General features: G+C 40.7%; 4 protein-coding genes across 6 annotated transcripts; 2 read left to right on the top strand and 2 right to left on the bottom strand.

Annotated features, from left to right (window-relative positions):
- Positions 1-2,829: 2,829 nt before the first annotated feature.
- LOC131933082 (peptidase inhibitor 16) lies at positions 2,830-9,599 on the bottom strand. Its single transcript, XM_059289910.1, has 7 exons — positions 9,590-9,599; positions 8,931-9,079; positions 8,330-8,456; positions 7,509-7,618; positions 6,577-6,689; positions 3,668-3,759; positions 2,830-3,253 (listed from the first exon to the last, which is right to left on the bottom strand). Exons 1-7 carry the CDS (start codon positions 9,597-9,599, stop codon positions 3,123-3,125), a joined length of 732 nt encoding a protein of 243 aa, XP_059145893.1. The 3' UTR covers positions 2,830-3,122.
- A 171-nt stretch (positions 9,600-9,770) lies between these two features.
- Positions 9,771-16,731, top strand: LOC131933075 (uncharacterized). Its single transcript, XM_059289905.1, has 2 exons — positions 9,771-9,841; positions 15,051-16,731. Exons 1-2 carry the CDS (start codon positions 9,771-9,773, stop codon positions 16,729-16,731), a joined length of 1,752 nt encoding a protein of 583 aa, XP_059145888.1.
- Positions 16,732-17,329: 598 nt separating this feature from the next.
- LOC131933083 (GLIPR1-like protein 1) lies at positions 17,330-37,438 on the top strand. 3 transcript variants are annotated; one of them, XM_059289911.1, is made up of 8 exons: positions 17,330-17,738; positions 25,366-25,487; positions 26,409-26,584; positions 30,066-30,192; positions 30,341-30,447; positions 33,848-33,960; positions 35,082-35,173; positions 36,605-37,438. In XM_059289911.1, the coding sequence occupies exons 2-8, from the start codon at positions 25,418-25,420 to the stop codon at positions 36,700-36,702; spliced, it is 783 nt and encodes a 260-aa protein (XP_059145894.1). In that variant the 5' UTR covers positions 17,330-17,738; positions 25,366-25,417; the 3' UTR covers positions 36,703-37,438. The 3 variants fall into 3 exon arrangements, with proteins under 3 accessions (XP_059145894.1, XP_059145895.1, XP_059145897.1); XM_059289912.1 differs by having other exon boundaries at positions 17,331-17,467; XM_059289914.1 differs by lacking the exon at positions 17,330-17,738 and having other exon boundaries at positions 25,366-25,483.
- A 608-nt stretch (positions 37,439-38,046) lies between these two features.
- LOC131933085 (uncharacterized) lies at positions 38,047-47,848 on the bottom strand (the record flags this gene model as incomplete). Its single annotated transcript, XM_059289916.1, is given in 6 exon segments — positions 38,047-38,778; positions 38,871-39,040; positions 39,884-40,061; positions 40,617-40,761; positions 42,345-42,473; positions 47,684-47,848. Coding segments are annotated over 5 exon segments (1,122 nt in total). The 3' UTR covers positions 38,047-38,244.
- Between the last annotated feature and the right edge of the window lie 6,392 nt (positions 47,849-54,240).

Below are 54,240 nucleotides of genomic sequence, written 5' to 3'. Positions count from 1 at the left end.
TGATCTGGGCCTATAATTGAATAGTATTATCGTATCATGGTATCATCCCCCCAACACTAAACAACAATTTAGCATTTTTCGATTTGGTGTCACCCCTCCCCACTACTAGATCATTATTTTAACTGGATAAAACAGTATTGACAGTGCATTTTACGATTTTTCTATTTGGTGTCACCCCTCAAACGGTTCATCGAAAATGGCCTTTGACGAGGAAGTTTGTGTGCGGTTTTTTTTTATCCATTGGTGTAAAGGAGTTGGGTTTTATCGCGTTTTGGCCAGAAAGTAACAATTTATAACTTACTGTATACATGTAAATTATTACGAATAAACGTTTCAAATATATGTAGGCCTACAAGTATATAATTATTTATAGACACATACACAATGAACTAGCATACATAAACAGCCACACACGTGTTCACACACCAATATGTACAACGTTACGTTCGATACATTTTGTCAGTGTTGAGGTGAGCAGTAAAGCCATGACTGACAAACCCAACGCTGGACACACTGGCCTGGCACATGGCACAAAAGATACGTAAGTTTCGTGATCCAACGTGGCAACTCGACTAAGACAAGCCCACTCTGAAATTATGATTCATCACACAAAACGAAGAAAAGAAACAAGCCAGATTTTATGTCATCTATAAATCAACGCAATTAAGTTTTTTATTTTTATTTAAAAATAAAAAAAACATATTCATTTTATATAAACGTTTAAAATTGTTAGATACGTTAATATAGTTTTTAATCACATATAAAACAATTTAAATAGACCAATCCACTCTTCTAGAGACAAAAATAGGCTTCCATTCACAGGAGACACACTTCATACACTCCACAAGCTTCCATTCACAGGATACACACTTCATACAGTCCACACGCTTTCATTCACAGGATACACACTTCATACAGTCCACAAGCTTCCATTCACAGGATACACACTTCATACAGTCCACAAGCTTCCATTCACAGGATACACACTTCATACAGTCCACACGCTTTCATTCACAGGATATACACTTCATACAGTCCACAAGCTTCCATTCACAGGATACACACTTCATACAGTCCACAGGATACACACTTCATACAGTCCACACGCTTTCATTCACAGGATACACACTTCATACAGTCCACAGGATACACACTTCATACAGTCCACAGGAGACAAACTTCATACAGTCCACAGGAGACACACTTCATACAGTCCACAGGATACACACTTCATACAGTCCACAAGCTTCTATTCACAGGATACACACTTCATACAGTCCACAAGCTTCCATCACAAGATATAACTACATGCTGTCCACAAGATCCCATTCACAGGATACACACTTCATACAGTCCACAAGCTTCCATTCACAGAATACACACTTCATACAGTCCACAAGCTTCCATTCACAGGATACACACTTCATACAGTCCACAGGATACACACTTCATACAGTCCACAGGAGACAAACTTCATACAGTCCACAGGAGACAAACTTCATACAGTCCACAGGAGACACACTTCATACAGTCCACAGGATACACACTTCATACAGTCCACAAGCTTCTATTCACAGGATACACACTTCATACAGTCCACAAGCTTCCATCACAAGATATAACTACATGCTGTCCACAAGATCCCATTCACAGGATACACACTTCATACAGTCCACAAGCTTCCATTCACAGAATACACACTTCATACAGTCCACAAGCTTCCATTCACAGGATATAACTACATGCTGTCCACAAGCTTCCATCACAAGATATAACTACATGCTGTCCACAAGATCCCATTCACAGGATACACACTTCATACAGTCCACAAGCTTCCATTCACAGAATACACACTTCATACAGTCCACAAGCTTCCATTCACAGAATACACACTTCATACAGTCCACAAGATCCCATTCACAGGATACACACTTCATACAGTCCACAAGCTTCCATTCACAGGATACACACTTCATACAGTCCACAAGCTTCCATTCACAGAATACACACTTCATACAGTCCACAAGCTTCCATCACAAGATATAACTACATGCTGTCCACAAGCTTCCATTCACAGGATACACACTTCATACAGTCCACAAGCTTCCATTCACAGAATACACACTTCATACAGTCCACAAGCTTCCATTCACAGGATATAACTACATGCTGTCCACAAGCTTCCATCACAAGATATAACTACATGCTGTCCACAAGATCCCATTCACAGGATACACACTTCATACAGTCCACAAGCTTCCATTCACAGAATACACACTTCATACAGTCCACAAGCTTCCATTCACAGAATACACACTTCATACAGTCCACAAGATCCCATTCACAGGATACACACTTCATACAGTCCACAAGCTTCCATTCACAGGATACACACTTCATACAGTCCACAAGCTTCCATTCACAGAATACACACTTCATACAGTCCACAAGCTTCCATCACAAGATATAACTACATGCTGTCCACAAGCTTCCATTCACAGGATACACACTTCATACAGTCCACAAGCTTCCATTCACAGAATACACACTTCATACAGTCCACAAGCTTCCATTCACAGAATACACACTTTTTACAGTCCACAAGCTTCCATTCACAGGATACACACTTCATACAGTCCACAAGCTTCCATTCACAGGATACACACTTCATACAGTCCACAGGATACACACTTCATACAGTCCACAGGATACACACTTCATACAGTCCACAGGAGACAAACTTCATACAGTCCACAGGAGACACACTTCATACAGTCCACACGCTTTCATTCACAGGATATACACTGTATACATAGGCTTCCATCACAGGATACACACTCCATACAGTCCACAAGCTTCCATCACAAGATATAACTACATGCTGTCCACAAGATCCCATTCACAAGATATGCACTATGTACACAGGCTTCCACCAAAGGATATACACTGTATACACAGGTTTCCACCACAGGGTATACCTTGTATACACAGGTTTCCACCACAGGATATACACTGTATACACAGGTTTCCACCACAGGATATACACTGTATACAATCCACAAGTTTCCATCACATGATATACACTACATACAGCCCATTTATTATGTAGCAAGTAAAAACAATCAATTATAAATTACATAAAATTTATTAATCATTAATCTTAGGACGACTATCCACCAGAAGATATCCACGCCGTAAAACTGACATGACATATGGTATTTCGGTGACATTGATCCTATAACAGGCCGGTACGCTAAAAAAGTAAGGTTGTATTGTTATTCGTTGGATCATAGTGAGGTGCTTTTAGTGGCAGCTTAACTTTCTATAGCCCTGCCTTCTATTGATATAACAATAGTAGACCTGATATCGAGACTTTTTGCTGTCATACTCTCTACCACTGACAATGTAGTGCCTCTAGTAAATAATACAACCTTCCCTGCTAACCAATGACTGATTATTCTCTATTGCTATAATATAACCGAGAGCCTCCTTTACCATAATATAACAACACCTCCATTACTACATTTTGACAGGGCCCCTCCTTTACTATAATATGACAGAGCCTATCCTTTCCTAAAATATAATGTGACTAGTTGCTTCCCTTGACAACTATGATAGATTGCCTCCCTTCTACCATATTACCGATTGTCTCCCCTCCCAGACTTACCACACAATCCCCGTACACAGTACTTTGTTTCCTTTGGACACGATGAACAGACAGGTCCTCTCTTAAAAGGCTCGACACCAATGTAGTTACCCCTGTCAAAATTGCACTCAGTTTTATATATATATATATATATATATATATATATATATATATATATATATATATATATATATATATATATATATATATATGTAACTAGGGTAGTTACCATACTATGGTTAACAACGTATTACAGTCTGATGCAACTGATAACGATCATAAAGCCACGGCGTATTTTGGGAAGGATACGACAAGCCGCTGTCAACTTTGACATGACTTGGCTGACGTAACAGTGCATGTGTTCTATTAATTGGACTGATAACAAGTCTAATAAAGACTGGTACGAGACAACTGCGTAGTAATCGGAAGGCGAGATATTCGGATTGAACATAACTATGATAGAACCGAATACGATTACGGATACGAGGGGATATATAGGAAAGTATGAGTTGGAGGCTAGAACAGTTGGAGGTAGAACGTGGTTGAGGCTGGGCTGAGTAGGAGTATCAAGTTGGTTACTGAACGTTGTAGACGTATTGTGTTAATAGGGACGATAGACATGTGCATTCGGTTATGTGAAGACTAGTGAGGACGGTTGGGGGTCAGTTGATTCATTCTATTATTGTGAAGTATTTCTTTTGATTCATGTAATAAAAGGATCAATGGTAAACCTGCATCTTCGAGTATCTATATTGTGGTCGATGTTGTGTAGAATGAGTAAATACACTCGTTAACATTTGGCACTACAAGCAAATAGACTCGTTACATATATATATATATATATATATATATATATATATATATATATATATATATATTATATAATGTAATATATTCAAAAGTCCAATGTTTTTTAAAGTAATGTCAAGTGATTCTGACCTGGATTTATCAAATCATACTGACCAAAGTTTGTCACCCTAAGTAATACTCATATTATGTATCTGTAACGTTTAGTCGTATTAAACTGGGTGTTTAGTGTCACGTTTAGTCGTATTAAACTGGGTCTTTAGTGTCACGTTTAGTCACACGGACCTGGGTCTGTAGTGTCAAGTCCTACTGACCTGGGTCTGTAGTGTCACGTCAAGTCCTACTGACCTGGGTCTGTAGTGTCACGTCAAGTCCTACTGACCTGGGTCTGTAGTGTCACGTCAAGTCCTACTGACCTGGGTCTGTAGTGTCACGTCAAGTCCTACTGACCTGGGTCTGTAGTGTCACGTCAAGTCCTACTGACCTGGGTCTGTAGTGTCACGTCAAGTCCTACTGACCTGGGTCTGTAGTGTCACGTCAAGTCCTACTGACCTGGGTCTGTAGTGTCACGTTTAATCCTACTGACCTGGGTCTGTAGTGTCACGTCAAGTCCTACTGACCTGGGTCTGTCACGTTTAATCCTACTGACCTGGGTCTGTAGTGTCACGTCAAGTCCTACTGACCTGGGTCTGTCACGTTTAATCCTACTGACCTGGGTCTGTAGTGTCACGTTTAGTATTACTGACCTGGGTTTGTAGTGTCACGTTTAATCCTACTGACCTGGATCTGTAGTGTCACGTTTAATCCTACTGACCTGGGTCTGTAGTGTCACGTCAAGTCCTACTGACCTGGGTCTGTCACGTTTAATCCTACTGACCTGGGTCTGTAGTGTCACGTTTAATCCTACTGACCTGGGTCTGTAGTGTCACGTTTAATCCTACTGACCTGGGTCTGTAGTGTCACGTCAAGTCCTACTGACCCGGGTCTGTCACGTTTAATCCTACTGACCTGGGTCTGTAGTGTCACGTCAAGTCCTACTGACCTGGGTCTGTCACGTCCTACTGACCTGGGTCTGTAATGTCACGTTTAGTATTACTGACCTGGGTTTGTAGTGTCACGTTTAATCCTACTGGCCTGGGTCTGTCACGTTGTCCTACTGACCTGGGTCTGTAGTGTCACGTTTAGTATTACTGACCTGGGTTTGTAGTGTCACGTTTAATCCTACTGACCTGGGTCTGTAGTGTCACGTCAAGTCCTACTGACCTGGGTCTGTCACGTCCTACTGACCTGGGTCTGTAGTGTCACGTTTAGTATTACTGACCTGGGTTTGTAGTGTCACGTTTAATCCTACTGACCTGGGTCTGTAGTGTCACTTTTAGTATTACTGACCTGGGTTTGTAGTGTCACGTCAAGTCCTACTGACCTGGGTCTGTAGTGTCACGTTTAATCCTACTGACCTGGGTCTGTCACGTTGTCCTACTGACCTGGATCTGTAGTGTCACGTTTAGTATTACTGACCTGGGTTTGTAGTGTCACGTCAAGTCCTACTGACCTGGGTTTGTGGTGTCACGTCAAGTCTTACTGACCTGGGTTTGTAGTGTCACGTCAAGTCCTACTGACCTGGGTCTGTAGTGTCACGTCAAGTCCGACTGAATTGGGTCTGTAGTGTCACGTTTAATCCTACTGACCTGGGTCTGTCACGTTGTCCTACTGACCTGGATCTGTAGTGTCACGTTTAGTATTACTGACCTGGGTTTGTAGTGTCACGTCAAGTCCTACTGACCTGGGTTTGTGGTGTCACGTCAAGTCCTACTGACCTGGGTTTGTGGTGTCACGTCAAGTCCTACTGACCTGGGTTTGTAGTGTCACGTCAAGTCCTACTGACCTGGGTCTGTAGTGTCACGTCAAGTCCTACTGAATTGGGTCTGTAGTGTCACGTTTAATCCTACTGACCTGGGTCTGTAGTGTCACGTCAAGTCCTACTGACCTGGGTCTGTAGTGTCACGTTTAATCCTACTGACCTGGGTCTGTAGTGTCACGTCAAGTCCTACTGACCTGGGTCTGTAGTGTCACGTTTAATCCTACTGACCTGGGTCTGTAGTGTCACGTCAAGTCCTACTGACCTGGGTCTATAATGACACACCACCAGGTAGCCGCTAGGGGAGTGTTGGTCACCCAGCAGGTGTGGACAGTACTTGACCCCACAGCCCAGGTACTTGCTGCTGGACCAGACGATCTGCAACATACAGGGACCATGTGAGGAGGGGGGGGGGGTTACATAACCGGTGGATGAGCATGTGTCCGTGCTTGGGTTTGTCTACGTGTATGTGTGGGTGTTTATGTGTGTACGCTCGAGTCTGTTTATGTGGTTGTTTGAGGGTAATGTGTGTTTGTGTGCCTGCTCCAGAATACCTAAACTTGCCCCACATAGTTGTGTATACTACCAGAATACCTAAACTTGTTCCACATATCTATGTATAGAACCAGAATATATAGACTTGCCCCACATACCTGTGTATACTACCAGAATAAGTTAACATACCTGTATATAGTACCAGAATACCTAAACTTGCCCCACATACCTGTGTATAATATTAGAATACCTAACTTGCCCCACATACCTGTGTATAGTACCAGAATACCTAAACATACCTGGGTTTAGTACCAGAATACCTAAACATACCTGTGTATAGTACCAGAATACCTAAATAGACATGTGTATAGTACCAGAATACCTAAACATACCTGTATAAAGTACCAGAATACCTAAACATACCTGTGTATAGTACCAGAATACCTAAATAGACATGTGTATAGTACCAGAATACCTAAACATACCTGTATATAGTACCAGAATACCTAAACATACCTGTGTATAGTACCAGAATACCTAAATATACCAGTCTATAGTACCAGAATACCTAAACATACCTGTGTATAGTACCAGAATACCTAAACATACCAGTCTATAGTACCAGAATACCTTAACATACCTGTGTATAGTACCAGAATACCTAAACATACCAGTCTATAGTACCAGAATACCTTAACATACCTGTGTATAGTGCCCGCACTCGCCTGAACCCAAACAAGACACGTTTTTAAAATTGAAATGGCTTCTCTCCTCATACAAAGTCTGCACGAATTCTTCAAGGTCCAGGGAATCTAAAAACGGACAAAGATATTTTAGATCGTCAATTGAAACTGAATTATGTCAAGGATATTTTATAGGCCCAAATCTTTACAAGGTGCGAAGTTTAGAGGGGGAATACTTTTCTAATAAAGTAAAGTACGCCTGTGATAGAATGGAGTACGCATATGGTTAAGTGCACCTATGATAAAATGGTGTACGCATATGGTTAAGTGCACCTATGATAGAATGGTGTACGCATATGATAGAGTGCACTAATGATTGATTGATTTTAATTGATAGAATAGAATGCACCAATGATAGAGTAGAGTGCACATATGATAGAACCAAGTGTACTAATGATAGAGTGCACCTATGATAGAGTGCACCTATTATAGTGCACCTATGATCGAGTGCACCTATGATAGAGTGCACATAAATATAGTAGACTGCACCAATGATAGAGTAGAATGCACCTATGATATAGTAGAGTGCACCAATGATAAAGTACAGTGCACCTATGAAAGAGTATACTGTACATATGATAGAGTAGAGTGCACCTATGATAGAATAGAGTGCATCTATGATAGAGTCGAATGCACCTAAGATAGAGTGCACCAATGATAGAGTGCACCTATAATAGAGTGTACATATGATAGAGTAGAGTGCACCTATGAAAGAGTAGAATGCACAGACAAAAAGACACCCTCAGATCTGACTAAAGTGTTGTGCTGGACAAGACTCACGCGGCACGGCGTAAACGTTCTCCCCCAAGTGCTCATCTGCCGGGCCCACGTCCCTCCTCGTGCTGGGCTGAAGAATACAAAGGTTGGCGTGGGACTGGGCTGATTTTTCCAGATCTTTACTCCACTTCTGGAAAACATCAAACCATAAAAAAAACTTACAAAAAAGAAAATAAGTATATTTTAATTAACTAGTTCTAAAGTTTTGAAACATCCATTGTATACACTCATCTGATTTTGTCGACCATATTTATCTATGTTATTATGGAGGGGGGGGGTGGGGGCCAGGGGGATTATTTTGATATACACTCCTATATATATTTGTTTAAAAATATAACGCCCACAACGAATAACGACGTCAAAACTCTAGCACGCCCCACCTCAGCTAAGTCCTTCTATTAGTACGTTTTATTTATAAATTTATCAAATTGATTTCATTGCTACTTACATAGGTTTATTTTTGTTTTGTTATATAAGTTATAATTTCTTTTAAATTTCGATACATCCGTTTATTATCGTGCCTTCAAATAGTTAAACAAACCAACAAAACAAAACGAAAACAAAACGAAATGAAAACATAAACGTATAAAAGCTGTCGACTCGCCAGTAGCATCATATCACTAGCTGCTTCAAGACTCCTCAGTGAGTTGTGTTTCTTGACCAATCGAAACCTCTCTTCGTCCGTCAATCCAGATACAGAGCTATAGACGCTTCGCTTGTGTCGTCCGGCTACTTCCTTCACTTCCGGTCGATCTGTCCCCAGGAGATAATAACGATAATAATGTAGCGTAAGGATGCATGGAAGATAAATCTGGCATGGCGTCAGGATAAGGAATGAAGGGATGTAACTCACTTGATAACATAGCTTCACGTTTTACAAAATAACAAGAAGGGATGTAACTCACTTGATAGTATAGCTTCACGTTTTACAAATAACTAGAAGGGATGTAACTCCCTTGCTGACATAGCTTCACGTTTTACTGATAACAAGAAGGGATGTAACTCACTTGATAATAAGCTTCACGTTTTACTGATAACAAGAACGGATGTAACTCACTTGATAATAAGCTTCACGTTTTACAAAATAACAAGAAGGGATGTAACTCACTTGATAGTATAGCTTCACGTTTTACAAAATAACAAGAAGGGATGTAACTCACTTGATAATAAGCTTCACGTTTTTTCAAAATAACAAGAAGGGATGTAACTCACTTGATAACAAGCTTCACGTTTTACAAAATAACAAGAAGGGATGTAACTCACTTGATAACATAGCTTCATGATTTACAAATAACAAGCAGTACACCAACGCTGATGGTAGACAAAACGGCCGCAGCATTCTGAAATTTAGAGAAAATAACAACAGCGCCATTAACCAATCCTTTTATTTTAAAATGATGGATGTTATGGACGACAACGATCAGATAAATGATAGTAAGTCTAAATGGCCAGATACAATGATACAGTGACATTTCATATAGAACTTTTGGAAAACTGTATTAAGCGTCAAACAAGGTAAGAGATTATGACGAAATGAATGCATTTCGGACATGCATTCATTTCACGAATCTAAATTGTATGACTAGTAGAGCAAACAATCACATACATGGCATGTAAATATTGGGCGTGCTAAACACGGACAGGATATAACATCGATGTGTGGTTTTGTCACACAGGCGAGGTCAAGTGGAATTCAAACACTCAAGGGGAGGCAATTCGTAATTAGACTAATGAGTTGTTTTCCCTTACACAACGACGAATGTAGAGAAAATTATTTTATTTACATTCTTTGAGTTGAGATATTTTAGAGTGTTTGTTTTTCGAGATTTGATGTTCGGCTCAATGCACAATATGTATTTACATAATTAATTTTTTGTTCGGCTCAATGCACAATATGTATTTACATAATTAATTTTTTGTTTTATCAGGCGGGTTGAATAATTTAGTATTAATCTTCCTAGTGGTGACATGTTACACGTTTGTATAGATACACTTACATATGCACAATCACATACAAATAATGATACAACACATACACACATTCAAACGGTCTCAAAAACACGCACACTTATAACAACACACACAGCCACATACACACATATAAACGACAAATAACGCACATATACACACAATTATTACAGACGGATACACAAAACCTCACACACCCTCTCAATCACACACATACACACCTAAACAACAGTAGTACAAAAACACACCAACACACAAATGCAAAAATCAAATAACTCTTGAGAAAACACCACGAACAAATAATATTTAACATAATTCTACACTTAAACAACGAAATAATAAAATACTTGAATTAAACAGAATGATAAAAACTAATTCTAAACTACATCAATGAAACAACAATGTAAAAAAACAGACAGAATATTACTGTAACAACGAAACAATAAAGTACCAACGTTAGACAGAATATTAAAAACTATAATTCCACATAAGAACAGCGAAACAATACAATTTAGATCAGCGAAACAACACAGTACTCACATACTCAACTCGCTCTCACGGTCAATGTTAATGATGTGAGGCTTGAAGGGAAAGTAAGTGGCTATTTACGGCTTGGGTTCAAAGTTCACGCATACTTTTATTTTACTCCTCATTCGTGTAGTGTGTGGACACACACATATATACGGATAAGCACACACGTGTAGATATATATCGCAGCATGTTATGCGCTTGTGAATTTTGCTTACATTAACCACCTCTCACCTTTACACTTCCTAGCCCAATAAAATCTTGCTTGTCTAAAATAAAGTTGAGGCACCACAGAGTGTCTGTGGCTAAGTATCGCATGCCGGCGCCCCCCCCCCCCCCTCTCCATGCCTGACCACAGCTGGGTGTTCACGATTACATCTAGGTCGCTCGCCTTGGGTATGTACAAGTGGCAAGTCCATCTAGGAACTTTAGCGCCCTGGCCGGTGACCTTTACTGGAAGGTCATACGCCCAGTGATGCCGTGTTGAAGCATCAGTTGGTTGAGTTGGGAGTTTTCTCACCGAGATGAGTTGATACTGAGAGGGGTTCGAACTCGGGACTTTTTAGTTTAGCTATACCGATCCACATCCACGCCGACATCTATATATATATATATATATTTATTTATTTTATATATATATATATATATATATATATATATATATATATATATATATATATATATATATATATATATATATATATATATAAAATAAATAAATATATATATATATATATATATATATATATATATATATATATATATATATATATATATATATATATATATATATATATATATATATGCGTGTGTGCGTGTGCGTGTGTGTGTGCGCTGGTGTGTGTGAGTGTATGTGTATGTAAATATTGAACACAACGGATTAGTATAAATAACACTCATGTGTGCCAGGTGCCATTGAATCTTTCAGCAGGTGTAATTAGATAACTTGTAAGTAGCGTTTGGAATATCGGAAAGGTTCATATGTCACTTCTATAAATTTGTCTCACTAATCAAATATCACTTCTATAAATTTGTCTCACTAATCAAATATCACTTCTATAAATTTGTCTCACTAATCAAATATCACTTCTATAAATTTGTCTCACTAATCAAATATCACTTCTATAAATTTGTCTCACTAATCAAATATCACTTCTATAAATTTGTCTCACTAATATAGGGGTCGGCGTGGTCGAGTCGGTAAAGCTCATGGTTGCTAAACCGAGAAATCTCGAGTTCGAACCCTCGGGCAGATGAGGCTCGTTAGCTGGGGACAGCCACTCTTCTAGGAGAGACAACTCCAAAATTAAACAACTGCTGCCTTGTACTTTGTTCTTGGTTGGACAAAGGCTATGGAAGCAAATCCAAAAAGAAAAACAGGATGAAATCGGAGTCAATGGCCTTAATGGCGCATAACCAGTTGACACGTAACGCTTAATTGTGTTGGAGGCGTGGTCGAGTCGGCAAAAAGCTCATGGTTTAAATTCGAACAAAGTCTCGAGTTCAAACGCACTGGCAGATAAATCTCGATCCCCTTCAACACTAATAATTAAGAACGAAGAAGAAGAAGAAGTAGTCTCACTAATCAAATATCACTTCTAAAAATTTGTCTCACTAATCAAATATCACTTCTATAAATTTGTCTCACTAATCAAATAGCACTTCTATAAATTTGTCTCACTAATCAAATAGCACTTCTATAAATTTGTCTCACTAATCAAATATCACTTCTATAAATTTGTCTCACTAATCAAATATCACTTCTATAAATTTGTCTCACTAATCAAATATCACTTCTATAAATTTGTCTCACTAATCAAATATCACTTCTATAAATTTGTCTCACTAATCAAATATCACTTCTATAAATTTGTCTCACAAATCAAATATCACTTCTATAAATTTGTCTCACTAATCAAATATCACTTCTATAAATTTGTCTCACTAATCAAATATCACTTCTATAAATTTGTCTCACTAATCAAATATCACTTCTATAAATTTGTCTCACTAGTCAAATATCACTTCTATAAATTTGTCTCACTAATCAAATATCACTTCTATAAATTTGTCTCACTAATCAAAATATCACTTCTATAAATTTGTCTCACAAATCAAATATCACTTCTATAAATTTGTCTCACTAATCAAATATCACTTCTATAAATTTGTCTCACTAATCAAATATCACTTCTATAAATTTGTCTCACTAATCAAATATCACTTCTATAAATTTGTCTCACTAAACAAATATCACTTCTATAAATTTGTCTCACTAATCAAATATCACTTCTATAAATTTGTCTCACTAATCAAATATCACTTCTATAAATTTGTCATTCAAATATCGCTTCTATTACATGACACCGTGAATAAAATGTCACTCTAACTCTAATGTCACTACTATTCAACTGTCAGTGTCATTAAATGTCACGGCCGGCTAATCAAATATCATTCAACTGTTCAATAAAATTTGCAAGGCTAAGATTTTTTAACATATTTTTGATTTTTTCTTGACGCCCGGGAAATATAACCAGTATTGTTTTTTATTTAACAAGTTTCTATTAAAGCTTATAGAAATGATAAATAGTTTGTGGATAATTATTGAAGTATAATGCTGATTTAAATATCATTTATGATTAGAACTATGTTCCCTTTCAAAACTGAAGGTCTATGTTAGAGTTCATCTGTTTCTGTGACCTCGGCATATGAAGACATAGTATTGTTAGCACTATGTCCAGCCGCCTTTACTTCACTAACGAGAGTCAGGTACCCGTTTATAGACTTGAAACCTTATACGAACTCGAGACTTTCGTGTTAATAGTCGTAATTTAACAAAACTTTATACTTATTTTTATTTATCAATATGTGATATTCCTGTGTATTAAAAATCAAATAAAACAAAAAGTTTAATTAACAGACTATACATATTCAAGGGAGCTTAGTCGTAATTTTATTTAATAAAGTGAGTTATTTCCCTTTACATACGCTCCTTTAACTAATCTACCATTTAAAAAATCACACGCAGAGTATTCCAATTCGATTTTACTTTAACTAGTTCATTCAAATATAATATTCTACTTGTTTGTAATGTAATAAATTATTATAAATACAACGTTGTATTGAGAAGGAAACAATGTATTCATGGAACAAATTATTTTTAAATATGTATTTTGTGGAGTAAGGGAAGTAACTGTGTTATTAAAGAATCTATAAATAGAATCACACGGACCAACCCTGCAACTTGTGACTAGAGACTTAGGGTCTATGTTCTGTGGGATGGAATAATGTAAGTAAGTAACGTTTTTAAAGTCTCTAAACACGCATTTAATCTTATCTCAGTCATATTTGTCTAGAGTCCAACCTACCTTCTCTCCCCCCCCCCCCCCTCACACACTCAAATATCGATTCTGAAATCGAATCATCTGGCACTGTGTTGTGACTGCTGTATCGATCTACATAGTGTACATACGTAACCGGGCGTGTTCAGGATGAGGTGGTAGAAATATCCAGTTCTCTGTTTTGTGTTGTAGTGATGAACGGAGTGTCTTTTGGTGTCCGCATACATGATGCAGCTAGTATAAGCCTTAAATGGTGGACAGATTGCCTAAAGCAGGGGTTCCCAACCTTTTTTTACTCTAGAGCACATTCTAAAATATCGGTAGGGTGTCGGGCACCACCTATTTTAAATCGACAAACTCCTTCCAGAGGCGTAGCGACCCTTCCCGTCACCCGGGGACAAAACTTTCGATTTGCACCCCCCCCCCCTCAAATTTTCGATTTGCACCCCCCCCCCCTCAAACTTTCGATTTGCCCCCCCCCCCCCCCCTCAAATTTTCGATTTGCACCACCCCCCTCAAACTTTCGATTTCCATCCCCTTCAACCTTTCAATAATGTTTATGAAAAAAATTCTGTCTCTGTCGAATAGTGAGAGGCGGGCACAAACGGATCGTTCGGCGGGCGCCATGGCGCCCGCGGGCACGGGGTTGGGAACCCCTGGCCTAAAGTGTCGGCCTACATGGAGACGTTAGTGCAGCTCGTATAAGCCTTACAGACTGTGCCATTAGCCAGAACGTAGCTTGTATTTTTACTTAGCCTGCTCAGAGGTCCCACGTGATAAACCAGCCCCACTTTGTAGAACTAACAACCCTAACACCGAACTCCGATGTATCAGGAAAATTCTGCAGGGTTTCCATTCGGTCTAAACTGTTAAATTGTTAACGACAGGTTTTTATCCAGCTCCTGTCCCACTCCAGCTCCTGTCCCACTCCCACTCCTGTCCCACTCCAGCTCCTGTCCCACTCCAGCTCCTGTCCCACTCCAGCTCCTGTCCCACTCCCACTCTAGCTCCTGCCCCACTCCAGCTCCTGTCCTTCCTGTCCCACTCCAGCTCCTGTCCCACTCCAGCTCCTGTCCCACTCCAGCTCCTGTCCCACTCCAGCTCCTTTCCCACTCCAACTCTCTCCTGTCCCACTCCAGCTCCTGTCCCACTCCACTCCAGCTCCTGTCATTCCTGTCCCACTCCAGCTCCTGTCCCACTCCACTCCAGCTCCTGTCCTTCCTGTCCCACTCCAGCTCCTGTCCCACTCCAGCTCTTGTCCCACTCCAGCTCCTGTCCCACTCCCACTCTAGCTCCTGTCCCACTCCCACTCTAGCTCCTGTCCCACTCCAGCTCCTGTCCCACTCCAGCTCCTGTCCCACTTCCACTCCAGCTCCTGTCCCACTCCCACTCCTGTCCCACTCCAGCTCCTGTCCCACTCCAACTCCTGTCCCACTACAGCTCCTGTCCCACTCCCACTCTAGCTCCTGCCCCACTCCAGCTCCTGTCCTTCCTGTCCCACTCCAGCTCCTGTCCCACTCCAGCTCCTGTCCCACTCCAGCTCCTTTCCCACTCCAACTCTCTCCTGTCCCACTCCAGCTCCTGTCCCACTCCACTCCAGCTCCTGTCCCACTCCAGCTACTGCCCCACTCCAGCTCCTGTCCCACTCCAGCTCCTGTCCCACTCCAGCTCCTGTCCCACTCCAGCTCCTGTCCCACTCCAGCTCCTTTCCCACTCCAGCTCCCTCCTGTCCCACTCCAGCTCCTGTCCCACTCCAGCTCCTGTCCCACTCCAGCTCCTGTCCCACCACTCCAGCTCCTGTCCCACTCCAGCTCCTATCCCACTCCAGCTCCTGTCCCACTCCACTCCAGCTCCTGTTCTACCACTCCAGCTCCTGTCCCACTCCAGCTCTCACTCCTGTCCCACTCCCACTCCTTTCCCACTCCAACTCCTGTCCCACCACTCCAGCTCCTGTCCCACTTCCACTCTAGCTCCTGTCCCACTTCCACTCCAGCTCCTGTCCCACTTCCACTCCAGCTCCTGTCCCACTTCCACTCCAGCTCCTGTCCTTCCTGTCCCACTCCAGCTCCTGTCCCACTCCAACTCCTGTCCCACTACAGCTCCTGTCCCACTCCCACTCTAGCTCTTGTCCCACTCCAGCTCCTGTCCCACTCCAGCTCCTGTTCCACCACTCCAGCTCCTGTCCCACTCCAGCTCCTGTCCCACTCCAGCTCCTGTTCCACCACTCCAGCTCCTGTCCCACTCCAGCTCCTATTCCACTCCAGCTCCTGTCCCACTCCAGCTCCTGTCCCACTCCAACTCCTGTCCCACTCCAGCTCCTGTTCCACCACTCCAGCTCCTGTCCCACTCCAGCTCCTGTCCCACTCCAACTCCTGTCCCACTCCAGCTCCTGTCCCACTCCAGCTCCTGTTCCACCACTCCAGCTCCTGTCCCACTCCAGCTCCTGTCCCACTCCAACTCCTGTCCCACTCCAGCTCCTGTCCCACTCCAACTCCTGTCCCACTCCAACTCCTGTCCCACTCCAGCTCCTGTCCCAGCTTTAGTTTAGAGCTGCCCACAACACTCTGACGCCAAAGTAATTTTCTAGCGATGAGAGAAAAAGGTCTGCATATGTTGACAGGGGATTAGACCATAGGGGCGGAACAGATAAACTTAAACTTTTCTATTGTTCGTACTGGCGAAGTTCTTTTTGTGTTTAAAAAAATCAAATATTTATTAGAGTTCGGCTTTATTAAGGTTAGAGTTAGCGCTAAGGTTAGGGTTAGGTTTAAAATCAATATTTGATTTATTTCAAATACAAAAAAAAAAGGATTTCGACTGTACGGACCATGTCCAAAACTTCGCCACTACGGGCTAGACTCGTTGACAGAGTCATTGACCCTTGTCAAAGCTTGCATATGTTGAGGGCATGTTGGCAGAGTCATGCACCCCTTCATAGCTTGCATATCATGTCATAGCTTGCCAAAGTTGAAGGCATGATGACAAGAGTCATGGATCCCTGTCAACGCTTGCATATGTTGAGGGCATGTTGACAAGAGTGAACACCCCTGTCAACGCCGCGTTATTTACCAGCTACACTTCAACTCTAATACGCATTTCCTGTCACATTTTTTTCATCTACTTCAACTGTATAACTTAAACATGGTGGGCTTTTCACATTTGGGCAAAACAACCAAACCCAGATAAACACTTCGGATTTTTAATTTGACAAAAGGTGTGACACGGACTCTCTGACAAGCAGACGATATTTACACACACACTGTTTACCTGGGCAGGCGACCTCGTGGTGTGGCAGACGATACAGGTACTTCTGCTGACAAGTGACTCGAGATTACTCTAGCATGAACAAAAATGTGTAATAATAGAAGCATAGATTGTATTCCATGACGTGTGTAGTTCAGAGGAATGTATTAACAATGTGTGTAGGGACAGGATGTAAGATTGTGAATTTCATTCAAATTTGATGGAGGAATTTGTTTCACATTGACAACATGATTTCATTGAGGAATATTCGCTTGTGATGTGATTTGAGGATCAGGCTTTTAAACTTTCAGTTAGTTACAGCTTGGGTGAAGGTAAATTATTGTTGGTGTAAAGATGTCGTAAATGAGATGAAGCTGATTAATTTTTATCTAGTGATGACAGGTGCCGTATTTTTTCTGGTGTAGGCTGATTAAATTAACACGGATTTCCTCTGTCCGGGCCAAAAGGGGATTCCCCTTCGTCTTGTTTTGTTGTTTTTGTTCTTGTTAAAGTTTAAATTCGAGATTTAAAAAAAAATGTTAGGTTTTATGTTAGATTAATTAGTTTGGGGTTTTATCTGGCAATCACGTGTGGGATTAGACTTACCTTTATTCTAACTTGTCAGCTTAAAGTTATTTTTAAACTTAACGTGTGAGTTTAGAATTATTCCTAGCCCTAACTAGTAGTGACTGGGCAGTTCTTCTAGTACATTTTGTTTACATGCTGTAGAAATTTTCCCTTTCAAATGAAATCATATACCGCCGTGTATGCATAGTTACGTTTTAAACACTTTCTTTCAACCCTGTTGAACACACATTTTCAATTTATGCTTCAAAAACTTTGAACTTTTACTCTTTTTTTTTACTTTCGTTAATTGGTTTTATCCAACATTTTCAACATATTCTTCCATAACTTTGAAATTTTAATTAATTTTTTGCTGTATTGTCATATTCAACAATTTTCGTTATTTTAATTTAATCACAATGCTAATTAACAGTATATTATTTCCATTAGTGTTACTAGACCATCACAGTCCATACCCCCTTCCCCCCCCCCCCCCCCCACACACACACCGCATATCACCATTTTATAAATAACGAAAAGACACGCACAGTTCTCTTTAAGATTCTACTTCCTTCCTTCTTTCCTTCCTGCACAAAAAGAAGGCAAGTATTTTAAAGTGCCACAATTATACCATATCCAAATTTCAATTTAAAACGTGTACAATGTCCCCCTCTAACCTCATTATAAAAGATAGAACTATTTTAATATTAAAAGGAGCAATAAGAGAAGTGTAGTGTTTACAAGAATGATTCTTAATTTGTGAGTGGAATAATATTAGTCTAATATATATCGAAAGGTAAGAATAGGTAGGAAAAGTCTATGTAATCATACTAAATTTTTAAAAAATTATTTTAAAAAATATGGCAAGCGGTAAAATTATAGCTACAATTTTAAAAATTAAAGTCGATTAGGAACCATCGATTACACTCATTTTCATATTTTTGTGTTGAACAGAAGCCGTTAAAAATAATTTTGAATAATTGTACTAATTTACATATTTTATAAAACCGCCCTCAACCCCACCTTGAACTGAACTTAAGTGGCCAGGGAGAGGTAAACGATGCAAGTCATAACATTTGTTATCCATGATAAATGCGGACAAGGTAATCAAAATAAACAAAATGGCGAACAAGGGAAGATTTTCAGTTCGATTCAAGCTTTAAAAATTCGTTTGTATCCCCTTTCATTACAGTTGGCTTATTTTTTTATGACTGTTATGCTCAGATTATTAAGATCTAACATTATTAACATTATTCTTATTAATTGTTAATCTACCTTTTTTTTAAATAAGATTCTAGATCTAGATCTCTAGATCTAGATCTATCTATTCTATAGTTGATTAGTATGCTACGGCTTTTTAATATGTTTAATAAATTATTAAATATAAAAATACTAGTCTAGAATAGAGAGTCTACTAGATCTAGTAAGTCTAGATCTATTATAATATTATTATATTATTATAATATTATTAGATAGATATTAGACGGTTTTTAACGCAAGTTTCATAATTTTTGTTAGGCCTGCTCTTCTACGCCATGATACTATTAGATTCTAGATTAGATCTAGATCTAGATCTAGATCTATCTATAGTATGCTACGGCTTTTTAATATGTTTAATAAATTATTAAATATAAAAATACTAGTCTAGACTAGAGAGTCTACTAGATCTAGATCTAGATCTAGTAAGTCTAATATTATTATTAATAATAGGCCTAGATAATAGATAGATTATTAGTAGTTAGTTAGCTAAGCCTTAGCCTTAGCGTAAGGAACTTAAATATATTAAATAATACTAAATACTACTTAATACTATATTATAGGGGAGGCCCTAGGCCTAAGTATTAAATTTATTAAGTTGATCTAGACCTAGATCCAGACTAGATTGACTAGAAAGATTATCTGTTAAAAAATATATATCTAGATAGATCTATTTTTAGGCTATTCAATAAAATCAATAAGTATTTAGTATAAATATTCTATAGGCCTAATGATTGTACTAATAAATAGTAGAATCTAGAACTGTAATAGATAGTATCGTATCTAGAATCTAGTATCTGAATCTAAGTATAGTAGTGATACTAATTTAATTTACTAATAGTAGGCCCAATAGAAATAAAGTAGACCGTCTGACTAGTGTGGTGGATTTAGACTAGATCTAGATATAGTTTTAAGTTTTAGTATTGCTATACTAGCGTCTATCTTATACTCTATATTTCAGTTAATTATAATAATAGATAAATTAAATTAGGCCCATATTTTATATTATTACAAAGTGTCGCTGGTATAGATAGTTTTAGACTTGTCGTATAGTAAATAGTAATTAGTAGGGCAGTATATACATGTAGTCTAATTAATGATTAGTCTAATTAGTTAGAGCCTACTTGTTTAAATATATTTACTATTTAGTAGTATTAATAAAGTATAGTTACTCTATTCAAAGTATAGTTATTAGGTATAATACACAACCTCATAATCAGTGTTTCTTCCAGACTTTTTTCTCCGGGGGGGCACTTGAAATTTTCGGGGGGGGCGGTAAACTTTCTTCGGGGGGCGGACACTGTTAAAAGTATATATTTTCTATATAAATTATATAAATTTCATTCCGTTCGGGGGGGGGGCGGTAAAAAATTTTCAGGGGGGCTTCGCCCCCCCGAAGAGATGCCTGGAAGAAACTCTGCTCATAATCGCAAAATCATGACATTAGTGACTCAGTTATTTAGTAGGCCAATAAGTTCTATATTAATATAATTTTAATAGTTAATACTTCTTAAATTACTAGATTTGTACAAATGAATACATTTTATTTTAGATAATTTAGGCTATGATACTGCTGAATACTTCAGTTACATTAGTATTATGAATTAGGGCCTATTTAGAGGTAATTATTAAATTACTAATTAGACGTATGATAACTTACGTTGGTCTAATAACTAATAGATTCATATTTAATAGCAGTAGGTCTGTAGGTATAGAATAGTATTGTAAAAAAATAAAGTATGCTTAATTTTTTACAGTTGTCATATTAATTTTAGTTTTAGTAGGTAGTAGTAGGCCTGTGATAGCGCAGGTAGTTAGTATTAGTATGTAAGTTAAACACAGTTAACTACTATAACTAAGCTTAATAAGGCTACAATTTTAAACTAAAAATTACATGCAGCCTAAATAAAAGGTTACAGACTAGTGCATTAAATAATATCCAAAATTTAAGTTTAATCTACATTAGTTTAATAATTGTAAAAATTACTGAATAGAACAGTAGGCTTACTTGTGAAGAGCTGTCTTATTTTAGTTCTACTTAATTAATATATGACTTAGTCTACTCTTAGTCTCCTGTAGTTATCTTTTGAACTTATTAAAAAATGCAGAATAGTTAATTAAGCCAAAAGGTGTCAATTGTCATAGATGGATTAACTTACTATTCAAATCAATATAATTATACTTATTTATTCTAGTAGGTGTATGAATTGATGATAGTTTTAGTAGCCTAGTTTGAATATAAATTTTCAACTAATTCTTGAGGTGGCTAAACATAAGTAGTAGACCTTTATTGATACATTTTTAATTTTGTTTTTTTTTTATGATATATACATGACTTTTGACACTTTTGAAGACCTATTGTATTTAATGACAAACTCCTTACATTAAAATATTAAAAGAAAATCTTAGATCTATATATTTAATGAATGGTAATAATTAGATAGCCCATACAATCCCATGCATAAATAGTCCCATCATTGCTTTATGATTTTTATAAGACAGACAAATATTTTTAATTATACCATAAAATGTTAAAGTATATAAATGTAATGAGTTTAATATAACAGTTTGTGAAATTTATTTATGTTTTTTTTTTAGATACTACATACAGAGAAGATAAGTCAGATGAAGTTCCTTTTAAAAACTCTTATCACTGAATCCTCCAGTTCTGAAGACTTAATATACAGTATTCTTCAACAGTGGTCAGGCTTGACTGAAAATGGCCTACACATACCTATTAGATCCAACTAGTCCAAGGATACATGTTGGACCCAAGAAAACTTGTTCATATTGAACAACTTTTTTTTTAATATATTAGTTCTGAATGTAATTAAAAAAGAAATTTATAAAGTTTGTTATGTTTATTTTTTTCAGCACTGGTTGTGTGTGATGGTGTATGCGGAAACTAATTATTGTTACCTTAATTTAATAATTGACTTAAACTGGCGAACTATAAATAGTTTTTAAGAATATGGTGCTGAAGTAGATTTCACCTAGTTTTGTTGCCCTTCCATATTAATAAATTGTATGGTCAGGAAAATATCAAACAGCTTTTACTGTCCATAACCAGTCAGGTACCAGTTAACTGCTTTGAATTTGAATCAGAGACAACCTAAAGGATTAAAATTTAAACTCAAGAACTTTTGCTTTAGCAAATGTGTTCACAAATATGTAGTCCCACTATAAGTCTTTCATTTGAATATTATTTACATATAAGTTTATATCAATATATAATCTATCATTTGTTAATATTATTCCTAGTCCAAACAACATGCTGATATGAAACCCATTGTATTACAAGAAGAAAATAAGGAATGAAAATTTCCCATAAGACAGCTTGCTTATAATAATACAAATAATAATAAAAGGGCAATGTCTGCAAACAATTATACTTTAATTTTTTATTTAGAATTTTCTACTTTGTATTATATCTCGTTCAAAACGAACAATTATTAAAATATCTTACGTTATGGTTTAAGCTTCAACTTTAGTATTTTGTAACTATTACTTAAATTTTCTACAATGTTAAAAATAAAACTACTATATCTATCATAGCTGTAAAACATGATAAGGGAAGAATCAAGAATATGGGTTTTTGTCAATTCTAGCCATACCAGCATATAAATGTAGACCAAGCTTATAGAAATATGGCTGATAACTAACCATAAACCACAAATACAGCAAACTATAATAACTGCTTGTTTCCTGGTAATGTGTTGTTATTGGCTGTGCAAGTTTATAAACATTTTGTAATTGTTTATACATTACAAAAGAAAAAGACTGTAGCTGATCAGATGCATTCCAGATATTTGAGGAAAAGATGTTTTCTATAAGGATAGGCAGCTATAGCAAATGAGGTATGGGGAAATGTTGAGTTAAGATAAACTATTTAATAATTGTAATGACAGAGATACCATCACAGCAACAAATGTAATTGGGTTTGTATGACTAATTAATGAATATCCTATAAATAAATATAAAATGCTGAGGTGGTCGTCTATAAACGACTTTGAGGTGGTGGTGGAGATTTGGACCTTTGTGTCAAAGGGGAGGGGGTTCAGAAAGTAAGATGACACTTTTCCATGTTCAACAAACACTCATGTTAAGAAACTGAATTTAAGCCTTTATTGCATTATTAAAAGTTGGTTTATAAATTGTTGTAAATAATTCATCAATAGGCCTACATTGAATGCTGGAAAAGCCCATAGGTCTAAATATTTTATGAAAATCGCTGCTTTAAAAACAAACTAGGGGGGGGGGGGGATGTTGGCTTAGGTTTACTTCTTTGGGGAAGGGGGAGGTCTGGCATCGTTGTGACATCGTTAATAGATGACCCCATAGTCAGAGGTCGATCTAGATTGCTTAGGCCTATATTAAAATGTTGATATTAATTACGCTTTACTTATTATTACAATGGAATATAGCCTAGTAGTTTAATTATGTTAAATAATATAACATCCCCTTTCACCACAACACCCTGACTATACTAATCCAAATTAAAATAAAAATGTTTGGTAAATTACTATTATATTATTAGTAATTTTGTGTTTAAAATTCTAGCCTTAGTAAAAACCGGAAGTGATTTTTACTTATTTCACAAATGTTATAAAATATTCAATTTTGGTTCAAAAATATGCTTTCTGGCAACACAAAGTGGAACCACTTTTGGAACCACTTTTCCTACCTATTCTATTTTTTAAATTCGGGAATTTCCGACGTGAATATTAAAAACAAACAACGTTTGGTTTCGTTTAAAGTCCGTCTAGTACTGTTAGGTTCATAAGAAATAGCATTTAAACAAGTGGACTGATGCACGATATAGTGTCGAAATTTAGGGCGTGATACAGAGGCTTACAGTACTCTGTGTAAACTTAAAACAGGTTTGCCCAGATCCATTTTTATATGTGTGACTACCTTTCAATACAACCATCTTCAGTAGCTAGTTATTTTATAAATTCTCGTGTAATAAATGTCTATGTAGAATTATTTTTTAACAAAGTCGTTTCTATTTTTACTGCCAACGTCGCCTTCTGTCAGTTGTCCGGGTTGTTAAACAATTTGACTGCGCTTGGCTTATTTGCAGTCACGTGATTTATGACTGCAGGTGAACACACATTGACAGGTGAACACACACATTTACACAGGCTACACAGGTCAGGTCATTACTTATTGACCACTGTACCCGCTCTGATTACTATACGACTTTTGTGTACACGGAAGTTAAACATTGTACACCCCCCCCCCCCCCTTCTTAAACCAAGTTATTTAAATTGACGATGTTCCGCCTGTGGACAATTTTAATAACATTCACTTATGGGGAAAGGTTCACATTTTTTTCCAAAATCGTAATTGTGATAACATTCACAACTTTGAAATTGTGAATATCATCGACACGCGTGGTTACCTTTCAGCACGTTTACGCGATTCAATTTTCGTTTAAGGGATCCATTTGGTGTGGAAAGTGTGGGGGAAGGGGAGGAGAGGGAGGCTTAAAAGTCATGATTATGCCCATCATAGTGGATTCCTTTGTTAAAATCATCGAGTCGATCAGAGCCAATAATGATTTCCCTAACCATTTAATTATACCCAAGTCCTATAACTCTTCGTTGTGACTTTTACTGTTTACCTAGAGTAATTGGTCGCTACTGTTGTATTATTCAGCGAGATACAAATACAGGCCAAAGTCTACGGTCATAATGCATAAGACTGTTGTTTGTGTCGCGTGGCTGAGATGTAAATCTGTCGCTTTTGTTTAAAATCGCGGGTATAAAAAAACATGGTGTTTTTCCACATTGGGTTGGAAGTGGTATGTTGTTGATTTGGTAACAAATTAGTAATACTAAAATCGATAATTTTAACCGTAACATTAACCTTATGCACCAGGCGGTTACAGTCGTGCTGGGCGCATATATATATATATATATATATATATATATATATATATATATATATATATATATATATATATATATATATATATATATATATATATATATATATATATATATATATATATGCGCCCATACACCTTCCATGTTTTGAGCGTGGCTTGAAAATCAACCCAACTGCATGTCTGACCATTTTTATTAATGCTCCTATTTGTGCCTGCCCGAACTAAATTATTAATGACTCGCCCAGGTGTGAAGGTCGCCGCCAGCTAAGGAGGGGTCAAGGTCTTGATGTGGCTGGCATGGCGGAGTGGTGTGCTCTCGCGTGGATCGTGTGGACGTGTGTTCATGTGGTGCAAGCCTCACAAGTAGGTTAGTTGTTTGTTTTTAAACATTTGTTTGGTCACGTGACACAGTGGTGTAGGTTGTAGTCAAGAGTGGGGGGGTCTTAAGATTGTAGCATATATTCATATATGTATATATATATATATATATATATATATATATATATATATATATATATATATATATATATATATATATATATATATATATAGGCCTATATATATATATATATATATATATATATATAAATATATATATATATATAGGCCTATATATATATATATATATATATATATATATATATATATATATATATATATATATATATATATATATATATATCCTTCCCGAACACGTTTAGCCGGATGTCATCGCACAGGGAGGGACTCCCACATGGTTCCAAAATCTATAGCGATGACGGAATGACGGAATGACTGACGCACTACCACCAGCGTTATATTATGGATATTAACTTGAAAACAAACCCCTATATATACCTTAATATACAGGATTATATACGGCCTGTATAAAGTTTATGTGTTGAAAAACATCCAGATAGCAATGTTTGCATAAAGTTTTCAGTAAATTGTTTTCAGTGTCTGAGTTAAACTTCCTGCTTGACTGATAGGGAACAAATCGTGAGAACAAATATAAAATTAAATTAAATTAAAAAGGAAAAGAAAAACAACCATTACTAGGTTAGGCTTTAATAAATCAAAAGAGTTTTAAATCTGAGCTGATCATATAGAGTGGTATATTATTCTTAGAAACCGCCTGGCGAGGCTAATGAAATATTTTGGGAAGCGAGTGTCATGTGACACTGTTCTATTTTTAAAAATGATTAACCTTTGAACTGATCGGGGGAAGGAGGGTATAAATATTAAAGTCTAATACTTAAATCTTCGAATACACTGTAGGATTTTTTTTAATGGGCTTGTTTCTCTCCAGATAAAAGATTTATATTTCGAAGTACAGCCGGGGTCGAAGTTCAGGTGACAGGAAACCGATACAAAAGGGCGGTGAACAAGGACATGGTTGGGTTCAATGAGGAGGAGAAGCGAGCCTTGTTGGCCAGACACAACTACTTGAGGAGTAGAGAGGGGGCCAGTGATATGATGGCAATGGTGAGTTGGGTCGTGATGGTGGGATGGTGATGGTGGGGTTGTGATGGTGGGGTGGTGATGGTGTGGGCATGTTAGTGGGGTGGTGATGGTGGGGTGATGATGGTGTGGGTGTGTTGGTGGGGTGGTGATGGTGTGGGCGTGTTGGTGGGGTGGTTATGGTGTGGGCGTGTTGGTGGGGTGGTGATGGTGTGGGCACGTTGGTGGGGTGGTGATGGTGTGGGCACGTTGGTGGGGTGGTGATGGTGTGGGCGTGTTGGTGGGGTGGTGATGGTGTGGGCGTGTTGGTGGGGTGGTGATGGTGTGGGCATGTTGGTGGGGTGGTGATGGTGTGGGTGTGTTGGTGGGGTGGTGATGATGGGGTGGTGATGGTGTGGGCGTGTTGGTGGGGTGGTGATGGTGTGGGCATGTTGGTGGGGTGGTGATGGTGTGGGCGTGTTGGTGGGGTGGTGATGGTTGGGTGGTGATGGTGTGGGTGTGTTGGTGGGGTGGTGATGGTGTGGGCATGTTGGTGGGGTGGTGATGATGGGGTGGTGATGGTGTGGGTGTGTTGGTGGGGTGGTGATGGTGTGGGCATGTTGGTGGGGTGGTGATGGTGTGGGTGTGTTGGTGGGGTGGTGATGATGGGGTGGTGATGGTGTGGGCGTGTTGGTGGGGTGTTGATGGTGTGGGCATGTTGGTGGGGTGGTGATGGTGTGGGCGTGTTGGTGGGGTGGTGATGGTGTGGGCGTGTTGGTGGGGTGGTGATGGTGGGGGCGTGTTGGTGGGGTGGTGATGGTGTGGGTGTGTTGGTGGGGTGGTGATGGTGTGGGCGTGTTGGTGGGGTGGTGATGGTGGGGGCGTGTTGGTGGGGTGGTGATGGTGTGGGTGTGTTGGTGGGGTGGTGATGGTGTGGGTGTGTTGGTGGGGTGGTGATGGTGTGGGCATGTTGGTGGGGTGGTGATGGTGTGGGTGTGTTGGTGGGGTGGTGATGGTGTGGGCATGTTGGTGGGGTGGTGATGGTGTGGGCGTGTTGGTGGGGTGGTGATGGTGTGGGCGTGTTGGTGGGGTGGTGATGGTGGGGGCGTGTTGGTGGGGTGGTGATGGTGTGGGTGTGTTGGTGGGGTGGTGATGGTGTGGGCGTGTTGGTGGGGTGGTGATGGTGGGGGCGTGTTGGTGGGGTGGTGATGGTGTGGGTGTGTTGGTGGGGTGGTGATGGTGTGGGCATGTTGGTGGGGTGGTGATGGTTGGGTGGTGATGGTGTGGGTGTGTTGGTGGGGTGGTGATGGTGGGGGCGTGTTGGTGGGGTGGTGATGGTGTGGGCGTGTTGGTGGGGTGGTGATGGTGTGGGCGTGTTGGTGGGGTGGTGATGGTGTGGGCGTGTTGGTGGGGTGGTGATGGTGGGGGCGTGTTGGTGGGGTGGTGATGGTGTGGGTGTGTTGGTGGGGTGGTGATGGTGATGGTGTGGGTGTGTTGGTGGGGTGGTGATGGTGTGGGCACGTTGGTGGGGTGGTGATGGTGTGGGCGTGTTGGTGGGGTGGTGATGGTGTGGGCACGTTGGTGGGGTGGTGATGGTGTGGGCATGTTGGTGGGGTGGTGATGGTGTGGGTGTGTTGGTGGGGTGGTGATGGTGGGGTGGTGATGGTGTGGGCGTGTTGGTGGGGTGGTGATGGTGTGGGCGTGTTGGTGGGGTGGTGATGGTGTGGGCGTGTTGGTGGGTTGGTGATGGTGTGGGCGTGTTGGTGGGGTGGTGATGGTGTGGGCACGTTGGTGGGGTGGTGATGGTGTGGGCGTGTTGGTGGGGTGGTGATGGTGTGGGTGTGTTGGTGGGGTGGTGATGGTGTGGGTGTGTTGGTGGGGTGGTGATGGTGTGGGCGTGTTGGTGGGGTGGTGATGGTGTGGGCGTGTTGGTGGGGTGGTGATGGTGTGGGCGTGTTGGTGGGGTGGTGATGGTGTGTGTGTGTTGGTGGGGTGGTGATGGTGTGGGTGTGTTGGTGGGGTGGTGATGGTGTGGGCGTGTTGGTGGGGTGGTGATGGTGTGGGCGTGTTGGTGGGGTGGTGATGGTGTGGGCGTGTTGTTTGGGTGGTGATGGTTTGGGCGTGTTGGTGGGGTGGTGATGGTGGGGTGGTGATGGTGTGTGTGTGTTGGTGGGGTGGTGATGGTGGGGTGGTGATGGTGTGGGTGTGTTGGTGGGGTGGTGATGGTGTGGGCGTGTTGGTGGGGTGGTGATGGTGTGGGCATGTTAGTGGGGTGGTGATGGTGTGGGCGTGTTGGTGGGGTGGTGATGGTGTGGGCATGTTAGTGGGGTGGTGATGGTGTGGGCGTGTTGGTAAGGGTGGTGGTGGTTGGGTTCAATGAGGACGAGAAGCGAGCCTTGTTGGCCAGGCACAACTACTTGAGGAGTACAGAGGGGGCCAGTGATATGATGGCAATGGTGAGTTGGGAGGTAGGGTCGGGATGGTGGGGTGGTGATGGTTGGGTGGTGATGTTGTGGGTGTGTTGGTGGGGTGGTGATGGTGTGGGCACGTTGGTGGGGTGGTGATGGTGTGGGCGTGTTGGTGGGGTGGTGATGGTGTGGGCGTGTTGGTGGGGTGGTGATGGTGTGGGTGTGTTGGTGGGGTGGTGATGATGGGGTGGTGATGGTGTGGGCGTGTTGGTGGGGTGGTGATGGTGTGGGCGTGTTGGTGGGGTGGTGATGGTGTGGGTGTGTTGGTGGGGTGGTGATGATGGGGTGGTGATGGTGTGGGCGTGTTGGTGGGGTGGTGATGGTGTGGGTGTGTTGGTGGAGTGGTGATGATGGGGTGGTGATGGTGTGGGTGTGTTGGTGGGGTGGTGATGGTGTGGGCGTGTTGGTGGGGTGGTGATGGTGTGGGTGTGTTGGTGGGGTGGTGATGATGGGGTGGTGATGGTGTGGGCGTGTTGGTGGGGTGGTGATGGTGTGGGTGTGTTGGTGGGGTGGTGATGATGGGGTGGTGATGGTGTGGGTGTGTTGGTGGGGTGGTGATGGTGTGGGTGTGTTGGTGGGGTGGTGATGGTGTGGGCGTGTTGGTGGGGTGGTGATGGTGTGGGTGTGTTGGTGGGGTGGTGATGATGGGGTGGTGATGGTGTGGGTGTGTTGGTGGGGTGGTGATGATGGGGTGGTGATGGTGTGGGTGTGTTGGTGGGGTGGTGATGATGGGGTGGTGATGGTGTGGGCACGTTGGTGGGGTGGTGATAGTGTGGGCATGCTGGTAAGATGGTGATGGTGTGGGCATGACGGTGATCCAACCGAATTACTATGACTAGTTCACATTATTTTTGTAGATATTTATGTTCAGACTTAGTTCCAAAACAATTAAAAAGAATTGGTTGTGGCAGGGTAATCCAGTGGTACATTTGTCTAGTACTTCATTGTAAGTATGTTGGTTGACTTACTGCCCTTACCACGAACTGACTTATTTCTGTTTAACAAAGAAACGATCCTAACAGTCTTATATTTCACATTTTGTGTTGCACGTTTTACAGAAATGGGACGAGAAGCTGGAAAAATCCGCACAAGTGTACTCTGAAAAATGCATCTTCGAGCACAGCAAGAACAGAGAAAACCTGGCAGGTTACCGGTATGTTGGGGAGAATCTTTACGCCGGGACAGGTCAGAACCTCATTACTTTTTAAACCGCTCTAAACTTCACGATAAGTATTTGTTTAGTTGGACTACAACTTATTTTGCTGTGCCAAAGATGTTTATATTTTACTGTACTGCTGTTTGTTGTACCATAACATTGTGGTCACAATTCCAGGAGAGTTTGACCCGCCAAATGTGATACAATTGTTCTACGATGAGAAATACAACTACAGCTATGACACTGGTCAATGTTTTATTTCCATGTGTGGACACTATACACAGGTCAGTGCGTTGTCTCTGGGTCAGTGGGTTGTCTTTGGGTTAGTGGGTTGTCCTTGGGTCAGTGGGTTGTCCTTGGGTCAGTGGGTTGTCCCTGGTTCGGTGGGTTGTCCTTGGGTCGGTGGGTTGTCCCTGGTTCGGTGGGTTGTCCTTGGGTCGGTGGGTTGTCCCTGGTTCGGTGGGTTGTCCCTGGTTCGGTGGGTTGTCCTTGTGTCAGTGGGTTGTCATTGGGTCGGTGGGTTGTCCCTGGTTCGGTGGGTTGTCATTGGGTCGGTGGGTTGTCATTGGGTCGGTGGGTTGTCCCTGGGTCGGTGGGTGGTCAGTGGGTTGTCCCTGGGTCGGTGGGTTGTCATTGGGTGGGTGGGTTGTCATTGGGTCAGTGGGTTGTCCCTGGGTCGGTGGGTTGTCATTGGGTCGGTGGGTTGTCATTGGGTGGGTGGGTTGTCATTGGGTCAGTGGGTTGTCCCTGGGTCGGTGGGTTGTCCTTGGGTCGGTGGGTTGTCCCTGGTTCGGTGGGTTGTCATTGGGTCGGTGGGTTGTCATTGGGTCGGTGGGTTGTCCCTGGGTCGGTGGGTGGTCAGTGGGTTGTCCCTGGGTCGGTGGGTTGTCATTGGGTGGGTGGGTTGTCATTGGGTCAGTGGGTTGTCCCTGGGTCGGTGGGTTGTCATTGGGTCGGTGGGTTGTCATTGGGTGGGTGGGTTGTCATTGGGTCAGTGGGTTGTCCCTGGGTCGGTGGGTTGTCCCTGGGTCGGTGGGTTGTCCCTGGTTCGGTGGATTGTCCCTGGTTCGGTGGGTTGTCCTTGGGTCGGTGGGTTGTCCCTGGTTCGGTGGGTTGTCATTGGGTCGGTGGGTTGTCATTGGGTCGGTGGGTTGTCCCTGGGTCGGTGGGTGGTCAGTGGGTTGTCCCTGGGTCGGTGGGTTGTCATTGGGTGGGTGGGTTGTCATTGGGTCAGTGGGTTGTCCCTGGGTCGGTGGGTTGTCATTGGGTCGGTGGGTTGTCATTGGGTGGGTGGGTTGTCATTGGGTCAGTGGGTTGTCCCTGGGTCGGTGGGTTGTCCTTGGGTCGGTGGGTTGTCCCTGGTTCGGTGGGTTGTCATTGGGTCGGTGGGTTGTCATTGGGTCGGTGGGTTGTCCCTGGGTCGGTGGGTGGTCAGTGGGTTGTCCCTGGGTCGGTGGGTTGTCATTGGGTGGGTGGGTTGTCATTGGGTGGGTGGGTTGTCATTGGGTCAGTGGGTTGTCCCTGGGTCGGTGGGTTGTCATTGGGTCGGTGGGTTGTCATTGGGTGGGTGGGTTGTCATTGGGTCAGTGGGTTGTCCCTGGGTCGGTGGGTTGTCCCTGGGTCGGTGGGTTGTCATTGGGTGGGTGGGTTGTCATTGGGTCAGTGGGTTGTCCCTGGGTCGGTGGGTTGTCATTGGGTCAGTGGGTTGTCTTTGGGTCGGTGGGTTGTCTTTGGGTTAGTGGGTTGTCCTTGTGTCAGTGGGTTGTCCCTGGGTCAGTGGGTTGTCCTTGGGTCGGTGGGTTGTCCCTGGGTCGGTGGGTTGTCCCTGGGTCGGTGGGTTGTCTTTGGGTTAGTGGGTTGTCCTTGTGTCAGTGGGTTGTCCCTGGGTCAGTGGGTTGTCCTTGGGTCGGTGGGTTGTCCCTGGGTCGGTTGTCTCTGGGTCAGTGGGTTGTCCCTGGGTCAGTGGGTTGTCCTTGGGTCGGTGGGTTGTCCCTGGGTCGGTGGGTTGTCATTGGGTCAGTGGGTTGTCCCTGGGTCGGTGGGTTGTCTTTGGGTTAGTGGGTTGTCCTTGTGTCAGTGGGTTGTCCTTGGGTCGGTGGGTTGTCCCTGGGTCGGTGGGTTGTCCCTGGGTCGGTGGGTTGTCCCTGGGTCGGTGGGTTGTCCCTGGGTCGGTGGGTTGTCCCTGGGTCGGTGGGTTGTCCCTGGGTCAGTGGGTTGTCATTGGGTCAGTGGGTTGTCCCTGGGTCGGTGGGTTGTCCCTGGGTCGGTGGGTTGTCCCTGGGTCGGTGGGTTGTCCCTGGGTCGGTGGGTTGTCCCTGGGTCAGTGGGTTGTCATTGGGTCAGTGGGTTGTCCCTGGGTCGGTGGGTTGTCCCTGGGTCGGTGGGTTGTCCTTGGGTCAGTGGGTTGTCATTGGGTCAGTGGGTTGTCCCTGGGTCGGTGGGTTGTCTTTGGGTTAGTGGGTTGTCCTTGTGTCAGTGGGTTGTCCTTGGGTCGGTGGGTTGTCATTGGGTCAGTGGGTTGTCCCTGGGTCGGTGGGTTGTCCCTGGGTCGGTGGGTTGTCCCTGGGTCGGTGGGTTGTCCTTGTGTCAGTGGGTTGTCATTGGGTCAGTGGGTTGTCCCTGTGTCGGTGGGTTGTCCTTGTGTCAGTGGGTTGTCATTGTGTCAGTGGGTTGTCCCTGGGTCGGTGGGTTGTCCCTGGGTCGGTGGGTTGTCCTTGTGTCAGTGGGTTGTCATTGGGTCAGTGGGTTGTCCCTGTGTCGGTGGGTTGTCATTGTGTCAGTGGGTTGTCATTGTGTCAGTGGGTTGTCCCTGGGTCGGTGGGTTGTCCCTGGGTCGGTGGGTTGTCCTTGTGTCAGTGGGTTGTCATTGGGTCAGTGGGTTGTCCCTGTGTCGGTGGGTTGTCCTTGTGTCAGTGGGTTGTCATTGTGTCAGTGGGTTGTCCCTGGGTCGGTGGGTTGTCCTTGGGTCAGTGGGTTGTCCTTGGGTCAGTGGGTTGTCATTGGGTCAGTTGGTTGTCTTTGGGTTAGTGGGTTGTCTTTGGGTTAGTGGGTTGTCCTTGGGTCAGTGGGTTGTCATTGGGTCAGTTGGTTGTCTTTGGGTTAGTGGGTTGTCTTTGGGTTAGTGGGTTGTCTTTGGGTTAGTGGGTTGTCTTTGGGTTAGTGGGTTGTCTTTGGGTCAGCGGGTTTTCTTTGGGTCAGTGAGTTGTCTTTGGGTCGGTGGGTTGTCCCTGGGTCAGTGAGTTGTCTCTGAGTTAGTGAGTTGTCTTTGTGTTAGTGGGTTGTCTTTGTGTCCGCGATTAAGTTATCAGATCTTATGTTGATTTATGGTTAGGTCACTCTGTTCCTTGAGTCATTACTTCAATGGCTGATCCTGGAATGTTTTTTAAAGGGCTTTTTTCATACAATTGTCGTTTCGGGCAAATGACTCTGGGGCACTTTATTTCGGGCACGAAAAGTAGTTTGATGAGGCCGGAGAGCTTTTTATTACCTATTTTAAAAAAGAAAAAAACTCGACCACATCGATTAATATTATCGGTGGGGGGGGGGGGGGGCACACACTCCCTCAATAAGAGTTTGGTGTGGTTTGAGTTGAAGTCACGCCACTGTAAGAGTTTGTTGTTGTTGAAGTCACGCTTGACTGACAACCCAGCGGCCCATGTAATGTCCGAGTGTCTCGTCTTGCAGGTCGTGTGGTCCAGCAGTAATTTTCTGGGCTGTGGGGTCAAGTACTGTCCAGTTCTACAGGGTGCCTCTACATTTGACCACGGCTATATTGTTGTCTGTCATTACGGTCCAGGGTAAGGACTGAAAAACTAGTTTGATGTTTGTTATAGTTTAATTTTTTTTTAAATATTGTAGTTTTTTAATAGTATAAGTTTGTAATAGTATAGTTTTTGTACTAGTATAGTTTTTGTACTAGCGTTGTTTTTGTAATAGCGTTGTTTTTGTAATAGTGTAATTTTTGTAATTGATAGTTTTTTTAAATAGTATAGCTTTTGTAATAGCCTAGTTTTTTGTAATTAATATTTTATGTCAAATTTCTTTTTTTTTGTAATAGTATATTTTTGTAGTAGTAAAGTTTTTATAGTAGCACTTTTTGTAATAGCATACTTTTTGTAATAGTCTACTTTTTGTAATTAGTTTTTGTGAAATTGTAAATGTTTGTAATAGCATAGTTTTGTAATAGATAGCCTTGTAATAGATAGTTTTGTAATAGATAGTTTTTATAATAGATAGTTTTTGTAATAGTATATTACCCCAGTAGAACCCAGTCTTATATATGTCCCCCCGTTGTTATGAAACAACCTATTGTTATGAAATAACCTATTGTTATGAAACAACCTATAGTTATGAAACAACCTATTGTTATGAAACAACCTATTGTTATGAAACAACCTATTGTTATGAAACAACCTATAGTTATGAAACAACCTATTGTTATGAAACAACCTATTGTTATGAAACAACCTATAGTTATGAAACAACCTATTGTTATGAAACAACCTATTGTTATGAAACAACCTATAGTTATGAAACAACCTATTGTTATGAAACAACCTATTGTTATGAAACAACCTATTGTTATGAAACAACCTATAGTTATGAAACAACCTATTGTTATGAAACAACCTATAGTTATGAAACAACCTATTGTTATGAAACAACCTATTGTTATGAAACAACCTATAGTTATGAAACAACCAATTGTTATGAAACAACCTATAGTTATGAAACAACCTATAGTTATGAAACAACCTATTGTTATGAAACAACCTATAGTTATGAGACAACCTATTGTTATGAAACAACCTATTGTTATGAGACAACCTATTGTTATGAAACAACCTTTTGTTATGAAACAACCTATTGTTATGAAACAACCTATTGTTATGAAACAACCTATTGTTCTATTCTCTAGCGGCAACATTCAGGGTAGGAAACCTTTCACAAAGGGAGACAAATGTACCAAGTGCCCAGCGGAAACAAAATACTGCCATAAAGGAATGTGTGGTAAGTGTGTGTGTGCGCATGTGTATCAGTGTGTAAAAGCGTGACAGGGCATGTGTGTGAATTCGTGAATAGAAAAATTCAATGTGTATTGTGATGTGTAGCTGCAGGAGTATCCTTTAACAGCCGTGTCAAATATGGAGCGTGAAGCAGGATTAGATACTAGATCTAACGACGTTTTTTGAACGTTCAAATAGGCTACAGTGAAAAATAGGGTTGGTTTTTGAAAACTGGACACCTATGTATGCACGATAAAAATACAGGAAAAACTTCACCCACCTCTCTAGTTATATCAAAAACATAAAGGGGCAGAATAGTTCAAATGGATGGCTTCAAACCAGTAGCGTAGCGAGGGGTGGGGGGACATATGTCCCCGGGCGCCGACCTTAGGGGGCGCCAAAATGGATTGGAAAAATAAATTAAAAGGTTGAGGGGGGTGCAAATTGAAAGTTTTAGGGGGGGGGGGGGGATTGCAAATCAAAATCTTGAGGGGGGGGGTGCAAATCGAAAGTTTGAGGGGGGTGCACATCGAAATCTTGAGGGGGGTGCAAATCAAAAGTTTGAGGGGGGGGTGCAAATCGAAATCTTGAGGGGGGGGGTGCAAATCGAAAAGTTTGTCCCCGGGCGCCGGGAAGGGTCGCTACGCCTCTGCTTCAAACAGAAGACTAAATTAGAAGACTCCCATGGTAGACTTTAAATAGACAACAAGATAGCTCTTAATAAAAACAGCCTTAATATAAAGATTTAAAAAACGAGTACGTTTACCAAAAAAAGTTTAAATAGAGGACTTTAATCCGAAGACGTTAATTTTTATTTATGCCTTTATAGGACGTAAAAAAACATTAATCAGAATACGTTAAATAGAAGACTTTATATAAAGGAGGTTAAATAGAAGACTATATAGAGGACGTTAAATAGAAGACTTTATATAGAGGACGTCAAATAGAAGACTATATAGAGGACGTCAAATAGAAGACTATATAGAGGACGTCAAATAGAAGACTTTATATAGAGGACGTCAAATAGAAGACTTTATATAGAGGACGTCAAATAGAAGACTATATAGAGGACGTTAAATAGAAGACTTTATATAGAGGACGTTAAGTAGAAGACTTTATATAGAGGACGTTAAGTAGAAGAGTATATAGAAGACATTACGTAGAAGATTTTATAATATAGAAGACGTTGTGTAGAAGTCTTTAGAGGATGTCAAGTAGACGACTTTAATTAGAAGACGTAAACTGGAAGAATTTATATTAAAAACTTTAAATAGGATCACACCAGGCCGTTTTTGTTGGTATTGTTATCTTAAACTAACTGTCACCTTCGCTATGTACTTTTCCGTACTCAGACATACTGTGAATTAAAACTATGCTTGAAGCAGGCTTGTTTATGCACTCTAATAATAAATATTTTTAAACTTTGTATCTACAGTTGTAAGACCACAGATTGGAGTGTCTACCCACATACACTCGACAACATACACGCTCACACTCGGCGTGGCCTTGTTAGCTGTGTTATGTATTCTATAGCAGCTCACCATAGACCATAATTTTTTGTAGCATAATTATCAACAAACTATATTTTATATTTCCTCTAATAAGTTCACTCCATGTTCCCTCGTTCCAATTATTTGCTGTGTATCCCTATAATTTAGACCGTTTGCCTTGTCATTGAATTTATGACTCCGAATTTAAGTATGACCCCGCGCATTTTAGGCTGGGAGTTTATGCTGACTTAATGTGATGTGTGTGGGGGGGGGGGAGGCATGGAGGGAGGAAGGGGATAGTGGCTAGAAATATGATGTAGCATCATGATTGAATCTACGAGGGTAAATGTATTTAACAATGTAAACCAATTTTTTAATACAAGTGTAAATCAATTTATAAATGTAAATGTATCTACGGATGTAAATGTTTTGCCAGTGTAAATCAATTTATAAATGTAAATTTATCTACGAATGAAAACGTTTTGCCAGTGGAAATCAATTTATAAATGTAAATGTATCTACGAATGAAAAATGTATCTAGGTATGTAAATGTATTTATCAATGTAAATCAATTTATGAATGTAAATGTATTTACAAATGTAAATGTATCTACCAATGTAAACTGATATAACTGATCTAGAAAGTAAATTTATAAAACTGTATGTGTAGTATGTTCTACCACTGTGTAGGTCCCAATTCCAACATCGGCAAACAAACGTCTTTCAAATATTTTGTTATATCTCATATTTTTAAAGTTTAAATAAAAAACAATCAATTGCTGAATTTGTTGTTTGGACTGTTTTATAAACATGTAAGTGTCTGATAAGATATTCTGTTTTCAATACGCTTGCATTATAATGTAGGGCATATGTGTCGGGGTGGGGAGGGGGGGGGCGTATCAGGGGTTGACTGGCTGTGTCAAAGAGTTGTTTTTTTCCCTTGAAATCCTGATTTTTACGCCTTGGTATAATGGTATTGATATGGTAAATGGGAGACGTGTGTTAATCGTGTGTTTACTAGTTTACTCACACTGAAGCTTGGACGATATTGTGTCAAACCTTGATGCAATTCGAATTTTCGGATGAGAAATAGACGGTGTAAAGGGAATGGTACCTGATAAAGATGTTTTTGTCCAGATATTTGATTCATTCAAATTGAAAAAGTCAATTCGTGCATGTCAAACAGATAAAATTCTATTACAAGCAGAAAAATTAGACCATAATTAAAAATTTTAAACTGATATTTGACTTTTAAACTTCATAAGTTAACGTTAACATTTACAATTTGCGAACGATTATTTCGTTTAATATGCAAAACTTAAAGTAATTTTTTTTAATTATGGAGTTTAAAATATTGGAATGTCTTTTAAGAATTGACAAGCAAAAAATAACTATTACACATAAATATATTTATTACGACTAAAGTAATTTCAAACAATAGAACAACATGGCCTTACTCTTATGCTAATTAATTAGTGTTACCGGAATCACAGTATGAATCACGCGGGTAGGAAGCCCGTCAAAGGTATCGATTACAGCAGAAGATTGTGTCAAGTCTTTTAAACATCTAGACGATTACACTGGAACTACCTTAGAATCCATTTCTTCAACCTGCTTTTTGTCTTCCCGCTCTCCTCGCTCGGCCCCTCGCTGTGGGCTTTATCGCGAGGCTCCTCTGGTTTCGGCGTGGTCACGTGATCCGGCACGTCATCAACGTCCACGTCAGACAGCTCCTCATCAGCTACCTCCCCGCTCAGCTTGACCTCGTCTATGGCCTGGGCTAGTTCGGCTTCCTCCTGCGGGGTCAGTACCACGGCCGTGACCTCTGCCCCTAGGGCGTCGATAATGTTCGGATGAGGGCAGTGACTTTTCTTCTGCCCGGGGACGAACTTTAGAAAATCCCGATTGAATGAGTGAATGCACTGTCTTATGTACGCTGGTGACCCGCGGGGGTCATGGGTCACGGGAGGCTGAGGCGGGTTCCAGAACTCCATCTGACCCCGGGGTAAGGGCTTCTTGCGGTTTAGTGCCAGCTCCTCCAGCAACCAGTCGGAGAGCTCTTCAGAAAAATAGGTAGAGAAAACTTGACGAACTTTGGCCTCTGACCTGACCAGTTTGACCTGAGGATGTACAACAAGTAATCGGAGTTATATGATGCGAACATCGTACGATATCCATATGTACGTCAAACAAGATTGTTGTCATCAGTTACCTTGGATACAGTCCCCGGCGAGATCAACTTCTTTAAAGCTTTCCAAACTCCGTGGAAGACCGGGTTGATGTTGACACAGATGACCAGCCCCAGTCTCTCGGGGTAGTGGCTACCCAGTATGTTGGACACGGTGTAGCCCAGCTTGGGGTTGCAGGCTCCGAACGTCATCCCTGGGGACATGGGGGAAGTGGGGTCAGGTGTGGTCAGGTGTGGTCAGGTGTGGTCAGGTGTGGTCAGGTGTGATCAGGTGTGGTCAGGTGTGGTCAGGTGTGGTCAGGTGTGGTCAGGTGTGGTCAGGTGTGGAAGGTGTGGTCAGATGTGGTCAGGTGTGGTCAGGTGTGGTAAGTTGTGGTCAGGTGTGGTCATGTGTGGTCAGGTGTGGCCAGGTGTGGTCAGCTGTGGTTAGGTGTGGTCAGGTGTGGTCAGGTGTGGTTAGGTGTGGCCAGGTGTGGTAAGGTGTGGTCAGGTGTGGTCAGGTGTGGTCAGGTGTGGTCAGGTGTGGTCAGGTGTGGTCAGGTGTGGTTAGGTGTGGTCAGCTGTGGTTAGGTGTGGCCAGGTGTGGTCAGGTGTGGTCAGGTGTGGTCAGCTGTGGTTAGGTGTGGCCAGGTGTGGTCAGGTGTGGTCAGGTGTGGTCAGGTGTGGTCAGATGTGGTCAGGTGTGGTTAGGTGTGGTCAGGTGTGGTTAGGTGTGGTGAGGCGTGGTCAGATGTGGTCAGGTTTGGTAAGGTCCATTTTACGATGTTTTTAAAACCAACAGCATGAGCTACGCTACAGTCATTAAAAAAATCATATATCATCCGCTTGTTCGTCAGAATACTAACTGCAATCGTCGGATACTTTGGTGATGGACACATTTAACAAATAAAGTCTTTGACAGCTATAATGGTGAGAAACCACAGGATAATACACATAAACAGCAACAGCATCTGTGTCTTCCCAAGTCTACAGGCATAACACGACCGGCAACTTACACAGCTCAACGCTCAACTAGAGGCAGCCAAAAAACGACTCACATGTGCAGTCGATGACGAAGACCCAAGTTGTGACGCCATTGTCCATGGTGGCCTTGGCATTCTCAATCAGGTAGGTCAAATGGGCCATGACGTCATCGACAGAGTTCTTGTGGATAGAAGCTTGGGCGAAGCTGGAATACATCACTGGTCTGCCAGACTCGTCAAATCCTACCTGACGCTAGAGGGAGGGGAGTAAAGCAACACTAACGATGGAAACAGAGCAAGGGAAATTACTCTACATTATCATCAGAGCAAAAGTTACTGGTGTGATTATCTACCTTTGTAAAATAACTCTCTGTGCTTATTCTTATTTTTAGAGTCATAAAAGCTAAATGAATTGTGAAGAGGTGCTACATATTGTTGCTGTGAAAATAATATACATAAAAAAAAATTTCTTTTTAAATAATGTACGTAAAGACATGTTGTTTCTGTGTAAATAGTGTACAAAAATACATTTTGTTTCTGTGTAAATAGTGTACAAAAATACATGTTGTTTCTGTGTAAACAATGTACATAAATACATGTTGTTTCTGTGTAAATAGTGTACATAAATACATGTTGTTTCTGTGTAAACAATGTACATTAATGACTTGTTGTTTCTGTGAAAAACGTACACGAAAAAATGTTGTTTCTGTAAATAATAATAAATTAACAAAGTCCACAAACAGCACCTTGTCTCCGAGTAAATATCGCAACCCTCCCCTCCCCCCCCCCCCCCTCCCCTCCTACTTACCATAGAATGAAAGCCAGGCCGTTCGTGACAAAACTGACAGTCTGTGGTCAATGGCCTCACTTGACGTCTGTACTCGAGTGTGTTGAGCAGGGCCTTCTCGGCGTCCTTGTACTTCCAGTCATTGGCCTTGAGGAACCGCACCACACTGGCAGAGGGGATTCAATAGAGAGAGTGAGAGAGAGAGAGAGAGAGAGAGAGAGAGAGAGAGAGAGGGAGAGAGAGTAATTCTCAGTAATGGCTTCATTAGAGCACGTCACCAACCAAGTATTTTACTTCTAGTGTCTAGCAATACATTTTCCTAAAAATTGTTTAGACTGTAAGTATCAGCAGCGTGGCATGGAGGGCGAGGAGCAGTGTTTCTTCCAGACTTTTCTCCGGGGGTGGGGGGGGGGGCACTATAAATTCAGTTAATGAAATGGAAGGAAAGGGACTCGCAAAAAAGCGAAAATGCAAAAACAAAAAAATTAAATTTGTATATGAGGAAGATTATCGCACCGGGCTACACTCGATTTGGTGACGTCACTGGTATTCAAATATCTGCATAGAAAGTCAGGACTAGAGCTTGGGTTAGGGTATGGATTAGTGAAGTACTATGGTTAGCGTTGACATTAGCAAGTAATGTTTGATAATACTTGAGTACAAGCAAAAAAATATCTAAAACGTTATTGGACTTGTGTATAAAAACAAACTGGCCTTAAAAAAATTCTACAACACTGTTCGGTCTGTCCCCTTGAAGATAAATTTATGAAATGTACTGTAAGGTTCAGACAAAAGGGCAGGGTCCAACAAGGCAATAATGGCCAGGGTAAAATCAAAAACAGAACAATTACGGCTTGACAAATCGGGGTGACGTCTGCCAACCGTCTGCATGTTTTAGTTAAACCTCGTGACCGGAAGCTGCCCCGCTGATTTTTTCTCTCCCCTGAAAGTCTGGTGTGGTGGAGAAGATTGATGCTGCCCAAGTATTGGCTTCTACGCCAAGGGGGATCACTCTCAGGGAGGAATACACCTGGTCTGTACTTCCGGGACAAAGGTCAAATTAGTACATAAAGTACTTGACCGTGTCAATATGTCGTGGGCTTTTTAACAGTTTTCCTGATGTTCGATGGAGTTCTCTTTAAAAACGGTAATTATGAACTATGTTAACCCTAACCTTATTTCATTCAATCTAACCCGAGCCCTAACCTAACACTAGCACATGAAATTGTCGTTGGGTTACAATCAACAACATGACACCCCTATTTTGGGGAAAGTTCATTACGTGTAAGACACTGGTAAAGAAAACTGGTACGTTAAAAAGGGGTGTTAAATTTCTGGAAGTTAACTCAATATAGAGTTACATATATGACTAGCTAATGTCAGTGCTAACCCTATCCTTAACCCGCAGTGTTTCTTCCAGACTTTTTTCTCCGAGGGGGGGGGGGACTTGATATTTTCGGGGGGGGGGGGGGGGGCGGACTAAATTTTCTGGGGGGAGGGGGGCGGACACTGTTAAAAATATAAATTTTCTATATAAATTCCATTTCGAGACTACAAGACACTACTTAAAACCTTGCACACCTATTTTGGAAGAGTCTATTATCGGACATTGGAATCCTCATTTGTCTGAAAAACGATCTGACGTTATTTTTCTGTCTAGCAAAAGGTTCACACTTTATTTCCAAAAGAACAATTAAGGAGCTAAATTAATTAATTAATTAGATGTACTAAAATGAAATATTTCCTTACGTCTCGTCTGATGTAGCGAAATTTGGTTCGTCAGGAAGAGGGGTAGCCACTGTCATGCGTTGTTTTAAAGCTGTTATTGCTTCCCCTTTCTCCATATTGGTCCCCTCTAGTGATACTGCTTATATACTCCTAAAGAAAGAAAGATATTCAATATACGTATAGTTAGTTGGGCAAAAAGCCTGTTACTGTTTGCATGTTCCTATAGACTGAAGGATATTCAACGTATGTTGACAAGAGGCCTGTAAAGTTATAGCAATTTTATGGACAGTAAAAAAAAAATCTTTTGTGAAGTTTGGGGTAGAGGGTAGTAGTGAATGGTATCAGTGTATTCACTTAATATATGGGATAATATTCAGACATCAGCTTCATAAAATACGTTGTATCACCTTGTACATATGCAAGTATACTCTCTCGCATAAACACATACATGTATAATATCAGTTCACATACAAAATCAGAATCACAAACACAACAATCTCACACAAAAATCACAATCACAAAAACTAGCAGCTGGCATGAATACAAACACAAACAGTAGCAGATCAGAAGGAACAAACACAAAATCTAGAAAATGATGCAAACAATAACAAACACCAACATTAACAACTACGGCTTAGAATCACAATAACAAACACTAGCAGGTGACATAAGCAAACACAATTACAAACATTAGCAGCTGATATGAACAAACAAAATTACAAAAACTAGCAGGTGATATGAACAAACACAATTACAAACACTAACAGTTAACATGAACAACAACAATCACAATGACAACTAGCCATGAACAGAGAACATGTGATTTCACTGATTAGATCCCTTTAGGAAAATGATATTTGAAACAATTGGAGTGACATATTAAAATATGGTGAGTTTGGATTGTGTCTTTAAGTGATACGTGTGTGGGTGTGGGTGTGGGTGTGGGTGGGTGGGGTGTGTGTGGGTGGGGAGGGGGCGTGCACGTGTTCTCGAGTGGAGTAATCGTGTGTTGATCGTGTGTTGTAATCGTGTGAACATTATTTGTTCAGCTGTAAATATTGTGTATGCAAGACAAAGCCATGCAAGTACCTGATTGAGAAAACAAAAGAGATATTGAAAAACAATTGAATAATTGAATACGAAACCACCTGTTACCTGGCTGTCATGTTATTTTACTCATAGCGATGGCTATATTGATTAAGTCATGTACGTCCCTTCAGTGTTAAACATGAACAACACAGGAAAAAAAATCAGGTTATAACAACCTAAAACTGATCGCATTTCTATATTAAATCTCCATTTTATTGTACCGGAACAGAACCGTAACAGAACCGTAACGTAGAACATATCCATATTCCTATTTCTACGCCTATTCATATCCTGTCACTTTCCCTCTACTAGACCATGTACCTATCATTGATATTACCCCGATCCTTACTTAGTTATGTGTCAATTAGTAATCGATAGGGGGTAATGTCCTACTGCAGTTTTGTGGTCGGGGTAATATACAGGAATAACAAAGAAGTGAAATGACCTGCTCCCATATAAAATGTAATATCAGGGTTGATATACACATACATACATACGTACATACACACATATATGTATGTATATATATATATATATATATATATATATATATATATATATATATATATATATATATCAGGGGTGGTTATATGAGGGTAAATAAACTAATAATGAACTATTTTGTCGCCCACATATTTCTAACACAGGCGGGACTAAATGGTTTAAGAGAATAGCTAAGTATTGATTTAATGCACTGATAGGGCTTCTAAAAGGCTGCAGTAGCCGAGAAGTGGGTAAAAATGTTCAGCTTGTGTTAAGGATAGAGTTAGGTCTATGCTGCACTATTAGGGTCATGCTTCAATCACCAAGATGTTGTAGCAGAATTGTATTTTAGCTGGCAATAAACAATGGTTCAATAGAAGAAATGTCCACTCCGTTACTTTAATGATAGGATGGTGTAGGATTAAGTAGGTTGGTAAAGGTTGGCGTGGATTGGGTAGGTTGGGGTTGGTTGGTAAAGGTTGGCGTGGATTGGGTAGGTTGGGGTTGGTTGGGAAAGGTTGGTGTGGATTGGGTAGGTTGGGAAAGGTTGGAAAAGGTTGGAAAAGGTTGGAAAAGGTTGGTGTGGATTGGGTAGGTTGGGTAGGTTGGGAAAGGTTGGAGTAGGTTGGGAAGGATGGGGTGCTTGGGGAGGTTGCCGAAAGATTGGGAATAGTTGGAGTAATTTGAGAATAGTTGGGATAGGTTGGGAATAGCTGGGATAGGTTGGGAATAGTTGGGATAGGTTGGGAATAGTTGGGGTAGGTTGGGTATAGTTGGGGTAGGTTGGGAATAGTTGGGATAGGTTGGGTTTAGTTGGGGTAGGTTAAAGAAGGTTGGGGAAGTTGTGAAAGGATGGGATAGGTTGGGTAGGTTTGTGAGGTTACATTTAATTTTTTTAAACCAACTTGTTGAAGTTTACCGAATGACACTCAGTGCCTAAGTTCTCTCTTTAGAATCATTAAAAGTTAAATATCTTTACTCAACTTTACTGAGACAGTAAATTCTTTGCTTTAAAATGTAGATCTAACTAGATATCTAGATCTAGAATAGAATCTAGATCTAGATCTAGCTCTGGATCTATATCTATCTAGATCTAGAGATCTAGAATAGATCTAGATCTAGAAATATATTAGCCCCAACGGAAACCGTTAATAGAATACAATAAATCGATTATTATTTTTCTGTTATTTACATAAAAATATTACCTTTATAAATCGATAAACAATCGAACGTCGAAATATTTTTTTGCGTTTTCGCTGAACTGTGTGACGCAGTTGCACCGGTGTGGATTGTGCGCAATAGAGCGCAGAGATACGGAAAACTCCGATCAGTTCGTGGTCGTGCAAATAAATAAATAAACAAAACCTTAAAATATCATTGTACGACTGTTTTTTTTTTACTTCTTATGAGGTTAAATTAGTGTAGTCTTGTTACTTTTGTAAACTGTTGAAGCTTTGTATTCATATGAATACCAGCGATCAGGCTACATACACCAACTGAAACACAAGAAGTCAAGAAGGTAGAAAACTACATGTACGTACACTGTCTCACGTATTCGACTATCTGTATTCGTATCTCATGTAATCGATTACATTCGACTATTAGTACTCCTGTCTCATTTAATCCAGTCTCTGTACTTAGGTCTAAAGTAATCGTGTCTCTTGGTTTAAAAAGAAAATCGATTTCCTATCAACTTTGCCTAGACGTTTAGGTCACGTGATGAGGGTGTACCGCGTGTGAGAGACTCACCCAAACACAAATGGCACAACTTGTTGGAGTAGACCAACTAAAATATGCGTCCGTTTTTTTGGGCATCCAATAGTGGACCATAGGACCTGACGTAATCAGATTCTACTCAGTCGTTCTCATGATGCGAGGACACGCATGCTGAAGGTTTGTTTTGTTGGAGTTTGTGATCAGGCCCAGCTCAGGGTTAGCCAGTGTTTGTGGTGAGATCAAAGTTAGCCAGTGTTTGTGGTGAGATCAAAGTTAGCCAGTGTTTGTGGTGAGATCAAAGTTAGCCAGTGTTTGAGCTCAAAGTTAGCCAGTGTTTGTGGTGAGATCAAAGTTAGCCAGTGTTTGTGGTGAGATCAAAGTTAGCCAGTGTTTGTGGTATGCTCAAAGTTAGCCAGTGTTTGTGGTGAGCTCAAAGTTAGCCAGTGTTTGTGGTGAGCTCAAAGTTAGCCAGTGTTTGTGGTAAGCTCAAAGTTAGCCAGTGGTAAGCTCAAAGTTAGCCAGTGGTAAGCTCAAAGTTAGCCAGTGTTTGTGGTAAGCTCAAAGTTAGCCAGTGGTAAGCTCAAAGTTAGCCAGTGGTGAGCTCAAAGTTAGCCAGTGTTTGTGGTGAGCTCAAAGTTAGCCAGTGTTTGTGGTGAGATCAAAGTTAGCCAGTGTTTGTGGTGAGATCAAAGTTAGCCAGTGTTTGTGGTGAGATCAAAGTTAGCCAGTGTTTGTGGTGAGATCAAAGTTATCCAGTGTTTGTGGTGAGCTCAAAGTTAGCCAGTGTTTGTGGTAAGCTCAAAGTTAGCCAGTGGTAAGCTCAAAGTTAGCCAGTGGTAAGCTCAAAGTTAGCCAGTGTTTGTGGTAAGCTCAGACTTAGCCAGTGTTTGTGGTGAGATCAAAGTTAGCCAGTGTTTGTGGTGAGCTCAGAGTTAGCCAGTGTTTGTAGTGAGATCAAAGTTAGCCAGTGTTTGTGGTAAGCTCAAAGTTAGCCAGTGTTTGTGGTGAGCTCAGAGTTAGCCAGTGTTTGTGGTGAGATCAAAGTTAACCAGTGTTTGTAGTGAGATCAAAGTTAGCCAGTGTTTGTGGTGAGATCAAAGTTAACCAGTGTTTGTGGTGAGATCAAAGTTAGCCAGTGTTTGTGGTGAGCTCAAAGTTAGCCAGTGTTTGTGGTGAGATCAAAGTTAACCAGTGTTTGTAGTGAGATCAAAGTTAGCCAGTGTTTGTGGTAAGCTCAAAGTTAGCCAGTGTTTGTGGTGAGATCAAAGTTAGCCAGTGGTGAGATCAAAGTTAACCAGTGTTTGTAGTGAGATCAAAGTTAGCCAGTGTTTGTGGTGAGCTCAGTTAACCAGTGTTTGTGGTGAGATCAAAGTTAGTCAGTTTTTGTGGTGAGCTCAGTTAGCCAGTGTTTGTGGTGAGCTCAAAGTTAGCCAGTGTTTGTGGTGAGCTCAGAGTTAGCCAGTGTTTGTGGTAAGCTCAGACTTAGCCAGTGGTGAGATCAAAGTTAGTCAGTTTTTGTGGTGAGCTCAGTTAGCCAGTGTTTGTGGTGAGATCAAAGTTAGCCAGTGGTGAGATCAAAGTTAACCAGTGTTTGTGGTAAGCTCAAAGTTAGCCAGTGTTTGTGGTGAGATCAAAGTTAGCCAGTGTTTGTGGTAAGATCAAAGTTAGCCAGTGTTTGTGGTGAGATCAAAGTTAGCCAGTGTTTGTGGTGACATCAAAGTTAGCCAGTGTTTGTGGTGAGATCAAAGTTAGCCAGTGTTTATGGTGAGCTCAAAGTTAGCCAGTGGTGAGATCAAAGTTAACCAGTGTTTGTGGTGAGCTCAATGTTAGCCAGTGTTTGTGGTATGCTCAAAGTTAGCCAGTGTTTGTGGTGAGCTCAAAGTTAGCCAGTGTTTGTGGTGAGCTCAAAGTTAGCCAGTGTTTGTTGTAAGCTCAAAGTTAGCCAGTGTTTGTGGTGAGATCAAAGTTAGCCAGTGTTTGTGGTGAGATCAAAGTTAGCCAGTGTTTGTGAGGTGTGTCAGTCGTAGCAGCTATTTGTAGGTTAGGGTTAGGTTAAAATCAATGTTACTCACACATCCGGTACGTCAGCTGTGACTATTGTCAACAGGGAGGTGAGCATTTTAATTACACAATCGCACGTGCACAGGGAACACGCGCTAAAAGGTCAGCCAACGCCGTGAATGTAAGCTAAGTACCACACACTTTTAATAACGGTTATAGAAATCTTTGCAACACACACCTGAAATAGACACAACACACTGCACTTTTGTCTATAATTTACAGCTTTAAAAAAATCAAGTTCGAATGAAAAGATTCATCACAAACAGCTGTTCGTAATTAGAGATTAACTATTTCTATTTTTACCCATGACACGTGACCAGTATTTGTTGTTGTGTTACTATTCTAAGGCTTAGCTTAGGTTAGTGGGTCAATGTTAGGCTATGGACAAGCAACAATACATTTGCTTATATAACAAGTAATGTTTAGCTAGTTTTGTTCGATGTTTTGTTATTGTTGTTCTTGATATTTAGAAAAAAAAGCTGCAATTTAGCTCAGAAGCTAAACCACTTTAAAAACATTTTTTGTGTGTGTGTGTTTCAGACATGTAATTTACAGCGTCAGTTGTGTGTGTTCGCTTTAGTATTACAGTTTTCATCACCGGCTTGTGAGGACTGATACAGATTTACAATAGTAATATTTCTTTCTTACTTATAGCCTACTTTCATTCATTTAAGAGGGTTTACTTATACATAGATCTAATACAAAACGTCTAAATATAATAAAACTAAAATAAAAAATAAAATAAAAATACCTTAAAAACTATTAATAATTTCTATTAGAAAAAAAAATGCCATCACAATGGAACTTCAAATGATGAACACAGCGTATTTGAGTCTACAGTGTGTGTTGGATACAACGATGTGTGTTGGGCACTAAAATGTGTGTTGAACACAGTGTGTTGGAAACTACAGTGTGTCAAAGAGCTAATCCATACTGGCAGTGAGTTAACCGCAATGATCAAAGATAGAATAATCCCTACGTGTAGTTACTAACCATTCAATCATTCATTTCTGACACATTCAACATATTGTCAGCTTTATTTTACTTCTCTCCCTTTGTGCGATTTAAGTTATCTCCCTTTTATTATTACTACATTTTCCAGCTTTCTGATACGGTATGTTATTTCATGCTATGTTTATTTTTTTTTTGTCGCTAATGCAATATTATATTTCCGGCACAACTTTTAATCTTCGCCATCCCCCACCCAACACAATACCAGACCAAGGTCGTCAGTTTGACACATTGGTTTTCCTGCATTTGATATGATGACGTTGCTGATAATTTATCAGCAGGCCTGTTACATTTTTTAGGGCTTTAATTAAACATCACCCCCATCCCGACACACATACATTCACACTCACTTCCGTACTAATACGTACAGTCATCCATCAGTTATCCTGATCTATAGGAACCTGAACCGGCCGAGATAATACAAATCGTCGAAGTGGTGTTACTATCTCGTATTAACATACGTACATCCTGTGGCGTAGCGAGGTCGGGTGTCACTCGGTGCGGCACTTAATGGTGTCCCCCGGGGACAAACTTCGATTTGCACCCCTCCCCCCCCCCCCCTCAAACTTTCGATTTGCACCTCTTAAAACACTGTTTAACACTCGAATTAATCGCTTAATTAAGTGGAATTATCATTTTTCTTTATATATTTTGCAATTTTTTGCCTTGGTGTCACCCCTCCTAAATGGTGTCACCCGGTGCGGTCCGCACCCCCGCCCTCGCTACGCCTCTGCGTACATCTTTTGTGTATGGATAATACCAATAAGTGAATATGAAACCATATAAATGCATTTGTTATCATTAGAACAATAAATAATAGTTTCAAACATCTAAATAAAATATTAATAGTATGAATAACATACATAAAACAATGTATAAATAATATAAATATACGTTTTTTTGTAAAAAAAAAATACGTCGAACTATAAATCACAGTATAAAATTTTCCCTCAACTTACAATTCCTCCTCCCCCACCCTCAGCCCCCACCATCACATAGACCGACGTAAACTATTGAACATTTTAATCGGACCGGATGAAAAAGATTTACAATTTTATCGACTTTTGTAGCCAGTATTTACATCCGATTAGCTCTTACTTAACTGATTAGACATCGTAAGTTCGACTCAAACCTCCTTAGCTGTACAACTAGACAGACGGGCTGTTCCGAAACGTTTTAAGGATATTTTTTGTTCCGGGGGTAGGAACTATTTCTTGTACTGCTACAGACAACCAACTTGCCGTATATTACAGTATAACCGATCTCACTATTCGCGAGAAAAAGTTTTACAACATGGTACAAATACCAGTTTGACCACAAAATCTGTTTCTCAGCTGCATCAAGAAGACAAACAGTGTCCTATTTGAAACACATTTATTAGTTCAGTTCTTACAGATATTTGCAAAAACTGCATTCAATTATTTTTCTCTTACTCTTGTGCCCGGGACAATTGCTATCAGCAGATTTTTTAAACTACAAAATTGTTTCCATTAGCCACGTCGTCAGACTTTAAAACAAAAAAAAGCTGTGTGTGTGCAATATAACAATACACCCCCCACACCCCCCCCCCCCCACACACACACACCGACACACGCACACATCATTAACCGGCCTGTCATCTTTACCATATGACCACGTCTACCAGTATTAACAGACAAGTAAACCACAACACGACCACAGCATTGACCCATGTATATACCTCGCCTACCCGTGGAGGGAGACACGTCCCACCCCAGAGGCGTCACAAAGTGCGAGGGGAGGGAGTCGTCTGCTCCGTGTACCATTTAGTTGGCGACACCAATTAGAAATAAAAAAAGAAATTTAAAAAAAAAAGTTTTATCCCCCTTATTATAACAAAATAGTAGGTAGAGAGGAGTGACACCAACCCAAAAAAAAAATTTTGTTCGTAGGGGGGGGGGGGGGGGGGGTTGACACCCTACTTTACCGCACCAGATGTCTCATGACCTGGTTTCCCTACTGACGCCCCCTTATCTACCCTAACTTAGACAACATTAATAATAATCATTAAAAAAGTTTTTAAAAACCCACGTTTTCTGATTGAACTAAAAAGTAGAAAATAAATACTATACATCACAATAATGCAAGCGATCACTCTACTATAAGCGATGAAAAACGTGGGGCGCCGAAGTAAAAGTTATATTACTATTGATTAGATAATACTATTGACTTTTATTAGGGAGCTTGTAGAGAGTCAACAGTATTAGAAACTGTAAGAAAATCACGGCGCCCCACGTTTTTGATCGCTTATAGTAGAGTGATCGCTTGCATTATTGTGATGTATAGTATTTATTTTCTACTTTTTAGTTCAATCAGAAAACGTGGGTTTTTAAAAACTTTTTTAATGATTATTATTTTCTACTTTTTAGTCTTTGTCTGTTTGTTTGCATTAAAATCTTGCTATCGATTTTATCTTTTCACTTTTTTTTTGGGTAAACGAAGACAACTCGTAAAAAGACAACTCGTAAAAAGACAACTCGTAAAAAGACAACTCGTAAAAAACACGTTGTTTGAATACGTTACTGACTAGAACACATAGATTTGAACCCGTGTCGAGTGGGATAGCAATCGTGTGCCCAACCACTCGACCATATCGTCTCCCCCAAACTGGCCTACCTCCTGTAAGTTTAAACTCGGTTCAAGCTAAATTACTTGCCCCTAAGCCTGTGGCGACATGTGATCGTTCGCTTCACTGCGCGCGAGGTACGCGTCGCTGGTTTTTTTTCTAATGGCTAGCAGAGGAGAATTATATATATAGATTATATAGCGGTCTAAAATGCTCAATAAAATGTTTCCATTGATCAATTTAGTAATAATAACAATTGAATATTCAATGGTCATCCAAAAGAAAGCTTCCCTGAAAATTTCAGCGCGCTAGCTATCTGGGAAGTGCCAGAAATTTCGATCGCAAGATTTGATTGGAAAGACAAACAAACAGAGAAAGCAAGTTAAAGAAAACGTGGGAATAAAATAGAATGGTTTATAGGTTTCCTTATTTGTTTTTTTATCCAATCGATGCTGTTAAGTAGGCCAGTTTAAATATTACTCATACCCAACACAATTACTCGACCTTTTTTTTTTCTTTTCAATCAAGAACTTATTGTTGGGGTGAAAGGTCGCAGTGCTGTATTCATGCGCAACAGCTGGTTTATACAGGGAGATAACCTGTCGTTGGTTTAAAATAGAAATCAGCTAGCGCTTCCAGTAAGAGCAATTTAAAACCAATACACGTTTCTATATCAAATGTATTTTTTCAGCGAATAGAGTAAGGCTCTTATACACAGAAAAAAATAGTTTCACTGGGAGTTTAATGCTTTGTTTAATTGTTTTTATTTGTACAGGGGATAGAAAGGTGTGTATAAGTTTGTAACTAAACATAGAATATCTAGCATAGAATGGTGTGTATACCATTGGATAACGGACATAAATAATTTTTGCTTAATTTTGATGCCTCTAGAATTGTAGTAGGCCTACTTAGTACACTATTTGAAAAAAAAATACCATTGTAACTAAACATAGAATATCTAGAATAGAATGGTGTGTATACCATTGTAACTAAACATAGAATTTCTAGAATAGAATGGTGTGTATAACATTGTAACCAAGCATAGCATATCTAGAATAGAATGTTATGTATTAAGATAATGCATAACATTATAGCTAAACATAGAATATATAGCATAGAATGTTGTGTATTAAGATGTTTTATAACATTGTAACTAAACATAGAATATCTAGCATATTAAGTATTAAGGTCGTGTATAACATTGTAATTTAACATATAATATATAGAGAGTCGAATACTGTGCATTGCGATGTTGCAAATATTTGGAACAGAGAATATCTAACACAGACCTCTGTGTATTTTAGAGGTGGGTCCCAAGTTCCAACAATCTCAGTCAGACAAGTTCACGAAATGTTGCTAGTGTGAAGTCCCCCAACAGGAGACTACTAACGGGTTTTTGACAGCTGGTTTGGAAAGATAATGTCGGTTACTTGTGAGGTTCCATGCATCTTAGTCATGGGAGTTGTCTGACTTGCTGGTTGAAATGTGAGTATCAGAGTTGTGTGCCCTTTGTTGTTGTGTTATTGTTGCATTGGTACGTAATGGTATCTGTTATCTCCTGATGAATCACGTGGGAATGGGGGGGGGGGGGCTTCAGCTACAGTCTATAAATATTTTAAGAATAAATCTTTAAGAAAATAAACTTTAAAATATTTTACTGTACAAAATTCTATTTAAATAAATATAGATTAATCGTGCTAATTAGTTAAGACAGACCACTGGCTAAAATTAGTTTCCCCGAACCCTGGCTTCAAATACTGTCTCCGAACCCCTTTCAGCCTGTATACCTTTCAGAAACTCTTGTTTTATTATAATGTTATTAAATTAATTTAGACGGAATAAATAATTCATATTACAGACGAATCAAAACCTAGCATTCACTAAGAAGTTTAATGTTTGTCTTTCAAAATAAAATGGAGTTTAATGAAAGATCTGGAAGGGCCCTTGTTTGCAAAAAGGTCATCCCCCTGCCACCCTGCCCCCACCCCTAATCATCCACTTCTCCAAAATCTCACAAGCCTTATAAAATCGGTCCTATCCCAGGTGTAAAAAAAAAATGTCATCAGTTTATTAAGCAGCCTGCTAATGAGTCTACTCATTACCTTAATTAACAAATAAAAGAGGTACGTTTTAGGACGCTTCGAATACTTGTCACAAGGGTCAAGGCCAAGTCACGAGCCGTCTCCTCAAGGTCGCTGTGACACCAGGCCATCGATTAGCTTAGCGGGGAACAGGCGCTCACTATTCGGGTGGTCGCGCCGTACAAGGTTTTTACATCAGTACAGGAAGACTTACCGCCCCTGCATTTAGGGGCTTTGCAGTATTTTCTTTTAATACGAATCCTTTACGCCCAATACCTTCAATTTATGCCTAAGTCAGTGCTGGTTGTTGTTGTGTGCGTTTGCGGGTATGTGTTTGTTTGGGGGGTGGGGGTGGTGCATGTGCGAGTGCGTGCCTGCCTATGTACGTGCGTTCGTGTGTGCGTGTATGTCCAGTGTTTTAGAAATTCGAAGAATGGTATACCATGTACTATAGTTTTGACGTTAGCTGTTAGACCAGTGTTCTTCCAGACTTTTTTCTCCTGGGAGACTCGGTGCTTATTTTTAGTTTGTCTGTGTCTCTATAACTAAGTAGACTAACTGCTATGTCTGGTGTAGCACTTTTTAAGGTAAATTGGTACTGCCTGTTCAGTTATGGGTCATATACACGGGTTTCATACACATCACTATTCACTGCCATCGTTTGTATAATAAACATTTAATAACGATTTTTAATTTATAGGAACAAACGGCGTTTTGCTTTTTACCAAAATAAAACTGTTTCAGTATATTGCCTAATTAAAAAAAGCATTCAAGTTTAAGTTGAAATGGATTTTTAAAAAAAATGTAAACAGCTTAAAACTCTTACCTACTATGGTCCGACTTTTATCCTAACCGCGTGACGTAGATCTAACAAATTAACCAAAACCAAAAC

Source organism: Physella acuta, unplaced genomic scaffold (assembly GCF_028476545.2).
Source record: "Physella acuta isolate Inbredline_101_S28 unplaced genomic scaffold, ASM2847654v3 ptg002361l, whole genome shotgun sequence".
Classification (NCBI taxonomy): domain Eukaryota; kingdom Metazoa; phylum Mollusca; class Gastropoda; family Physidae; genus Physella; species Physella acuta.
Note: the sequence above shows the minus strand (reverse complement) of the source record. Positions and strands in the feature narration are given on the sequence as shown.

Coding starts and splice junctions, on each gene's coding strand:
- LOC131933083 (XM_059289911.1), top strand. CDS start 25,418: ATGGCGGAGTGGTGTGCTCTCGCGTGGATCGTGTGGACGTGTGTTCAT. Junction 26,585..30,065: donor CCAGTGATATGATGGCAATG/GTGAGTTGGGTC, acceptor CACGTTTTACAG/AAATGGGACGAGAAGCTGGA. Junction 30,448..33,847: donor TGTGTGGACACTATACACAG/GTCAGTGCGTTG, acceptor CTCGTCTTGCAG/GTCGTGTGGTCCAGCAGTAA.
- LOC131933075 (XM_059289905.1), top strand. CDS start 9,771: ATGGCCAGATACAATGATACAGTGACATTTCATATAGAACTTTTGGAA. Junction 9,842..15,050: donor TGTATTAAGCGTCAAACAAG/GTAAGAGATTAT, acceptor TGTTAACGACAG/GTTTTTATCCAGCTCCTGTC.
- LOC131933082 (XM_059289910.1), bottom strand. Junction 8,457..8,930: donor CTAGTGATATGATGCTACTG/GCGAGTCGACAG, acceptor GATGTTTTCCAG/AAGTGGAGTAAAGATCTGGA. Junction 3,760..6,576: donor GTGTGTCATTATAGACCCAG/GTCAGTAGGACT, acceptor CAATTTTGACAG/GGGTAACTACATTGGTGTCG.